The sequence below is a fragment of the Hordeum vulgare genome, chromosome 4H (genome assembly GCF_904849725.1).
Source record: "Hordeum vulgare subsp. vulgare chromosome 4H, MorexV3_pseudomolecules_assembly, whole genome shotgun sequence".
Lineage (NCBI taxonomy): Eukaryota > Viridiplantae > Streptophyta > Magnoliopsida > Poales > Poaceae > Hordeum > Hordeum vulgare.
Window position 1 is genome coordinate 54835830 of NC_058521.1, and position 72089 is coordinate 54907918.

The window sequence follows — 72089 nt, forward strand, 5'->3', positions numbered from 1 at the left end:
AAGTACGATGTCAACCATAGGATTGCGTCTCCCTATCACCCTCAGTCCAGTGGTCAAGTAGAGCTAAGCAATAGAGAGATCAAACTAATTCTGCAAAAGACTGTCAACAGGTCTAGAAAGAATTGGTCTAAGAAGCTCGATGATGCACTGTGGGCTTATAGAACTGCCTATAAGAATCCCATGGGCATGTCTCCGTATAAAATGGTGTACGGCAAAGCATGTCATTTACCTCTTGAGCTAGAGCATAAAGCTTATTGGGCAATCAAAGAGTTCAACTTTGATTTCAAACTTGCTGGTGAGAAGAGGTTATTTGATATTAGCTCGCTTGATGAGTGGAGAACTCAGGCATATGAGAATGCCAAGTTGTTCGAAGAAAAGGTTAAGAGGTGGCATGATAAGAGGATACAAAAGCGTGAGTTCAATGTAGGTGATTATGTCTTGCTATATAATTCTCGTTTAATATTTTTTGCAGGCAAGCTTCTCTCTCAATTGGAAGGTCCCTATATTGTTGAGGAAGTATATCATTCCGGTGCTATCAAGATCAACAACACGGAAGGTAATTGTCCGAGAGTTGTAAATGGGCAGAGAATCGAGCATTATATCTCATGTACTCCCATAAATGTTGAAAGCAATATTATCAATACCATAACTCCGGAAGAATACCTAAGGGATATTTATCAGCCTGTTTCAGACTCCGAAAACGAAGAGGTATGTGATTCGGTAAGAAAACAGATTCCAAAACTTTTCCAGTAGGATTTTTTCTCCGTTTTCGAATATTTGAAAAAATAGAAAAATTGGAAGTAGTCTGGAAAGCGCGCGAGGACGCGACAAGCCTGCCAGGCGCGGGCCCACCCCCTGGCCGCGCCCGGGGGCTTGTGGCCACCTCGTGTGCCTCCCAGACTCTGTTTTCGTGCGGAGTATTCCTTCTAGTCTGGAAAAAATCATTATATATTCTCCCGTAGGGTCTGACCCGTGTATCACGCAGATTTCCTCTGTTTTCGTTTTGAGCCTCTTTCTGTTGCGGATCTAGATCGCTATGACGTCCCCAAAAGCTCCGAAGGACAAGATCTTCCAGAAGGTCATCAATCCCTACCTCACGGGAGTGCTGCAACACCCTAAATCTATCGAGATGTGTCAGGGGATGTAGCACATCCGTGATATTGAGGGGCCTAAGGAGACCGGAAGCGTTGAGGCGAGGCTCAAAGCAATGGAGCAACACGTCTTCAAGTGCCAAGGTATGGTGGAGCGTGGACTCAATACCAACCACATGATGATCATGGAGTTCACCAGCAAGCACAGGATCGATGCCAATGACATTGGGAAGCACCTCTCCAAGCTCTACGACAAGATTGATCAACTCCAGGCCCATATCTATGACCTGCAGAACCAAAACTGTGAGTATGAGTATAGATTTAAATCAATACAGTTGGCTGCAGATTTGAGGATTCCGGAGACTCGTTCATCTTTCCATGATGGAGCACCTATGCCTTGGAAGACGGAGGATCAAACCCATGTTACAACACCTCCATCACCATCAGCTCCAAAGGAAGACAACTGAGCATGGGTATGGGCAATCCCCTTGGTTTGTGCCAAGCTTGGGGGAGTTGCCCCGGTATCGTATCACCATCACATATTTTGCCTTTACCTTTGTTTTAGTTTGTTCCTTTTTAGTTTTCTTTTTCTCTAGTAGAATAAAAGTCTTAGTGTTTTAGTCTTGAGTTTTGCTTTGTGTCACCCCCGATGTATTCAAGCTCGTGAGCCATATAATAAAGAGTGTCTTAGTTGAAGGGCTTTGCCTCTTGCCATGATCAAAAGAGTGAGAAAAGAACAAAAGCATGAAAGATCATGTAATGATCTTATGGGGAGTGATGGCTTCACATATAAAAAGAATGTTGATTGAAACTTGTTGAGGGTAGACAAACGTAGACCTTGGTCATTGTTGCAATTAATAGGAAGTGATAAGGAAGGAGAGGTTCACATATAAATATATCATCTTTGACACCATCTATGATTGTGAACACTCACTAAACTATTGCATGCCTAGAAGTAGATGTTGGACAAGGAAGACAACATAATGAATTGTGTTTGCTTGGTTCCGAACAATGTTATATGATTAGAGATCCCTTAGCATGTGACGATTGCTTCCACCTCATATTAGCCAAAACTCCCGCACCAAGTAGAGATACTACTTGTGCATCCATAAACCTTCAACCCAGTTTTGCCATGACAGTCCACCATAACTACCTATGGATTGCATAAGATACCTCAAGTAAGTTGTCATCGGTGCAAGCAATAAAAATTGCTCCCTAATATGTATGATCTATTAGTGTGTGGAAAATAAGCTTTGTACGAACCTGTAATGAGGAAGACATAAAAGCGACAGACTGCATAATAAAGTTCTGTATCACAGGAGGCAATATAAGGTGACGTTCCTCCGCACTAAGAGGACACGCATCCAAACCTCAAAAGCACATGACAACCTCTGCTTCCCTCTGCGAAGGTCCTATCTTGTACCTTTACTTTTTGCCCTTGAAAGAGTCATGGTGATCTTCACCAATTCCCTATTTCTCCTTTATCTTGGCTAACGTCATATGCTAGGGAAAGATCTACATTCATATGTCAACTTGGAGGTAATCATTCATGAATTATTGTTGTTGACATTACCCTTGAGGTAAGCAGTTGGGAGGCAAAACTATAAGCCCATATCTTTCTCTGTGTCCAGCTAAAACTTTGATCTCATGAGTACCACGTGAGTTGTAGCAATTGTACAGAACAAAAAGATGATTGAGTATGTGGATTTGCTTTACAAGCTCTTATTTGACTCTTTCTGATGTTGTGATAAATTGCAATTGCTTCAATGACTAAAGGCTATCGGTTGCTATTTCTCGGTAAGGTTCTTGATCCATACTTTACCTTGTGAAGGAATTGTCACTTTAGCATGAGAGATTATATGTTGGTATTGCTGTTCTGATCATGATCATGATGCATGCATGTTCGTATCTTGTTTTGTCGACACCTCTCTCCCTAAACATGTTGTCATATTTATTGATATAGGCTTTTGCTTCAGGACAAGCGAGGTCTAAGCTTGGGGGAGTTGATACGTCCATTTTGCATCATGCTTTCATGGTGATATTTATTGCTTCTTGGGCTGTTATTTCACTTCACGGTACAATACTTATGCCTTTTCTCTGTTATTTTGCAAGCTCTACTTGAAGAGGGAGAATGTCGGCAGCTGGAATTCTGGCCTAAAATTGGAGCAAGTTAGAGATACCTATTCTGCGCAACTCCAAACGCCGTAAAAATCAACAAGGATTTTTCTGGGAATTATAAAAAATCCTGGGCCGCAGAAGTGCCATAGGGGCGCCAACAGGTGGACACAAGCCTGCTAGGCGCGGCCACCCCCCTGGCCATGCCTAGGGGGCTTGTGGGCACCCAGCTGGCCCTCTGGCCCCCTCTTCTGCTATATGAAGGGTTTCGTCCGGGAAAAAAATGAAGAGGAGGCTTTTTCGAGGATTCGCCGCCGCCACGAGGCGGAACTTGAGCAGAACCAATCTAGAGCTCCGGCAGGACGATCGTGTCGGGGAAACTTCCCTCCTGGAGGGGGAAATCGTCGCCATCGTCATCACCAACACTCCTCTCATCGGAGGGGGTTCATCACCATCAACATCTTCATCAGCACCATCTCATCTCCAAATCCTAGTTCATCACTTGTAACCAATCTCCGTCTCCCGACTCCGATTGGTACTTGTAAGGTTGCTAGTAGTGTTAATTACTCTTTGTAGTTGATCCTAGTTGGATTATTTGGTGGAAGAGTTTATGTTCAGATCCTTGATGCTACTCATTACCTCTCTGGTCATGAATATGAGTATGCTTTGTGAGTAGTTACTTTTGTTCCTCAGGACATGGGATAAGTCATGCTAATAGTAGTCATGTGAATTTGGTATTCATTCGATATTTTGATGTGTTGTATGTTGTTTTTCCTCTAGTGGTGTTATGTGAACGTCGACTACATAACACTTCTCCATTATTTGGGCCTTGAGGAAGGCATTGGGAAGTAGTAAGTGGATGATGGGTTGCTAGAGTGACAAAAGCTTAAACCCTAGTTTATGTGTTGCTTCATAAGGGGCTGATTTGCATCCACTAGTTTAATGCTATGGTTAGACTTTGTCTTAATTCTTCTTTCGTAGTTGCCGATGCTTGCGAGAGGGGTTAATCATAAGTGGGATGGTTGTCCAAGTAAGGGCAGTACCCAAGCGCCGGTCCACCCACATATCAAACTATCAAAGGAACGAACGTGAATCATATGAACATGATGAAAACTAGAATGACAGAAATTCCCGTGTGTCCTCGGGAGCGTTTTTCCTCCTATAAGACTTTGTCCAGGCTTGTCCCTTGCTACAAAAGGGATTGGGCCACTTTGCTGCATCGTTGCTACTTTTGTTACTTGTTGCTTGCTATGAATCATCTCACCACACAATTACTTGCTACCGATAATTTCAGTGTCTGCATATATTACCTTGCTGAAAACCACTTGTCAGATCCTTCTGCTCCTCGTTAGGTTCGACACTCTTACTTATCGAAAGGACTACGATAGATCCCCTATACTTGTGGGTCATCAGTCGCCTTCTTCTTCTTCCCGGAAACCTTGCCCTTCTTCGACCGCGCCACATTCGAGAGCTGCAAGACGGGGGCGCGTGGGTTCACGACGGGCGTCGGCGTGAGGCCACCCGTCGCCTAGGTCATCCGTGGCGGCATGAAAAGGCCGCGCGCGACGCCGATGCGTGGAGGAGCAGCGACGTCGGCGAAGCCAAAGCTCCCAGCCCTAGGGTTTGTGGCGGCGACGGCGACGGTCGCAGCGGAGGAGTGGTGGTTGTAGGCAGGGATCAAGGGGGTGCCGGCGGGGGCGTCCATTGGGCAGTTCGCCAGCGGCGACGCGCGGTGGGGCAAAGGTGATGCGGTGGGGGCGAAAGGGGAGAGAGCGGCGCGAGCGCTCGAGTGTGTAGCGCCGAAGCGGACACACGAAATAAGAAGTGCGCAATATTGATTGCAACCGCGCGTGGTACTCTTTATGTCGCAGGCGCGTTTATCGTGCGACCGCTGGAGCAACTTTTTTTGTTGCGGGCGTGCTAAAAACACGATTTTTGCAGCGCGGCACTGTTTTAGCGCGGCTGTTGGAGATGCTCTTAGGTATGGCTTTGCTCGAAAAGCAAAACAAACAGAGGCAACAGTAATTGTGAAGTGAAAGTACAACAGCAAGAGATAGTTATGGGCTAGATAGCTGTCGCGGCTGGTGCGGCGGTGGCCACGTCGGGTGGGGCGTCTAGGGCACCAAAGCCGCCGCCGCCGGAGCCTCCTCCATCCGAGGTTGTGTCGCTGTCATCTTCACCGGGAGTGGCTCCAGATCTGAGATCGGCAGATCGTTCCCGTATGAGAGATGACAGGCACGTTTCTCTTCGTCCAACACAGATGAAGGGGGCAAAGGTCATGGGCGGCTCTACCTTCACCCAGTGTCTCGCTGGATCATGGTGAGAGATGACGCCGAGGATATTCTCGCTGGTAGATATCTGAGTAGGGAGGAGGTGATTTCTCTAGGTCTGCGGTTGGAGATCGACGTGTTCTTGGTTGAGGTTGGGAGACTGATTCCGCCACCGCAAGAGGAGGCTACGACGTTTGACTCTCCGGTATGTGTCGACCTCACTGGCATTCCGGTATGTGATGACTGTCGGCGGTTTGGCGGCCGCTTTTGGGTACTCGCAAGTGAAGATGACGAGGATGAACTAGAGGAGAGGCCGGTCGAATCTTCGTCTCAGTCATTGCCGGCGGATCACTTCGGATAAGGTGTATGTGGGCGATCAGAAGATGGGAGCGGCTGGACACTTCTCGAAGAAGCATAGGAAGGCGACATCAACGGTTGTTCGACCTTGGACTGGTCCAACCCCTAAGGTCAGTTTGCCTCCTCTAACCATCTCTGATTGCATCAAGCCGGTGGATTGGAAACTGGTTTCTACTAGAAAGATGCGGTGGCCGATGTCGGGGAAGACGATGGCGCTAGTGACGGCCACACCAATCCGGGAGATTCGGTCGGAGCGTTTGAATTCAATTCTTGGAATGGTTGGGCCGGTATTACCAGAATCATCGTTGGGCTCAATCGTATCTCGGTATATGGCCCAGGGTTGCTCTCACGATATCGGGGTGCTGCAATAGAAAGTAGATGACTCGGTTGATCGATTAGATATGCAACTTTCGTAGCTGGATGTTCCTGTACCTAGTTCGGGCTTGCCGACCAATGGGTATATGGCCCAGGTAGAAGCCTGCAACGAGGGAGGACATGATGTATTAGGGGCTACGGCGGAATCAATCATGAGTGATCGATTGATTGGAAACAATTCCCTCGCGGTTAGGTGAAAGTATCGAGATGGACCTAGAAAGGGGTGAATAGGTACAATTACAAATTTTACTTGTTTCTTAGCAATTTTAGGCAATAATGCGAAGTATGAAGGTAAGCCTAAAAATTGCAAAGATGGTATTCGTGCTACGTGTACTGAGCAAGCAACAATTAATTAAGGAGTTAAGCACATGTAATACAAGTAATATAAGAAATACCACAATGATAAATAACCACAAGTAGAGAGTTAGGGTTAGGGATAACCGCAACTCCGAGAGACGAGAATGTTTACCGATGTTCACAACCTTGGAGGGAAGCTACGTCACCATTTAGAGAGGTGGATGTTACCACGAAGGCACACCAATGCCACGAAGGCTCACCCTATTCTCTCTTTGAGTCAACACCATGAAGGTGATTCTCAACCACTAGTGGTAGACCTTGGGGTGGTCTCCAAACCCTCACAAACTTTCCGAGGGTAATCACAATGAACGATTCCTCGCCAGAGTACTGCTACGCCTAGGAGCCTCCAACCTCCAAGAGTAACAAGATAAACCACGAAAACAAGGGGGATCAACTTTTGCTTTGGTGAATGTGTAGATCAGGCACTCCTCCTTCACTCCTCAAAAGATCAAGAGCTTTGGTTGGGTAAGGAGGGAGAACTCCAAGAAATAGAGATCTAAAAATGGTGGAGAGAGAAAAATGGAGTAGCAGCGGTGCCTGGGGAAGAAGAAGGCAATTTACAGGTGGGGAAGAAATCCAGCCATTGGGGCCAGATTTCTACCAACCTCAGAAGTTCCGGGGGGACCGGAGGTTTCGGACCTCGAAAGTTCCACCAGGTTCTGGGCAGGTTCCGGCCTACACACAGTGATTGCACACTGGTTGGAGTGCCCCGGAAGCAGTCGGGATGGGGACGGAAGTTCCGGCAAGGTTCTGGCCTAAACAGAAACATTGCACATAAGCTGGCAGTTTCTTTGGTTGGCCCGGAAGCTCCTTGGACCTTCTGGTCCTCGGAATTTCCGGTCGTCCCGGAAGTTCCGGCCTAGACAAAGTCTTTGCACTGTCGATTTTGACAGATTTAAGAAATGGTTTTTCCAGAACTTATTTTTATGAAGAGTTGATTCCCACATAATTTTCACGATGCATCCCCTCTTAATAGTGTGGTTGCCTAAGGACTCAAGAAAGAAAGAGAAACTTTCTTGGGAGTCCGTCTTTTTCCTTTTTCCGGGTAGAGGGGAAATAACCATCCATTCTTCTGTTTACTTTTGCCGGAGGTGTTCACACTAGAGCGTGTGGTTAGAAATACAAATGAAATTGTCATGGATGTAAAAAATAATTAAGGGAAATGATGCATGTCATCGTTTTCTCACGACAGATGCCATGGGTAGGCTTATCGAGAGTGGTTGGGACCGAAGTGACACCGACGGGCTCCGAGAACGAGATTGGTAACTAGCAATGCAAGACGCGTGATGTACCCAGGTTCGGGGCTCTTCGTGCGAGATAATACCCCTAGTCCTGCCGGAGTGGTTGATGAACCAAGGGAACTACAATGTGCTCCTTGAGCTATTTGACGGAGGAGGAAGAGGGAGCAGTCGGCTCGCTATCTGCCTCTCCTGTATGAGTGTGTGGGTGCATAAGAATGGCCGACCCTTTGCATGGAGGGAGCCAGGGGGTTTTATAGTTGAACCCCCCGGCCTACAAAATGGATAAAAGGTACATGTGGGGGACCCGGCTAGCAGTGTGACAGCCCGAGACCGACGCTCCTGAAGATTCCCTTTTATTATGTTGTCGCCGGGTTAATTATTGTTCGTCGCATTCATCATCGCATCATTCGCAACATCATTATTGCATCGGCACTTCGTTGTCGCCAGTTTTCAAAACCAGCATCCGTTTTTAGTTGCCGGTTGATGACCCACAAGTATAGGGGATCAATCATAGTCCTTTCGATAAGTAAGAGTGTCGAACCCAATGAGGAGCTGAAGGCTCTGATAAACGGATTTCAGCAAGGTAATAACTGCAAGAACTGAAAGTAGCGGTAACAAGTGATGGTGTAGCGAGGTGAAACGTAATAAGTGAAAATTAACAAGTAGTAGCAATGGTGCAGCAAGTGGCCCAATCCCTTTTGTAGCAAGGGACAAGCCTGAACAAAGTCTTATAGGAAGAAAAACGCCCCCGAGGACACACGGGAATTTCTATCATGCTAGTTTCATCATGTTCATATGATTCGCGTTCGTTACTTTGATAGTTTGATATGTGGGTGGGCCGGCGCTTGGGTACTACCCTTACTTGGACAAGCATCCCACTTATGATTAACCTCTCTCGCAAGCATCCGCAACTACAAAAGAATAATTAAGACAACGTCTAACCATAGCATTAAACTAGTGGATCCAAATCAGCCCCTTACGAAGCAACACATAGACTGCGGTTTAAGCTTCTCTCACTCCAGCAACCCATCATCTACTTACTACTCCCCAATGCCTTCCTCTAGGCCCAAGTATGGTGAAGTGTTATGTAGTCTACGTTCACATAACACCACTAGAGGAAAAGACAACATACAGCATATCAAAATACCGAACGAATATCAAATTCACATGACTATTATTAGCATGACTTATCCCATGTCCTCTGGAACAAAAGTAACTACTCACAAAGCATAATCATAATCATGATCAGAGGTGTAATGAATAGCATCAAGGATCTGAACATAAACTCTTCCACCAAGTAATCCAACTAGCATCAACTACAAAGAGTAATCAACACTACTAGCAACCTTACAAGTACCAATCGGAGTCGTGAGACGGAGATTGATTACAAGAGATGAACTAGGGATTGGAGAGGAGATGGTGCTGATGAAGATGTTGATGAAGGTGCCTCCCCTCCGATGAGAGGAGTGTTGGTGATGACAATGGCGACGATTTCCCCCTCCGGGAGGGAAGTTTCCCCGACAGGATCGTCCTGCCCGAGCTCTATATTGGATCTGCTCAAGTTCCACCTCGTGGCGGTGGCGAAACCACGAAAAAGCTCCCGAATGATTTTTTTCTGGACCAAAACCCTTCATATAGCAAAAGAGGGGGGCTGGTGGGCCGTCAGGCAGCCGACAAGTTTGCCCTCCGCCACCAGGGGGTGGCGGTGGCAGGGCTTGTGGAGCCCTGGTGGCCACCCACTGGTACTTCTTTCGCCCAATATTTTTTATATAATCCCAAAAAAATCCACGTAACTTTTCAGGCGTTTGGAGATGTGCAGAATAGTGGACTAAGATTTGCTCCTTTTCCAGTCCAGAATTCCAGCTGCCTGAATTCTCCCTCTTCAAATAAACCTTGCAAAATAAGAGAGAAAAGGCATAAATATGGTACCACAAAGTAATATAACACCCCATAAAGCAATAAATATCAACATGAAAGCATGATGCAAAATGGACGTATCAACTCCCCCAAGCTTAGACATCGCTTGTCCTCAAGCGAAAACCAAGTTCGATAAACATGTCAACATGTTAAGGGACGAATGTGTCGATAAAACATAATACGGACATGAGGGCATCATGATCACACATAGAACATCAAAACATCATAAAGATTCTTATGGGAAAGTAACAATTCCTTCAGAAAGCAAAGCATGAAGCAAAAGCCTTACCGAGAAGTAACCAACAATAGTCCATATTCATTGAAGCAATTGCAATTTATCGCAACATTAGAAAGAGTCAAATAAGAGCTTGTAAGGCAAATCCACATACTCAATCATCTCTTTTACAACTCACGTGGTACTCATGGTGCCAAAGTTTCAGCTAGACACAGAGGAAGATAGGGGCTTATAGTTTTGCCTCCCAACGGTTTACCTCAAGGGTAAAGTCAACAACAATAAAGCATAAGTACTCAACACCAAGTTGATATATGAATATAGATCTTTCCCAAGCATGTGACGGTAGCCAAGACAAAGGCAAAAATAGGGAATTGGTGAAGATCACCATGACTCTTACAAGGGCAAAAAGTAAAGGTACAAGATAGGCCCTTCGCAGAGGGAAGCAGAGGTTGTCATGCACTTTTGAGGTTTGAATGCGTGTCCTCTTAGTGCGGAGGAACGTTACTTTATATTGCCTCCTCTGATAAAGAACTTTATTATGCAGTATGTCGCTTTCATGTCTTCGTCATCGCAGGTTCGTACAAAGCTTATTTTCCACACACTAATAGATCATACATATTAGAGAGCAATTTTTATTGCTTGCACCGATGACAACTTACTTGAAGGATCTTATTCAATCCATAGGTAGGTATGGTGGACTCTCATGGCAAAACTAGGTTGAAGGTTTATGGATGCACAAGTAGTATCTCTACTTGGTGCGGGAGCTTTGGCTAATATGAGGTGGAAGCAATCGTCACATGCTAAGGGATCTCTAATCATATAACATTGTTTGGAACCAAGCAAACACAATTAATTATGTTGTATTCCTTGTCCAACACCTACTCATAAGCATGTAATAGTTTGGTGAGTGCTCACAATTGTAAAAAGTGTCTAAGATGATGTATTTATATGTGAACCTCTCTTTCCTTATTACTTATTATTAATTGCAACAATTACTAAGGTCTATGTTGATTTATTCTCAACAAGTTTCAATCATCATATGTGTCATATGTGAAGCTATCACTTTCCATAAGATCGTCTCATGATCGTTCATGCTATCGTTCTTTTCATACTTTTGATCATGGCACAAAGCAAAACCCTTGACTAAGATACTCTTTATTATATATCTTGTAAGCTCGAATACATCGGGGGAGAGACAAAAGCAAAAGACTCAAACTAAAGACTAAAGACTTATTCTCTAAGAGAAGAAATAAAAACTGAAAAGGAAAGAACTAAAACAAAGGTAAAAGCAAAATATATAAAGGTGATACGATACCAGGGCAACTCCCCCAAGCTTGGTAGAAGCCAAGGGGATTGCCCATACCAATGCTTAGTTGTCTTCCTTTGGTGGTGAAGGTGGTGGATTTGTTGGAGTAGTCTGATCCTCCGTCTTCCAAGGCATAGGTGCTCGATCATGGTAGGATGAACGAGTCACCGAAATCCTCAAATCTGCAGCCAACCTTATTGATTTAAATCTGTACTCATACTCACAGTTTTGGTTCTACAGGTCATAGATCTGGCCCTGAAGTTGATCAACCCTGTCATAGAGCCTGGAGAGGTGTTTCCCAATGTCAATGGCATCCATCTTGTGATTGCTAGTGAACTTCGTGATCATCATGTGGTTGGCGTTGAGTCCACGCTCCACCATCCCTTGGCACTTGAAGACTTGTTGCTCCATTGCTTCGAGCCTCGTCTCTACGCTTCTGGTCTTCTTAGGCCCCTCAACATCACGGATGTGCAACATCCCCTCGCTCATCTAGATAGATTGAGGGTGTTTCAGCACTTCCGTGAGGTAGGGATTGATGACCGTCTCGAAGATCTTGTCCTTAGGAGCGTTTGGGGAAGTCATGATGATCTAGATCTGCCACAGAAATAGGCTTGAAACGAAAACAGAGGAAAATTGCGCGATACGGAGATCAAAACCTTCGGGCGAGTATATATTGATTTTTTTCTGGACCAGAAGGAGTGCTCCGCAAGAAAATGGAGTCCGGGAGGCACACAAGGTGCCCACAAGCTTGCTCTCCGCCACCAGGGGGGTAGGGGCGGTGGCAGGGCTTGTGGCCGCCTCGTGCGCTCTCCGGACTGCTTTTTATTTTTCTAATTTTTCAAAAATTCCAAAACGGAGGAAATTTCCTATTGGAAAAGCATCAGAGTCCAATTTCTTACCGAAACAGATACCTCTTCGTTTTCAGGGTCTGAAACAGGTTGATAAACGTCCCTTATGTACTCCTCTGGAGTTATGACATTGATGATATTGATCTCAACATTTATGGGAGTACCAGAGATGTAGTGCTTGATTCTTTGCCCATTTACCACTCTAGGAAAATTTCCTTCCGTGTTATTGATTTTGATGGCACCGGAACGATATACTTCCTCGATAACATAGGGACCTTCCCATTTAGAGAGAAGCTTGCCTGCAAAGAATCTCAAACGAGAATTGTATAGCACGACATAATCACCTACATTGAACTCTCGTTTCTGTATTCGTTTGTCGTGTCATCTCTTAACCTTTTCCTTGAACAACTTGGCATTCTCATATGCCTCGGCTCTCCATTCATCTAACGAGTTGATATCAAACAACCGCTTCTCACCGACAAGTTTGAAACCAAAGTTGAGCTCTTTGATTGCCCAATAAGCTTTGTGATCCAGCTCAAGAGGTAAATGACTTTCCTTACCATAAACCATTTTATACGGCGACATGCCCATGGGATTCTTATAAGCAGTCCTATAAGCCCATAGTGCATCATCAAGTTTGCTAGACCAATTCTTTCAAGATCTATTGACGGTCTTTTGTAGGATCAATTTGATCTCCCTATTACTCAACTCCACTTGATCACTAGACTAAGGATGATAAGGAGATGCGACTCTATGGTTGACATCATACTTAGCAAGCATCTTGCGAAAAACACCATGAATGAAGTGTGAACCGCCATCAGTCATCAGAAATCTAGGGACTCCAAATCTTGGGAATATGACTTCTTTAAGCATCTTAATAGAGGTGTGGTCATCAACATTTTTAGTGGGGATAGCTTCTACCCACTTAGTAACGTAATCCACAGCAACTAGGATGTGAGTATACCCATTGGAACTCGGGAAAGGTCCCATATAATCAAAGCCCCAGACATCAAATGGTTCAATGACAAGTGCATAGTTTATAGGCATCTCCTGACGCTTACTGATATTCCCTATTCTTTGGCATTCGTCACAAGACAAGACAAACTTATGGGCATCCTTGAAGAGAGTGGGCCAATAGAAACCTGATTGCAATACCTTATGGGCAGTTCTATCTCCAGTGTGGTGTCCTCCGTAGGCCTCGGAATGACACTTGTGCAAGATCTGTCCCTGTTCATGTTCGGGCACACAACGTCTAATAACACCATCTACTCCTTCCTTATAAAGGTGAGTATCATCCCAAAAGTAGTGTCTCAAATCAAAGAAGAATTTCTTCTTTTGTTGATAGGTGAAACTGGGTGGTATGTATTTGGCTACGATATAGTTTGCATAATCGGCATACCACGGTGCATTATGTGAAGTGCGGATGACATTCAATTGCTCATCAGGAAAGTTGTCATCAATAGGTAGTGGGTCATCAAGGACATTCTCTACCCTAGATAAGTTATCTGCTACACGGTTATCAGCACCCTTTCGGTCAACGACGTGTAAATCAAATTCCCGTAGCAGGAGAACCCATATGATCAGCCTAGGCTTAGCGTCCTTCTTCTCCATAACGTACTTAATAGCAGCATGATCAGAGTGAATAGTGACTTTGGAGTCAACTATATAAGATATGAACTTTTCACATGCAAACACGACTGCTAAAAAATCCTTCTCCGTAGTGGCATACTTTCTTTGGGCACTGTCTAGAGTTTTACTAGCGTAGTGAATAACATTCAACTTCTTGTCAACTCTTTGTCCTAGAACAGCACCAAAAACATAATCACTAGCATCACACATGATTTCAAAGGGCAAGTTCCAGTCAGGTGGTTGAACAATAGGTGCGGTTATCAAAGCCTTCTTAAGTATTTCGAAAGCTTCCTCACAATCCTCATCAAAAACAAAAGGAACATCCTTCTGCAAGAGGTTGGTAAGAGGCCTAGAAATCTTAGAGAAGTCTTAAATGAACCTTCTATAGAAACCAGCATGACCTAGGAAACTTCGTATACCTCTGATATCTGTGGGGCAAGGCATTTTCTCAATTGCATCAACTTTAGCCTTATCAACTTCAATGCCTCTTTCAGAGATTTTGTGTCCTAAGACAATTCCTTCATTAACCATAAAGTGGCACTTCTCCCAATTCAAGACGAGGTTGGTATCTTCACATCTCTGTAAGACTCGATCAAGGTTGCTGAGGAATCATCAAAGGAAGACCCGTAAATGGAGAAGTCATCCATGAAAACCTCGACAATCTTTTCACAAAAGTCAGAGAATATAGCCATCATACATCTTTGAAAGGTGGCAGGTGCATTGCATAAGACAAAAAGCATACGTTATAAGCAAAGGTACCGAAAGGGTAGGTGAAAGTGGTTTTCTCCTGATCAGATTGTGCAACAGGTATTTGCGAGAAACCTGAATAACCGTCTAGAAAGCAGAAGTGTGTGTGGGTTTTGATAGCCTTTCTAGCATTTGGTCGATAAACGACAAAGGATAATGATCTTTACTGGTTGCCTTGTTCAGTTTCCGGAAGTCTATCTCCATCTTATAGCCGGTAATAATCCTTTGTGGGATTAGTTCCTCCTTGTCATTAGGAACGACGGTGATACCTCCCTTCTTAGGTACGCAATGTACTGGACTTACCCAATCACTATGAGCAACAGGATAAAGTATTCCTGCTTCCAGAAGCTTTAATATTTCTATTCTAACGACCTCTTTCATCTTAGGATTTAATCTCCTTTGATGATCAGCAACTGGTTTAAAGTCAGGATCGGTTTTAATCTTGTGCTGACATAGAGTAGGACTAATACCCTTAAGATCACCAAGAGTATATCCAATAGTAGCACGGTGCTTCCTCAGAGCTCTTAGTAACTTCTTCTCTTCGTGCTCTGAGAGGAGGGCACTAATAACGATAGGATATATCTCCTTCTCATCAAGATAGGCATACTTAAGAGTATCACACAACTGTTTAAGCTCGAAAACAGGATCACCCTTTGGTGGGGGAGGATCCCCAAGCAGTTCAACAGGCAGATTATTCTTGAGAATAGGATATTGTTCTAAGATAATTTTATCTATCTCATCTCTCTCCTCCATATGCATATCATTTTCATGCTCAAGCAGATATTGCTCTAAAGGATTCGTAGGAGGTACGGCAATAGAGGCAAGAGCAATGATTTCATCCCTTCCAGACGACTCTTTTTCATGGGGTTGTCTTCCAAACTTAGAGAAGTTAAATTCATGAGACACACCCTCGAAACTAACTGTGATGGTCTGCTTAATGCAATCAATGTGAGCATTGACAGTGTTGAGAAAGGGTCTACCAAATATGATGGGACAAAAGCTATCTTGTGCAGTACCAAGGACGAGGAAATCAGTAGGATACTTCGTCTTACCACACAGGACTTCTATGTCTCTCACAATTCCCAGAGGGCAGATAGTGTCTCTATTAGCTAGCGTAATAGTGACATCAATGGGTTCTAACTCAGCAGGTGCAATCTCATCTTTGATTTGATCATATAGAGAACGGGGTATTGCACTAACACTAGCTCCCATATCACATAAATCATGGTAACAGTGATCTCCTATCTTGACAGAAACAACGGGCAGGCCAACTACATGTCCGTATTTGTCCTTCGCGTGAGGTTTAGCAATTCTAGCGGAGTCCTCACAAAATTTGATAACATGCCCATCTATGTCTTTGGCTAAGAGATCTTTGATAATAGCAACACTAGGTTCAACTCTAATCTCCTCAGGGGGTGCAATTGGTCTAATGTAACCCCTACGTATCACAGTTGGAGCTTTAGAATAATCCTTTATCCTAGCAGGGTATGGTGGTTTCTCAGTGTAAGCACAAGGAACAACAGGATCACTAAAAGCAATGAATTTCTCCTCAACTAGATTGGTTTTGGCTATGTTGCTTTCTACAGGAGGATGATATTTAAACCACTTCTCTTTGGGAAGATCAACATGAGCAGCAAAAGATTCACATAGAGAAGCTACTATATCAGAGTCAAGTCCATACTTAGCGCTAAAATCTCTAGAAGTGTTTGTCTCAACAAAAGATTTAACGCAATCAAACTGGAAATTCATACCTGACTCCTTACCTTCCTCCAGCTCCCAATATTGAGAGTTGCGTTTGATTCTCTCCAATAAATTCCACTTGTGATCAATATCCTTCTTCATAAAAGAACCGGTACAAGAAGTGTCAAGCATGGTACGATCTTCATGAGAAAGCCGAGCATAAAAGTTTTGAGTGATGATTTCTCTCGAGAGCTCATGATTGGGGCATGAATATAGCATTGATTTAAGCCTCCCCCAAGCTTGAGCTATGCTTTCCCTGTCACTAGGCCAAAAGTTATAAATAAAGTTCCGATCACGATGTACTAAATGCATAGGATAGAACTTTTGATGAAATTCCAATTTCAACCGATTGTAGCCCCATGATCCAGTATCATCACATAGCCTATACCATGTCAACGCCTTATCCTTCAAAGATAAAGGAAAGACTTTCTTCTTTACCTCATCCTCGGGCAAACCTGCAAGCTTAAAACAACCACAAACTTCATCTACATAGATCAGATGCAAGTCTGGATGTGAAGATCCATCTCCTGTAAAAGGATTAGCCAGCAGTTTCTCAAGCATACCCGAAGGAATTTCATAAAAGATATTTTCAGTAGGTACCTCAGGTTGAGGAACAACTCCTCGTGCTTCCGTTCGTGGTGAAGATACTCCAAACAAACTCCTCAAAGGAACAGTTTCCATAGTGACAAGTGGTAATAAATTTCAGCACAGTATAAAAATGTTTCCTTACCAATTTCCACTTACCAAACGCGCTTCACTCCCCGGCAACGGCGCCAGAAAAGAGTCTTTATGACCGACAAGTATAGGGGATCAATCGTAGTCCTTTCGATAAGTAAGAGTGTCGAACCTAACAAGGAGCAGATGGCTCTGATAAACGGATTTCAGCAAGGTAATAACTGCAAGCACTGAAAGTAGCGGTAACAAGTGATGGTGTAGCGAGGTGAAACGTAACAAGTGAAAAGTAACATGTAGTAGAAACGGTGCAGCAAGTGGTCCAATCCCTTTTGTAGCAAGGGACAAGCCTGAAGAAAGTCTTATAGGAGGAAAAACGCTCCCGAGGACACACGGGAATTTCTGTCATGCTAGTTTCATCATGTTCGTATGATTCGCGTTCGTTACTTTGATAGTTTGATATGTGGGTGGACCGGTGCTTGGGTACTGCCCTTACTTGGACAAGCATCCGACTTACGATTGACCTCTCTCGCAAGCATCCGCAACTATAAAAGAAGAATTAAGACAACGTCTAACCATAGCATTAAACTAGTGGATCCAAATCAACCCCTTACGAAGAAACGCATAGACTGGGGTTTAAGCTTCTGTCACTCCAGCAACCCTTCATCTACTTACTACTCCCCAATGCCTTCCTCTAGGCCCAAGTATGGTGAAGTGTTATGTAGTCGACGTTCACATAACGAAAAGACAACATACAACATATCAAAATACCGAACGAATATCAAATTCACATGACTATTATCAGCATGACTTATCGCATGTCCTCAGGAACAAAAGTAACTACTCACAAAGCATAATCATAATCATGATCAGAGGTGTAATGAATAGAATCAAGGATCTGAGCATAAACTCTTGCACCAAGTAATCCAACTAGCATCAACTACAAAGAGTAATCAACACTGCTAGCAACCTTACAAGCACCAATCGGAGTCGTGAGACGGAGATTGATTACAAGAGATGAACTAGGGATTGGAGAGGAGATGGTGCTGATGAAGATGTTGATGAAGGTGCCTCCCCTCCGACGAGAGGAGTGTTGGTGATGACGATGGCGACGATTTCCCCCTCCGGGAGGGAAGTTTCCCCGGCAGGATCGTCCTGCCGGAGCTCTAAATTGGATCTGCTCAAGTTCCGCCTCGTGGCAGCGGCGAAACCACGAAAAAGCTCCCGAATGATTTTTTCTGGACCAAAACCCTTCATATAGCAAAAGAGGGGGGGCTAGTGGGCCGTCAGGCAGCCCACAAGCTTGCCCTCTGCCACCAGGGGTGGCGGTGGCACGGCTTGTGGAGCCCTGGTGGCCCCCCTCTGGTACTCCTTTCGCCCAGTATTTTTTATATAATCCCAAAAAAATCCACATAACTTTTCAGGGCATTTGGAGATGTGCAGAATAGTGGACTAAGATTTGCTCCTTTTCCAGTCTAGAATTCCAGCTGCCTGAATTCTCCCTCTTCAAATAAACCTTGCAAAATAAGAGAGAAAAGGCTTAAATATGGTACCACAGATTAATATAACAGCCCATAAAGCAATAAATATCAACATGAAAGCATGATGCAAAATGGACGTATCACTGGTTCACTCCGTTATCGTCGATGAGCGTTTGGAGACCAACCACACACGCACGCGCCCGCGACATCATTAAAATATTGTTTTTAAAAGTGTGAATAAAACTTTCTCGGATTTGGTTGAGACTTAGTGTGCGGTCTTAATATAGTGTAGGCAGGCCACCTGTCAATTTTCGTCTCAACCGGAGCTCGTTTGATACCCGCACCGTTTATTGTATAGCGACACTATAACTTGTTTAATTGTTGGACGTTTGGTGTTTTAAAAACTTTGTCATGGGCCGTACCATTTCCCACTAATCCCTACATAGCCTAACTACACAGCCCATTAAACCCATCTAGCCACTTCCTCCGTTCGTGGTCGTCGGATCGCGATCGGACGGATGAGGTCCACCCCACCATAGCCCAACCCTATATATAGGAACAACCCCATGGAGAGACTTCTCTGACTCTATTAGGGTTTCCCCTAGCCAAAATTGCAGCCACCCCCTAGTAAATCCCACCTGCTAGGCCAAACCCTCTAATCCCGCAGCCCTAGCCTCCCCAGCCCATCTCAACCATCAGATCTTGATCTAAGGGCTCAGATCGCTTGGAAACCCCACCTACCGGACATGTCCGCGGCCAAATCGGACATCTCCAGGCGTCCAGCGCCTCCCCGCAAACACGCCCGCAACCACCCCGCACATCTCAGCCGCTCGTCGGACGGCCACCGAGGGTCCTCGGAGCACCGCCAGACCAGGTCAGAGCCCCTGCTCCAGCCCTCTCATTCCTTCTCTTCCTCCTCTCTCTAATCTCCTCTCTCACTCCTCTTTCCATGCCAGGAAGCGAGAGCTCGACGTCAATGAAGATGCTGCTCCACCGCCCGACTCCGACCATCGATCCGGCGGGATCCAACTGCCCCGGCCCGGTTCAGCGCCATCCCGTCGCCCCCTTCCCGTCGGTGTGTGGAGCTCGCCGCGTGCAGCCGCCGCCATGGCCTCGCTCAGTTGCTGCGGGAGCACGAAGCCCCGAGCGCTTCGCTGGCCAGCGCAGTGGGCTGCCGCGCGGTTGGACTGCCAAGCTCCCCTAGCCGGCCCGTCCGCTTCATTAGCCCAGCCGGGCCTCCTCTCTAGGGCGGCCTCCTCCACCGCCTCCTCAGCCCCCGGCCCAACTTGAGCCCATCATCGAGCCGGCCCAAGAAGCCAAGGTGAGCCGACCCCCCCCCCCCCCCCCCCGAGCCTGTCTAATTTTCTCCGGGGCCCAATTTAGCTATCCCAAGCCATGCCCATGTTTCAACCCGAAACCAGATTCGGCCCGTTTTAGTTTTTCATTTAGGTTTGGTGAATTAGGCATTTTTTCAGAAAAAGTGTATATTTTTAAAACGGCCGCAACTTTTAAACCATGTGTCGGATTGCGACAAGTTATATACCTAACTTGGCTAGAATTCCACGTAAATTAAGATCTCCCAACTCTCATGCATGTTTAAGCTGTTAGACATGTTGTTTGCATCGCTTTGTGTGTCGACGTGATAGAAACGATTTAGGTCGTAGTTATTTAACCGTAGCTCCGTTGGAGATGAGACATATATGTAAATGGACCAGAACAACGAGTTGAATCACGTGAACCACTTCGGTTTTCCGTTTAACAAACATAAAATGTGATTAGGAAAAATCTGGATAGAATTAGATTGTAATACATGGGGTCATTCCGGAGATGCTATATGTCGTTTCCGGCCTCATTAAAATGCCTAGATAGGTAGATTATTTGTGCTTCACCCCTTGCCATATGTAACAACATTTAATATGGCCGTGTAAATAAATGAGAGTGAACTAAATAATTAAATGTGGAGTTTCATCAATATGCAACTCGTTGCATATTGAACTTCATTTAATGTGTAGTGTTTGCTTGTGTGAATTGTCATGCCATATCATGCTTATTTGAACCGATCATGCATCATATGTGAATTGCATCATGTCGTGCATGTGCCATGGTGAATATCGTGTGTTGATTCTTGTTTCCGGTTTGCTTCGTCTCGATTGTGTTCCGCAAGCGTGTTGGAATGTGAGGACCCGGTCGACTACGACGGGTCGTCTGCCTCACGGAGTCGTTCTTCTTCCAAGCAGGATCTCAAGCAAGATGATAATTTACCCAAATATCATTACTATTATTACCATGCTAGTTGTTTCGTTTCTTTTGTTATGTCTTGCTGCCTACCACATGTTAAATATCAGCCCCACAACATTGCCATGAAAACCTTCAAGTGTTCTACAACCTAGCAAACCACTGATTGGCTATGTTACCGCTTGCTTAACCATGTGTTAGCGTTGCTAGTTGCAAGTGCAGTTGCTTCCATGTGATAACATGGGTTCCTTGTTATATCACCCTATTAATGCTAATTAATTATATGCACATATATACTTGGTAAAAGGTGGAAGGCATGGCTTTCTAGCCTAGTATTTTGTTCCACCCTTGCCGCCTTAGTTTCGGGTACCGGTGTTATCTTCCATAATTGAGCGCTTCTAACATGCTTGAGGTTGTTATGGGGACCCCCTATATTCTCATTTTGGAATAAAACTCGTCTGGGAAGGCCCAACATTGGTACTGTATTTTGCCCAACATAATAATACTGAGATTAATGTGACGCATAGGGAGTTAGCTCTACCCGAGGAGTAATTCAACATAATACACGGGGGTAGTGCTGATGGTGTTAGTACCAAATAGAGCAGCTTATTAACGCTACCCGGGGCAACTCGGCATCTGGCATTGTAACCATAGCTCATTTGGTGTGCCCTGACAACGAGATACGCGGCTCCTATCCGGATTTTCGGTACGTCGGGCAGCCTTGCTAGACTTGTTTTACCTTTCTCGAGCGTCTTGTGCAAGGGATTCCGAGGATGCTTTGGTTATCTCGAGGTTGAGGTTTTCCAATAGGAACTCGAGGAGATCACGGCTTTCCCTGATCGAGGTCATTCCATCGCAGCGTGTGGTAGTTTGTGATGGACTAGTTGGAGCACCCGTGCAGGGTTAAATCTTTCGGAAAGTCATGCCCACGGTTATGTGACAACGTGGAAACTTTGTTTAACATCCGGTTCTAGATAACTTGAAGTAAGCTTAACTGAAACTTGCCAACTGAGTGCGTAACCATGATTGTCTCTTCCGTGAGCTCCTTCTCCGGTCGAGTACACGGTGGGGTTATGCCAAACGTAAGTAGGTGTTTAGGATCATTCATTTGATCATCAGTAGTTCACGTCCGCTATGCGTAGATCATCACATCTCTTATTCTTGTACTCGTAAGTTAGCCACCTCAAATAAATGCTTAGTCGCTTGTTGCAGCCTCACCACTTAACCATACCTCACCCATTATGCTTTGCTAGTCTTGATACCTTTGAAAATTAGATTGCTGAGTCCATGTGGCTCACTGATTACTACAACACCAGTTCCAGGTAGAGGTAAAGTGATATTAAGACGTGAGCGCGATGATTGTTCATTTGGAGCTTCTTCTTGTTCTTCATCATCGATCTAGGATGGGTTCCAAGCCTACAGCCTGGATAGCAAGGATGGTCGTCGTTCTTTTATTGTTTTTTAGTTCGTCCGTAGTCGTACCCTGCTCTTCTTCATGATGATTGTATCTATTGTACTAATGTGACTCTGATGTAGCTTGTGCCGAGTATAAGCTAATTCCATATATTCATCTTTTCAATACATGTACTTGTAACGATATCCATTCTTTCGAAACGACGAGATGTGTTTCTATCCCTGTCAAGGCCCTCGCACCAAAATAAGGATAGGACCGCATCTTGGGCATTACAAATTTGTACCAGAGCAGTACCGACCTAGGAGCCCCCTTGATTGATCGAACTTGGCCGAGTCGAGTCTAGTGAAAAGCTGCTTTGAGTCTAGTTATATATCGGAGAATATGATTCTTTTTCTCCTCTTCTATGCTCTGGTGAGGAATCTTGACGCAAGAATTTTAATTCTACTCCTCTTCTCACTCAAAAAAATTAGGACCATGCAGATATTTTTGGAGTCTATATGATGTCGAAGTGACGGAGTTCTGACTTGGTGCCTCCTGCTCTGTTGATTTTATTCCGAGGAGTTGAGCTCCAAGGGATTATTTAGCACATTATTATCATTCGAATTTCTTAGTATCTCAGGACAAAGGATGTTCCAAATTTCTTCAATACTAGTAGTGGCGAGATAACCCTGACATCCCCAGTACTAGTGCACAGAGTTTGGGGGTACTACCATACTTGGTATCATTGTGATTACGAGGATCTGAGATAGATGAGTTTCCAAGGTCTCTGGTTATGTGTTGACGGATGTGATACACTGGGCGGGTAGTGTTGTTGCTAGGAGTTGAGTGATGGATTTTACTCCTTGTATCCATGGACCCGATTGCATGACCAGAAAATTTCGGAAGTTCTTAGGTGGGAATTCAAGTAGTTACTTATAGGATAATCTTCCAACATATGCATGATGTGAGGTTGGGGTTCAACATCTAGTGGATTCGTTTGTTCATGGTCGTCTTACAGTGGTTCTCGTTGTGTCGTAAAGAGTCCTTGTAGCTTGCTACGACTCGGGGGTGCTTCGTATGTCATGTGCACTGCCTTGTACATGACGACTACTGTAGAATAGAGCCCGTGCGAATCTATCCACAAAAATATCGGACGAAATCTCTGTCATGAATTTGTTCTGGCTTGTTTCATAAGCCACATCCTTGTTTTGTTGGAATATGGTAATTTAAGTTGCTCCGATGTCAAGTGGTGAATTCATAACTTTCCAAGAGGTGTTCTCATATATTTATTGGAATGCAAATTATTTTGCTCTATCAAGTTGTCTTTTCAATTCTTCTCAACCGGAGTCGTCATATCCATTATTTTCATTCGTTGTGCTTCTCTTCAAGTCAATTATGTCCTTTGCAAGATTTGCAAGATCAATCTCTCATTTATTTCCAGAGTTTATCTCATTTGTCCCAAGTTGTCTTTGTTTTTCCCCGCCCTCCCTCCCTTTTTCTTCAATGTTTCAATTATCATCCAACTGTCTTTATTCCATTCTTGCTTCCGCTATCTTCTCTTCTGTGTTGTATCCGGTGATTCATTGTGAAGATTCTCAGGAGTTGCTAGTCATCATCCTTCATTCTTGTTTTCTTCTCCGGTGGATCCAATTCAAACTCTCGCCGTTCAACATATCCTTTTCATTTGTTCAATGCTTTCAGTGTTGGAAAATTCCCGTCAAGCTTCTCTTGTCATTCATCAATCTCTTTTCTATCCGTAGTGCTGATGGTATCTCAGAAGTTTCCGTTTTTAATCCTTTCAATTATTTCGAGGTTCCCAACCTCATCAAATTTTCAGTTATACCGGTGCAGTATCTATTTTTCTGAGAAATCTTCTCAAAGGTGGTTTCTTTGAGTTGCCCCATAACCCACAGGTTTTCCCAAGGATCTTATGTGGCTCTTCTAATCTTTTCCCGGAGTTCTCTAATTGTTTTTAATTATGACATAAGTGTTGGGGAACGTTGCATGGGAAACAAAAAAATTCCTACGCACACGGAAACCTATCATGGTGATGTTCATCTATGAGAGGAGATTAGATCCACATACCCTTGTAGATCGCTCAGCGAGAAGCGTTAAGAAATGCGGTTGATGTAGTGGTACGTCTTCACGATCCGTCCCTCGAACCGTCCCACAATCCGTCGCACGAACCGTCTCGCGATCCGTCCCACGATCCGTCCCGATCTAGCGCCGAACGGACGGCACCTCCGTGTTCAGCACGCGTACAACTCGATGACGATCTCGGCCTTCTTGATCCAACAAGAGAGATGGAGAAGTACATGAATTCTCCGGCAGCGTGACGGTGCGCCGGTGTTGGTGATGATCTATTCCTGCAGGGCTCCACCCGAGCTCCGCAGAAATCTAATCTAGAGGAAGAACTATGAGGTGTAGGTTTTAGTTGCACGTGGCAAAAAGTTGTGTCTCAAACAGCCCTAAACCTCTAGTATATATAGGAGGATCCAAGGGGTGGGGAAAAGCCCTAGGGCACCGGCCAAGGAGGCCTCCTTGGGTCGTCCGACTTGGGGAAGGGAGGAGTCCTTCTCCAATCCCACTTGGATTAGGACTCCTTCCTTATTTTCCCATCTCTGTTGGATTTGCTACCTTTTCCTCATGGGCTTTCCTTGGATGACTTTATCAAGCCATTATACCTTATTGTACATCCCATAAACCCACGTGGACCCCTTGGGCGTGGTGGGCCCACCCAGTGGGCCCCCAGAACCCATTCGTCACTCCCGGTACACCGTCGGTAATGCCCGAAAACTTTCCAGAATACAAACACCAACTTCCTATATATCATTATTTGTTTCCGGACCATTCCGGAAACCCTCATGACGTCCGTGATCTCATCCGAGACTCCGAAAAACCTTTGGTCACCAAGACATATATCTCAACTATACTAAAACTTCACCGAACCTTAAGTGTGCAAACCCTGCGGGTTCAAGAACTATGCAGACATGACCCGAGACACATCTCGGTCAATATCCAATAGCGGGACCTGGATGCCCATATTGGATCCTACATATTCCACGAAGATCTTATCGGTTGAACCTCTGTGCCAAGGATTCACATAATCTCGTATATCATTCCCTTTGTCCTTCGTATGTTACTTGCTCGAGAATCGATCGTTGGCATCCGCATACCTATTTTAATCTCGTTACCGGCAAGCCTCTTTACTCGTTCCATAATACAAGATCCTGTGACTTACACTTAGTCACATTGCTTGCAAGGCTTGTGTGTGATGTTGTATTACCGAGTGGGCCCCGAGATACCTCTCCGTCACACAGAGTGACAAATCCTAGTCTTGATTCATGCTAACTCAACGGACACCTTCGGAGATACCTATAGAGCACCTTTATAGTCACCCAGTTACGTTGTGACGTTTGATAGACACAAGGTATTCCTCCGATGTCAGTGAATTACATGATCTCATGGTCATAGGAATGAATACTTGACACGCAGAAAACAGTAGCAATAAAATGACACGATCACATGCTACGTCTATAATTTGGGTATTCTCCATCACATGATTCTCCTAATGATGTGATCCAGTTATCAAGTGAAAACACTTGTCTATGGTTAGGAAACCTTGACCATCTTTGATCAACGAGCTATTCAACTAGAGGCTTACTAGGGACAGTGTTTTGTTTATGTATCCACACATATATTTGTGTTTCCAATCAATACAATTATAGCATGGATAATAAACGATTATCATGAATAAAGAAATATAATAATAGCTAATTTATTATTGCCTCTAGGGCATATTTCCAACAGTCTCCCACTTGTACTAGAGTCAATAATCTAGTTCACATCACCATGTGATTTTAACGAATCCAACACCCGTACGGTTCTGGGGTTTGATCACGTCTTGCTCGTGAGAGAGGTTTCAGTCAACGGTTCTGAATCTTTCAGATTCGTGTGTGCTTTACAAATCTTTATGTCATCTTATAGATGCTGCTACTACGTGCTATTTGGAAATACTCCAAATATCTACTCTACTATACGAATATGTTTTACTACTGAGAGTTATTCGTATTAGTGTCAAAGCTTGCATCGACGTAACCCTTTACGATGAACTCTCTAACCACCTCCATAATCGAGAAAAATTCCTTAGTCCATTAGTTACTAAGGATAACTTTGACCACTGTTTTTAGTGATTCAATCATGGATCACTCTTTGTACCCCTTGACAGATTAATGACAAGGCACACATTAGGTGTGGTACACAGCATGGCATGTTTTAGAGTCTACGGCTAAGGCACAGTGGACGACCTTCATTCTTTCTCTTTCTTCTGCCATGGTCGGGCTTTGAGTCTTACTCAAATTCACACCTTACAACACAGCCAAGAACTCCTTTGTTGATCTATTTTGAACTCCTTCAAAAACTTGTCAAGGCATGCATTTCATTGAAATTTCTATTAAGCGTTTTGATCTATCTCTATAGATCTTGATGCTCAATGTTCAAGTAGCTCTATCCAGGTTTTCCTTTGAAAAACTCCTTTCAAACAACCCTTATGCTTCACAGAAATTCTACATTACTTCCGATCTACAATATGTCAACCACATATACTTATGAGAAATTCGATAGTGCTCCCACTCAATTCTTTGGAAAAACAATTTTCTCATAAACCTTGTACAAACCCAAAAGCTTTGATCATCTCATCAAAGCGTATATTCCAACTCCGAGATGCTTGCGCTAGTCTATATAAGGATCACTGGAGCTTGCATACTTGTTAGCATCCTTAGGATTGACAAAACCTTCTGGTTGTATCACATACAACCTTTCCTCAAGGAAACCGTCGAGGAAACATTGTTTTGACATCCTATGTGCAATATTTCACAAACAATGCAGCAATTGCTAACATAATTCCAACAGATTTTTACCATTGCTATGAGTGAGAAAGTCTCATCATAGTCAACTCTTTGAACTTGTCGGAAACATCTTTGCAATAAGTCGAGCTTTTCTTAATGGTGACTTTTCACCATCATCGTTTGTATTCCCTTTAAAGATCCATCTTTACTTAACAGTCCTACGACAATTAAGTAGTTCTTCCAAAGTCTACACTTTGTTTTCATACATGGATCCTCTCTCGGATTTCATGGCCTCCGGCCATTTGTCGGAATCCGGGCCCACCATCGCTTCTCCATAGCTCGTAGGTTCATTGTTGTTCAACAACATGACCTCCAAGATAAGGTTACCGTACCACTCTGTAGTAGTACGCGACCTTGTCGACCTACGATGTTTGTAGTAACTTGATCCGAAGCTCAATGATCACCATCATCAGTTTCTACTTCAATTGGTGTAGGCGCCATAGGAATGACTTACTGCGCCCTGCTACACACTGGTTGAAGTGACGGTTCACTAACCTCATCAAGTTCCACCACCCTCCCACTCAATTCTTTTGAGAGAAACCTTTCCTCGAGAAAGGACCTGTTTCTAGAAACAAACACTTCTCTTCCGGATTTGAGATAGGAGATGTACCCAATTGTTTTGGATATCCTATGAAGATGCATTTATCCGCTTTGGGTTAGAGCTTATCAAACTGAAACTTTTTCACATAAGCATCGCAGCCCCAAACTTTTAAGAAACGACAGCTTAGGTTTCTCCAAACCATATTCTATATTGTGTCATCTCAAGGAAATACGCGGTGCCCTATTTAAAGTGAATGTGGTTGTCTCTAATGCATAACCCATAAACGATGGTGGTAATTTGGTAAGAGACATCATAGTATGCACCATATCAAATAGGGCGCGGCTATGATGTTTGGACACACCATTACACTATGGTGTTCCAGGTGGAATAAATTGCGAAACAATTTCCACATTGTCTTAACTGTGCCCCAAAACTCGCAACTCAGATATTCATCCCTATGATCATATCGTAGATAGTTTATCCTCTTGTCACGACGATCTTCACTCTAAAATAACTTTGAACTTTTCAATATCTCAGACTTGTGATTCATCAAGTAAATACTCCTGTATCTACTCAAATCATCAGTGAAGTAAGAACGTAACGATATCCACTGCGTGCCTCAGCACTTATTGGACTGCACACATCAAAAATGTATTGCATCCAACAAGTTACTTTCTTGTTCCATGTGGTATGATTTTGCATGTCTCAAGTGATTCAAAATCAAGTGAGTCCAAACGATCCATCTGCATGGAGTTTCTTCATCCGTTTATACCAACAGGTGTGGTTTGCATGTCTCAAATGTTTCAAAAATGAGTGAGTACATAGATCCATCAGCATGGAGCTTCTTCATGCATTTTACACCAACATGACTCAAGCACCAGTGCCACAAGTATGTGGTACTATCATTATTACTTTGTATCTTTTGGCACTAGTATTATGAACATGTGTAATACTACGATCGAGATTCAATAAACCATTGAATGTAATTATTCAAGCAAATAGAATAACCATTATTCTCTTTAAATGAATAATTGTATTGCAATAAACACGATCCAATCATGTTCATGCTCAACGCAAACAACAAATAACAATTATTTAGGTTTAACACCAATCCCGATGGTAGAGGGAGCGTGCGATGTTTGATCACATCAACCTTGGAAACACTTCCAACACTTATCATCACCTCGCCTTAGCTAGTCTCCTTTATTCTGTAGCTTTTATTTCGAGTTACTAATCACTTAGCAATCGAACCGGTATCTAATACCCTCGTGCTACTAGGAGTACTAGTAAAGTACACATCAATATCATGTATATCAAATATACTTCTGTCGACTTCGCCAGCCTTCTCATCTACCAAGTATCTAGGGTAGATCCGCCTCGGTGACCGTTCCCCTCATAACAGAAGCACTTAGTCTCGGGTTTGGGTTCAATCTTGCGTTTCTTCATTAGAGCAGCAACTGGTTTGCCGTTTCATGAAGTATCCCTTCTATCCCTTGCCCTTCTTGAAACTAGTGGTTTTACTAACCATCAACAATTGATGCTCCTTCTTGATTTCTACTTTCGTAGTGTCAAACATTGCGAATCACTCAAGGATCATCATATCTATCCTTGATATGTTATAGTTCATCACGAAGCTCTAGCAGCTTAGTGGCAGTGACTTTGGAGAACCATCACTATCTCATCTGGAAGATTAACTCCCACTTGATTCAAGCGATTGTTTTACTCAGACAATCTGAGCACATGCTCAACAATTGAGATTTTTCCCTTTTACTTTGTAGACAAAGAATCTTGTCGGAGGTCTCATACCTCTCAACAAGGGCATGAACATAAAATCTCAATTTCATGTCCCAGAACATCTCTTATGTTCCATGACGTTTCAAAAACGTCTTCGGCGCCTTGCTTCTAAGTCATTAAGTATTACGCACTGAACTATCACGTGGTCATCAAAAATGTGTATGTCAGATGTTCGCAACATCCACAGACGACGCTCGAGGTGCAGCACACCGAGTGGTGCATTAAGAACATAAGCCTTCTGCGCAGCAATGAGGACAATCCTCAGTTTTATGGACTCAGTCCGCAAAGTTGCTACTATCATCTTTCAACTAAATTTTCTCTAGGAACATAAAAAACCGTAGAGCTATAGCGCAAGCTACATCATAATTTGCAAAGACCTTTTGACTATTTTCATGATAATTAGAGTTTAACTAATCAAATTACTTAATAAACTCCCACTCAAAAAGTACATCCCTCTAGTCATTTGAATGGTACATGATCCAAATCCACTAACTCAAGTCCGGTCATCACGTGAGTTGAGTATAGCTTCAGTGGTAAGCATCTCTATGCTAATCATATCAACTATACGATTCTTGCTTGACCTTTCGGTCTCTTGTGTTACGAGGCTGTGTCTGCACATTCTAGGCTCGTCACGTTTAACCCAAGTGTTCCGTGTGTGCAACTGTTTTGCGCCCGTTGTATGCGAACGTTGAGTCTATCACACCCGATCATCACGCGGTGTCTCGAAACGACGAACTGTCGCAACGGTGCACAGTCGGGGAGAACACAATTTCATCTTGAAATTTTAGTGAGAGATCACCTTATAATGATACCGCCGTTCTAAGAAAAATAAGGTGCATAAAAGGATTAACATCACATGCAATTCATAAGTGACATGATATGGCCATCATCTTGTGCTTCTTGATCTCCATCACCGAAGCATCGGCATGATCTTCTTGTCACCGGTGCCACACCATGATCTCCATCATCGTTCCGCCATCGAGGTTGTCGTGCTATCTATGTTATTACTACTAAAGCTACGACCTAGCAATATAGTAAACGCATCTGCAAACACAAATGTTAGTTTAAAGACAACCCTATGGCTCCTGCCGGTTGTTGTAGCATCGACGTGCAAGTCGATATTAACTATTACAATATGATCATCTCATACATCCAATATATCACATCACGTCATTGGACATATCATATCACAAGCATACCCTGCAAAAACAAGTTAGACGTCCTCTAATTTGTTGTTGCATGTTTTACGTGGCTGCTATGGGTATCTAGTATGATCGCATCTTACTCACGCAAGAACCACAACGGAGATGTGCAAATTGCTATTTAACCTCTCTCCAAGGACCGCCTCGGTCAAAACCAGTTTAACTAAAGTTGAAGAAACATGCACCCGCCAGTCATCTTTATGCAACGAGGTTGCATGTCAGTCGATGAAACCAGTCTCTCATAAGCGTACGAGTTATGTCGGTTTGGGCCGCTTCAATCCAACAATACCGCCGAATCGAGAAAATACTAAGGAGGGCAGCAAATCGAACATCACGTCCACAAAACCTTTTGTGTTCTGCTCAAGATAACATCTATGCATGAACCTAGCTCATGATACCACTGTTGGGGAACATTGCATGGGAAACAAAAAAATTCCTACTCACACAAAAACCTATCATGGTGATGTTCATCTACGAGAGGAGATTAGATCCACATACCCTTGTAGATCGCTCAGCGGGAAGCGTTAAGAAATGCGGTTGATGTAGTGGTGCGTCTTCATGATCTGTCCCTCGAACCATCCCGCAATCTATCCCAAGATCCGTCCCGATCTAGCGCCAAACGGACGACGCCTCTGCGTTCAACACACGTACATCTCGATGACGATCTCGGCCTTCTTGATCGAGCAAGAGAGACAGAGAAGTAGATGAGTTCTCCCGAAGCGTGACAGCACGCCGGTGTTGGTGATGATCTATTCCTGCAGGGCTCCGCCCAAGCTCCGCAGAAATCTAATCTAGAGGAAGAACTACAAGGCGTAGGTTTGAGTTGCACGTGGCAAAAAGTTGTGTCTCAAACAGCCCTAAACCTCTAGTATATATAGGAGGATCCAAGGGGTGGGGCAAAGCCCTAGGGCGCCAGCCAAGGAGGCCACCTTGGGTCGGCCGACTTGGGGAAGGGAGGAGTCCTCCAATCCCACTTGGATTAGGACTCCTTCCTTATTTTCCCACCTCTTTTGGATTTTCCACTTTTTCCTCTTGGGCTTTCCTTGGATGACTTTGTCAGCCCATTATACCTTATTGTATATCCAATAAACTCACATGGACCCCTTGGGGCGTGGTGGGCCCACCCAATGGGCCCCCGGAACCAATTCGTCACTCCCGGTACACTTCTGGTAATGCCCGAAAACTTTCCGGAATCCAAACACCAACTTCCTATATATCAATCTTCGTTTCCGGACCATTCCGGAAACCCTCGTGACGTCTGTGATCTCATCAAGGACTCTGAACAATATTCGGTCACCAACACATATAACTCAACTATACTAAAACATCATCGAACCTTAAGTGTGCAGACCCTACGGGTTCGAGAACTATGCAAACATGACCCGAGACACTTCTCGGTCAATATCCAATAGCGGGACCTGGATGCCCATATTGGATCCTACATATTCCACGAAGATCTTATCGGTTGAACCTCTGTGCCAAGGATTCATATAATCCCGTATATCATTCCCTTTGTCCTTTGGTATGTTACTTGCCCGATATTCGATCGTCGGTATCCACATACCTATTTCAATCTCGTTACCGGCAAGTCTATTTACTCGTTCCGTAATACAAGATCCCATGACTTACACTTAGTCACATTGCTTGCAAGGCTTGTGTGTGATGTTGTATTACCGAGTGGGCCCCGAGATACCTCTTCGTCACACGGAGTGAAAAATCCCAGTCTTGATTCATGCTAACTCAACGGACACCTTCGGAGATACCTGTAGAGCACCTTTATAGTCACCCAGTTACGTTGTGACGTTTGATACACACAAGGTATTCCTCCGGTGTCAGTGAATTACATGATCTCATGGTAATAGGAATGAATACTTGACACGCAGAAAACAATAGCAATAAAATGACACGATCACATGCTACGTTTATAATTTGGGTCTTGTCCATCACATGATTCTCCTAATGATGTGATCCCGTTATCAAGTGACAACACTTGTCTATGGTTAGGAAACCTTGAGCATCTTTGATCAACGAGCTAGTGAACTAGAGGCTTACTAGGGACAATGTTTTGTCTATGTATCCACACATGTATTTGTGTTTCCAATCAATAGAATTATAGCATGGATAATAAATGATTATCATGAATATAGAAATATAATAATAACTTATTTATTATTGCCTCTTGGTCATATTTCCAACAGTAAGTATGCATTCCATCAGTCATATTCCTTCCTCAAGGCTAATTTGAATTATTTCCTTCGTGACTCAACTTTTCATATTCTTATTCCGGAGTGTCTTAGTTATTCTTGTTGGTATTCTCCTCATCATTTACAGCTTGGAAGATCGAAGGAGTGTTTCCCTTAAATCTTGGTTCATTCTCTTGAAGACTCATCATTTCAGATTTGTGTTATCATCTTGATTTGTTCTCGATCATGAGTAATTCCTTCCATTTCTATCCGGTGCATTTCTGTGTTGTATTCATTTCTCGATGCTCCGAAGGCCATCATTGTAGAAGATTTATTTGTTCTCAGCTTTCAGCTTTCATTCTCATATTCTTCTCAATTTTTGTCTCTTCGTTCGTATCTCAATTATTCCGGTGCCTTGTTCAAGTTTTTCTCTCAGGTGGCTCATGTATCTCCATTCATTCTTGTTTCCCCAATCATTCCAATTCTTACTGGTGTCTCCTTCAAGACTTCTTCAATTTGTGGATATATATCTCTCTCTTCTAGTTTCTTTTCAAGAAGAATAAGTGGTATGCTAAATCCGTTGCTTGTCATCAATTTAACTTGATGAAGGATAAGCATAACATAATTCTTATTCTTGTTTCATAGTGATTTCAATTCTTCTTCCGGAGTGGCTCATGATATCAATTCTTTTTCTCAAGTGTTCTTCAAGATTCTTGTTGGAGTACCTCAAGTATTATTTCTCTTGCATTTCAAAGTGCAATTCTTTCTCCTTTATCCTTGAGGTGGTATTATAGCATTCTTATTAGTGGAGGAGTCTCGAAGAGAAGCTGATTCAAGAATGAGATATTTAAACCCACCAATTCCTTCAATCATGAGATATTTTCAACCCTTGACTCCTTCATTGACCTATCTTGGTTTAGATTTAACCTAAATATTTTCCTAAGGATTGTTGCTATTATGGTGTTGCCATTAATCCAAGTTCTCAATGTATCCTCTTAGTGAAAGAAGTTGTGCATATCTTGTTGCTCTCTTCAATCTATCATCTTGTTCTATCAAGGTCATGTTCTCTCCTTGCTTATTCAATTTAGTTAGTTTGTTGTGAATCTTTTCAACATCTTTCCATCTTATAAAAAAACTGCCTCAATTTCCTACCGAAGTGCTGCCGAAATTTCCTGTGAATCCTTTTTTTGTTTCTCATATCAGCCTTCATCTCTTTGCAACCCTCAAGATTCATTAGTTTCACTCATTTGTCAAAGAAGCGACTAAGTTTTACCTCTTGCCCTTCTCTTCCTCTTTCCCCCTTTCATTCTTAGATCTCGGGGCGAGATCTCTTGTTAGTGTAGGAGAGTTGTGATAGCCTGAGACCGACGCTCCTGAAGATTCCCCTTTTATTCCGCTGTCGTCGGGTTAATTATTGTTTGTCACATTCATCATGGCATCATTCGCATCATCATCATTGCATCGGCACTTCGTTGTCGTCAATTTTCAAAATCTGCATCTGTTATTAGTTGCTAGTTCTCTCCGTTATCGTCGTTGAGCGTTTCGAGACCAACCACACACGCACGCGCCTGCGACATCGTTAAATATTGTTTGTAAAAGTGTGTGTAAAAATTTCTCGGATTGGGTTTAAACTTGGCGTCTGCACCATTTCCCTCTCATCCCTACATAGCCCAACTACACAGCCCATTAAACCCATCTAGCCACTTCCTCCGTTCGTGGTCGTTGGATCCCGATCGGATGGACGAGGTCCACACCACCATAGCCCAACCCTATATATAGGAACCACCACATGGAGAGACCTCTCTCACTCTACTAGGGTTTCCCCTAGCTAAAATTGCAGCCACCCCCTAGTAAATCCCACCTGCTAGGCCAAACCCTCTAAATCCCACAGCCCTAGCCTCCCCAGCCCATCTCAGCCATCATATCTTGATCTAAGGGCTCAGATCTGTTGGGGAACGTCGCATGGGAAACAAAAATTTCCTACGCGCACGAAGACCTATCATGGTGATGTCCATCTACGAGAGGGGATGAGTGATCTACGTACCCTTGTAGACCGTACACCAGAAGCGTTAGTGAACGCGGTTGATGTAGTGGAACGTCCTCACATCCCTCGATCCACCCCGCGAACAATCCCGCGATCAGTCCCACGATCTAGTACCGAACGGACGGCACCTCCGCGTTCAGCACACGTACAGCTCGACGATGATCTCGGCCTTCTTGATCCAGCAAGAGAGACAGAGAGGTAGAAGAGTTCTCCGGCAGCGTGACGGCGCTCCGGAGGTTGGTGATGACCTTGTCTCAGCAGGGCTCCGCCCGAGCTCCGCAGAAACACGATCTAGAGGAAAACCCGTGGAGGTATGTGGTCGGGCTGCCGTGGAAAAGTCGTCTCAAATCTGCCCTAAAACCTCCGCATATATAGGTGGGAGGGAGGGGACCTTGCCTTGGGGCTCAAGGAGCCCCAAGGTGGTCGGCCGAGTCCAAGGGGGAAGGTTCCCCCCCCCCAAACCGAGTTGGACTTGGTTTGGTGGGTGGGAGTCCTTCCTTCCCTTCCCACCTCCTCTTTTTTTTTTCTCTTTGATTTTCTTTCCTAGGCGCATAGGGCCCTTTTGGGCTGTCCCACCAGCCCACTAAGGGCTGGTGTGCCACCCTCAAGGCCTATGGGCTTCCCCGGGGTGGGTTGCCCCCCCGGCGAACTCCCGGAACCCATTCGTCATTCCCGGTACATTCCCGGTAACTCCGAAAACCTTCCGGTAATCAAATGAGGTCATCCTATATATCAATCTTCGTTTCCGGACCATTCCGGAAACCCTCGTGACGTCCGTGATCTCAGCCGGGACTCCGAACAACATTCGGTAACCAACCATATAACTCAAATACGCATAAAACAACGTCGAACCTTAAGTGTGCAGACCCTGCGGGTTCGAGAACTATGTAGACATGACCCGAGAGACTCCTCGGTCAATATCCAATAGCGGGACCTGGATGCCCATATTGGATCCTACATATTCTACGAAGATCTTATCGTTTGAACCTCAGTGCCAAGGATTCATATAATCCCGTATGTCATTCCCTTTGTCATTCGGTATGTTACTTGCCCGAGATTCGATCGTCAGTATCCGCATACCTATTTCAATCTCGTTCACCGGCAAGTCTATTTACTCGTTCCGTAATACAAGATCCCGCAACTTTCACTAAGTCACATTGCTTGCAAGGCTTGTGCGTGATGTTGTATTACCGAGTGGGCCCCGAGATACCTCTCCGTCACACGGAGTGACAAATCCCAGTCTTGATCCATACTAACTCAACTAACACCTTCGGAGATACCTGTAGAGCATCTTTATAGTCACCCAGTTACGTTGCGACGTTTGATACACACAAAGCATTCCTCCGGTGCCCGTGAGTTATATGATCTCATGGTCATAGGAACAAATACTTGACACGCAGAAAACAGTAGCAACAAAATGACACGATCAACATGCTACGTCTATTAGTTTGGGTCTAGTCCATCACATGATTCTCCTAATGATGTGATCTCGTTATCAAGTGACAACACTTGCCTATGGCCAGGAAACCTCGACCATCTTTGATCAACGAGCTAGTCAACTAGAGGCTTACTAGGGACAGTGTTTTGTCTATGTATTCACACAAGTATTGTGTTTCCAATCAATACAATTATAGCACGGATAATAAACGATTATCATGAACTAAGAAATATAATAATAACTAATTTATTATTGCCTCTAGGGCATATTTCCAACAGTCTCCACTTGCACTAGAGTCAATAATCTAGTTCACATCACCATGTGACTCCAACGAATCTAACACCCATATAGTTATGGGCTCTGATCACGTCTTGCTCGTGAGAGAGGTTTTAGTCAACGGTTCTGAAACTTTCAGATCCGTGCGTTCTTTACAAATCTTTATGTCATCTTATAGATGCTGCTACTACGTGCTATTCGGAAATGCTCCAAATATCTACTCTACTATACGAATCCGTTTCACTACTCATAGTTATTCAGATTAGTGTCAAAGCTTGCATCGACGTAACCCTTTACGACGAACTCTTTAACCACCTCCATAATCGAGAAAAATTCCTTAGTCTATTTAGTTACTAAGGATAACTTTGACCGCTGATCAATGATTCAATCATGGGTCACTTTCTGTACCTCTCAACAGACTTTGAGTCAAGGCACACATCAGGTGCGGTACTTTAGAGTCTACGGATAAGGCATTGAAGACGACCTTCGTCTATTCTCTTTATTCTACCGTGGTCGGGTTTTGAGTCTTACTCAAATTCACACCTTACAACACAGTCAAGAACTCCTTCTTTGCTGATCTATTTCGAATTACTTCGAAAATTTGTCAAGGCGTGCATCTTGTTGAAACTTCTATTAAGCGTTTTGATCTATCTCCATAGATCTTGATGCTCAACGTTCAAGTAGCGCAATCCAGGTACTCCTTTGAAAACTCCTTTCAAACAACCTTGTATGCTTTTCAGAAATTCTACATTACTTCTGATCCACAATATGTCAACCACATATACTTATCAGAAATTCTATAGTGCTCCCACTCACTTCTTTGGAAATACAAGTTTTTCATAAACCTTGTACAAACCCAAAATCTTTGATCATCTCATCAAAGTATATATATTCCAACTCCGAGATGCTTGCACCAGTCCATTGAAGGATCACTGGAGCTTGCATACTTGCTAGTATCTTTAGGATTGACAAAACCTTCTGTTTGTATCACATACAATGCTTGCTCAAGGAAACCATCGAGGAAACAATGTTTTGACATCCTACGTGCAATATTTCATAAATAATGCAGCAACTACTAACATAATTCTAACAGACTTTTAGCATCGCTACGAGTGAGAAAGTCTCATCATAGTCAACTGTTTGATCTTGTCGGAAACATCTTTGCGACAAGTCGAGCTTTTCTTAATAGTGACTTATCACTATCATCGTCTGTCTTCCTTTTAAAGATCCATCTTTACTCAATAGTCCTATGACCATCAAGTAGTTCTTCCAAAGTCTACACTTTGTTTTCATACATGGATCCTCTCTCGGATTACATGGCCTCAAGCCATTTGTCGGAATCCGGGCCCACCATTGCTTTCTCCGTAACTCGTAGGTTCATTTTTGCTCAACAACATGACCTCCAAGACAGGGTTACCGTACTACTCTGTAGTAGTACGCGACCTTGTCGACCTACGAGGTTTGTAGTAACTTGATTCGAAGCTCAATGGTCACCATCATCAGCTTCCACTTCAATTGGTGTAGGCGCCACAGGAACAACTTCCTGCGCCCTGCTACACACTGGTTGAAGTGATGGTTCAATAACCTCATCAAGTTCTACCACTCTCCCACTCAATTCTTTCGAGAGAAACCTTTCCTCGAGAAAGGATCCATTTCTAGAAACAAACACTTTGCTTTCGGATCTGAGATAGGAGATGTACCCAACTGTTTTGGATATCCTATGAAGATGCATTTATCCGCTTTGGGTTCGAGCTTATCAGACTGAAACTTTTTCACATAAGTGTCGAAGCCCCAAACTTTCAAGAAACGACAGTTTAGATTTCTCTAAACCTCAGTCTATACTGTGTCATCTCAACGGAAATACGCGGTGCCCTATTTAAAGTGAGTGCGGTTGTCTCTAATGCATAACCCATAAACGATAGTGGTAATTCGATAAGAGACATCATAGTATGCACCATACCGAATAGTGCGTGGCTATGACGTTCAGACACATCATCACACTATGATGTTCCAGGTGGCATGTACTGCAAAACAATTTCCACATTGTCTTAACTGCGTACCAAAACTCGTAACTCAGATATTCATTTCCATGATCATATCGTAGACAGTTTGTCCTCTTGTTACGACGAACTTCACTCTGAAACGGAATTGAATTTTTCAACATTTCAGACTTGTGATTCATTAAGTAAATACTCCTGTATCTACTCAAATCGTCAGTGAAGTAAGAACATAATGATATCCACTGCGTGCCTCAACACCCATTGGACTGCATACATCAAAATGTATCACTTCCAACAAGTTACTATCTTGTTTCATCTCAATGAAAAACAAGGCCTTGCTCATGTGGTATGATTTGCATGTCACTAGTGATTCAAAAACATGTGAGTATAAAGATCCATCAGCATGGAGCCTCTTCATGCAATTTATACCAACATGACTCAAGCGGTAGTGCCACAAGTAAGTGGTACTATCATCATTAACTCATATCTTTTGGCACCAATATCATGAACATGTGTAACACTACGATCGAGATTCAATAAACCATTGAAGGTGATTATTCAAGAAAATAGAGTAACCATTATTCTCTTTAAATGAATAATCGTATTGCAATAAACACGATCCAATCATGTTCATGCTTAACGCAAGCACCAAATAACAATTATTTAGGTTTAACACCAATCCCGATGGTAGAGGGAGCATGCGATGTTTGATCATATCAACCTTGGAAACAATTCCAACACGTATCGTCACCTCGCCTTTAGCTAGTCTCCGTTTACGCCGTAGCTTTCATTTCGTGTTACTAATCACTTAGTAACCGAACCGGTATCCAATACCCTGGTGCTACTAGGAGTACTAGTAAAGTACACATCAACATCATGTATGTCAAATATACTTCTCTCGACTTTTGCCAGCCTTCTTATCTACCAAGTATCTAGAGTTGCTCGGCCTCAGTGACTGTTCCCCTCATTACAGAAGCACTTAGTCTCAGGTTTGGGTTTAATCTTGGGTCTCTTCATTAGTGCAGCAACTGTTTTGCCATTTCACGAAGTATCCCTTCTAGCCCTTGCCTTTCTCGAAACTTAGTGGTTTTACTAACCATCAACTATTGGTGCTCCTTCTTGATTTCTACTTTCACAGTGTCAAACATCGTGAATCACTCAAAGATCATAGTATCTATCCTTGATATGTTATAGTTCATCACGAAGCTCTCACAGCTTGGTGGCAGTGACTTTGGAGAACCATCACTATCTCATCTGGAAGATTAACTCCCACTTGATTCAAGCGATTGTCGTACTCAGACAATCTGAGCACACGCTCAACGATTGAGCTTTTCTCCTTTACTTTGTGGACAAAGAATCTTGTCGGAGGTCTCGTACCTCTTAACAAGGGCACAAGCATGAAATCACAATTTCATCTCTTTAGAACATCACTTATGTTCCGTGACGTTTTACAACGTTTTCGGCGCCTTGCTTCTAAGCCATTAAGTATTTTGCACTGAACTATCGTGTAGTCATGAGAAACGTGTATGTCGGATGTTCACAGCATCCACAGACGACGCTCGAGGTGCAGCACACCGAGTGGTGCATTAAGGACATAAGCCTTCTGCGTAGCAACGAGGACAATCCTCGGTTTTACAGACTCAGTCTGCAAAGTTTGCTACTATCAACTTTCAACTAAATTTTCTCTAGGAACATATAAAAACAGTAGAGCTATAGCGCAAGCTACATCGTAATTCGCAAAGACTATTAGACTATGTTCATGACAATTAGTTCAATTAATCATATTACTTAAGAACTCCCACTCAAAAAGTACATCTCTCTAGTCATTTGAGTGGTACATGATCCAAATCCACTATCCCAAGTCCGATCATCACGTGAGTCAAGAATAGTTTCACTGGTAAGCATCTCTATGCTAATCATATCAACTATACGATTCATGCTCGACCTTTCGGTCTCATGTGTTCCGAGGCCATGTCTGCACATGCTAGGCTCGTCAAGCTTAACCCGAGTGTTCCGCGTGCGCAACTGTTTTGCACCCGTTGTATGTGAACGTTGAGTCTATCACACCCGATCATCACGTGGGGTCTAGAAACGACGAACTGTAGCAACGGTGCACAGTCGGGGAGAACACAATTTCGTCTTGAAATTTTAGTGAGAGATCACCTCAAAATGCTACCGTCGTTCTACGCAAGATAAGGTGCATAAAAGGATTAACATCACATGCAATTCATAAGTGACATGATATGGCCATCATCACGTGCTTCTTGATCTCCATCACCAAAGCACCGGCACGATCTTCTTGTCACCGGCGCCACACCATGATCTCCATCAACGTGTTGCCATCGGGGTTGTCGTGCTACTCATGCTATTACTACTAAAGCTACGTCCTAGCAAAATAGTAAACGCATCTGCAAGCACAAACGTTAGTTTAAAGACAACCCTATGGCTCCTGCCGGTTGCCGTACCATCGACGTGCAAGTCGATATTAACTATTACAACATGATAATATCATACATCCAATATATCACATCACATCGTTGGCCATATCACATCACAAGCATACCCTGCAAAAACAAGTTAGACGTCCTCTAATTTTGTTGTTGCATGTTTTACGTGGTGACCATGGGTATCTAGTAGGATCGCATCTTACTTACGCAAACACCACAATGGAGATATATGAGTTGCTATTTAACCTCATCCAAGGACCTCCTCGGTCAAATCCGATTCAACTAAAGTTGGAGAAACCGACACTTGCCAGTCATCTTTGAGCAACGGGGTTACTCGTAGCGATGAAACCAGTCTCTCGTAAGCGTACGAGTAATGTCGGTCCAAGCCGCTTCAATCCAACAATACCGCGGAATCAGGAAAAGACTAAGGAGGGCAGCAAAACACACATCACCGCCCACAAAAACTTTTGTGTTCTACTCGAGAAGACATCTACGCATGAACCTAGCTCATGATGCCACTGTTGGGGAACGTCGCATGGGAAACAAAAAATTTCCTACGCGCACGAAGACCTATCATGGTGATGTCCATCTACGAGAGGGGATGTGTTATCTACGTACCCTTGTAGACCATACAGCAGAAGCGTTTGTGAACGCGGTTGATGTAGTGGAACGTCCTCACGTCCCTCGATCCGCCCCGCGAACAATCCCGCGATCAGTCCCACGATCTAGTACCGAGCGGACGGCACCTCCGCGTTCAGCACACGTACAGCTCGACGATGATCTCGGCCTTCTTGATCCAGCAAGAGAGACGGAGAGGTAGAAGAGTTCTCCGGCAGCGTGACGGCGCTCCGGAGGTTGGTGATGACCTTGTCTCAGCAGGGCTCCGCCCGAGCTCCGCAGAAACACGATCTAGAGGAAAACCCGTGGAGGTATGTGGTCGGGCTGCCGTGGAAAAGTCATCTCAAATCAGCTCTAAAACCTCCGTATATATAGGTGGGAGCGAGGGGACCTTGCCTTGGGGCTCAAGGAGCCCCAAGGGGGTCGGCCGAGTTCAAGGGGGAAGGTTCCCCCCCCCCCCCAAACCGAGTTGGACTTGGTTTGGTGCGTGGGAGTCCTTCCTTCCCTTCCCACCTCCTCTTTTTTTCTCTTTGATTTTCTTTCCTAAGCGCATAGGGCCCTTTTGGGCTGTCCCACCAGCCCACTAAGGGCTGGTGTGCCACCCTCAAGGCCTATGGGCTTCCCCGGGGTGGGTTGCCCCCCCGGCGAACTCCCGGAACCCATTCGTCATTCCCGGTACATTCCCGGTAACTCCGAAAACCTTCCGGTAATCAAATGAGGTCATCCTATATATCTATCTTCGTTTCCGGACCATTCCGGAAACCCTCGTGACGTCCGTGATCTCAGCCAGGACTCCGAACAACATTCGGTAACCAACCATATAACTCAAATACGCATAAAACAACGTCGAACCTTAAGTGTGCAGACCCTGCGGGTTCGAGAACTATGTAGACATGACCCGAGAGACTCCTCGGTCAATATCCAATAGCGGTACCTGGATGCCCATATTGGATCCTACATATTCTACGAAGATCTTGTCGTTTGAACCTCAGTGCCAAGGATTCATATAATCCCGTATGTCATTCCCTTTGTCCTTCGGTATGTTACTTGCCCGAGATTCGATCGTCAGTATCCGCATACCTATTTCAATCTCGTTCACCGGCAAGTCTATTTACTCGTTCCGTAATACAAGATCCCGCAACTTTCACTAAGTCACATTGCTTGCAAGGCTTGTGTGTGATGTTGTATTACCGAGTGGGCCCCGAGATACCTCTCCGTCACACGGAGTGACAAATCCCAGTCTTGATCCATAGTAACTCAACTAACACCTTCGGAGATACCTGTAGAGCATCTTTATAGTCACCCAGTTACGTTGCGACGTTTGATACACACAAAGCATTCCTCCGGTGCCCGTGAGTTATATGATCTCATGGTCATAGGAACAAATACTTGACACGCAGAAAACAGTAGCAACAAAATGACACGATCAACATGCTACGTCCATTATTTTGGGTCTAGTCCATCACATGATTCTCCTAATGATGTGATCTCGTTATCAAGTGACAACACTTGCCTATGGCCAGGAAACCTCGACCATCTTTGATCAACGAGCTAGTCAACTAGAGGCTTAGTAGGGACAGTGTTTTGTCTATGTATCCACACAAGTATTGTGTTTCCAATCAATACAATTATAGCATGGATAATAAACGATTATCATGAACTAAGAAATATAATAATAACTAATTTATTATTGCCTCTACGGCATATTTCCAACAAGATCGCGTGGAAACCCCACCTACCGGACGTGTCCGCGGCCAAATCGGACATGTCCGGACGTCCAGCGCCTCCCCGCAGCCATGCCCACAACCACCCCGCGCATCTGAGCCGCTCGCCGGACGGCCACCGAGGGTCACCGGAGTACCGCCGGACCAGGTCAGAGCCCCTGCTTCGCCCCTCTCCTTCCTTCTCTTCCTCCTCTCTACAATATCCTCTCTCACTCCTCCGTCCATGCCAAGAAGACGGAGCTCGCCGTCAATGGAGATACTTCTCCATCGCCCGCCTCCAGCCATGGATCCGGCGGGTTCCAACCGCCCTGACCCAGTTCAGCGCCATCCCGCCGCCCCCTGATGACCCACAAGTGTAGGGGGTCTATCGTAGTCCTTTCGATAAGTAAGAGTGTCGAACCCAACGAGGAGGACAAGGAACTGACAAGTGGTTTTCAGCAAGGTATTCTCTGCAAGCACTGAAATTATCGGTAACAGATAGTTGTGTGATAAGATGATTCGTAGCAAGTAGCAAGTAACAATAGTAACAAAGGTGCAGCAAAGTGGCCCAATCCCTTCTGTAGAAATGGACAAGCCTGGACAAACTCTTATAGGAGGTAAAGCGCTCCCGAGGACACATGGGAATTTCTGTCAAGCTAGTTTTCATCATGTTCATATGACTCGCGTTCGCTACTTTCATAGTTTGATATGTGGGTGGACCAGTGCTTGGGTGCTGCCCTTACTTGGAGAAAAATCCCACTTATGATTAACCCCTCTCGCAAGCATCCGCAACTACGAAATAAGAATTAAGACAAAGTCTAACCATAGCATTAAACTAGTGGATCCAAGTCAGCCCCTTACGAAGCAACGCATAAACTAGGGTTTAAGCTTCTATCACTCTAGCAACCCATCATCTACTTATTACTTCCCAATGCCTTCCTCTAGGCCCAAATAATGGTGAAGTGTTATGTAGTCGATGTTCACATAACACCACTAGAGGAAAGACAACATACAACGCATCAAAATATCGAACGAATACCAAATTCACATGACTACTTATAGCAAGACTTATCCCATGTCCTCAGGAACAAAAGTGACTACTCACAAAGCATAATTATGTTCATGACCAGAGAGGTATTGAATAGCATCAAGGATCTGAACATATAATCTTCCACCGAGTAATCCAACTAGCATCAACTACAAAGAGTAATTAAAACTACTAGCAACCTTACAAGTACCAACCGGAGTCGCGAGACGGAGATTGGTTACAAGAGTTGAACTAGGGTTTGGAGATGAGATGGTACTGATGAAGATGTTGATGGTGATGAGTCCCCTCCGATGAGAGGAGAGTTGGTGATGACGATGGCGACGATTTCCCCCATCGGGAGGGAAGTTTCCCCTGCAGGACGACCCTGCCGGAGCTCTAGATTGGTTCTGCTCAAGTTCTGCCTCGTGGCGGCGGCGATTCCTCACGAAAGCCTCCTCCTGATTTTTGCTGGAACGAAACCCTCCTTCTAGAAAAAGATGGGAGCCAGAGGGGCGACAGGGCGCCACAAGCCACCCAGGCGCGACCAAGGGGGTAGGCCGCGCATGGCAGGCTTGTGGCCTCCTGGTGGCTCCCCTCCGATACTTCTTCGGCCTAGTATTTTTTATAAAATCCAAAATAATTCCTCATTTATTTGCACGGCTTTTGGAGTTGCAGAGAATAGGTATCTCAAACTTGCTCCTTTTTCAGACCAGAATTCCAGCTGCCGGCATTCTCCCTCTTCATGTAAACCTTATAAAATAAGAGAGAAAAGGCATAAGTATTGTACCGTGAGGTGTAATAACAGCCCATAAAGCGATAAATATCAACATGAAAGCATGATGCAACATGGACGTATCAACTCCCCCAAGCTTAGACCTCGCTTGTCCTTAAGCGGAAGCCGAGATCAATAAATATGCCCACACGTTTAGAGATAGAGGTGTCAGTAAAACAAAATACGGACAAGCAGGCATCATGATGATAATTAGAACAGCAATATCGTCATATAATCTCTTATGCTGAAGTGACAATTCCTTCACAAAGTAAAGTATGGATCAAGAACCTTAATGAGAATTAACAACCAATAGCCTTTAGTCATTGAAGCAATTGCAATTTATCATAACATCGGAAAGAGTCAAATAAGAGCTTGTAAAGCAAATCCACATACTCAATCATACTTTCGTCTTCTACAATTGCTAAAACTCACGTGGTACTTATGAGATCAAAGTTTCAGTTGGACACAGAGAAATATAGGGGCTTATAGTTTCGCCTCCCAACTACTTACCTCAAGGGTAATGTCAACAATACTAATTCATGGATACTTACTTCCAAGTTGACATATGAATATAGATCTTTCCCTAGCACATGATGTTAGCCAAGATAAAGGTGAAATAAGGAATTGGTGTCGATCACCATGAATCTTTTAAGGAAAAAAAGTAAATGTACAAGATAGGCCCTTCGCAGAGGGAAGCAGAGGTTTTCATGCGCTTTTGAGGTTTGTATGCGTGATCTCTTAGTGTGGAGGAACGTCACTTTATATTGCCTCGTGTGATAAAGAACTTTATTATGCAGTCTGTCGCTTTTATGTCTTCCTCATCACAGGTTCGTACAAATCTTATTTTACATACACTAATAGATCATACATATTTAGGGAGCAATTTTTATTGCTTGCACCGATGACAACTTACTTGAGGGATCTTCTTCAATCCATAGGTAGGTATGGTGGACTCTCATGGCAAAACTGGTTTGAAGGTTTATGGATGCACAAGTAGTATCTCTACTAAGTGCGGAAGTTTTGGCTGATATGAGGTGGAAGCAATCGTCATATGCTAAGGGATCTCTAATCATATAACATTGTTCAGAACCAAGCAAACATAATTCATTATGTTGTCTTCCTTGTCCAACATCTACTTCTAAGCATGTAATAGTTTAATGAGTGTTCACAATCATAGATGGTGTCAAAGATGATATATTTATATGTGAACCTCTCCTTCTTTATTACCTCCTATTAATTGCAACAATGACCAAGGTCAACGTTTGTCCACCCACAAAAAGTTTAAATCAACATTCTTTTTATATGTGAAGCCATCACTTCCCATAAGATCATTACATGATCTTTCATGATTTTGTTCTCTTATTATTATTTTCTTTAGATCATGGCATGAGGCAAGGCCCTTAACTAAAACACTCTTTATTATATGATTCACGAACTCGAATACATTGGGGAGACACAAAACAAAACTCAAGCCTAGAACACTAAGAACTTTATTCTACTAGAGAAAGACAAAACCAAAAAGGATCGAACTAAGAAAAAGGTAAAGGCAAAAGATGTGATGGTGATACGATACCGGGGCAACTCCCCCAAGATTGGCACAAGCCAAGGGGAGTGCCCATACCCGTGCTTAGTTGTCTTCCTTCGAAGGTGATGGTGGTGGAGTTGTTGCAGAGTTCTTGAACTTGTTTAATTTCCTCTTGAGCACAAAATTCGGCTCCTTCAGATTCTTAATTTCCCCTTCAAGCCTCAACACCCTTTGGCATAATTCTTGCTTACTCTCCTGCAAAAGACGAGAAGGGGTAAACAAAATCTTAGGCTTCTTCCTCGAGCAGGGGAGGCTTGACTTCCTGAACTCCACATGTGTGTTTCCAGATTGGGTTAGAGGAACCTCCTCTTCATGGGAACTTGTTCCTTCCTTCCCCTTGGGATCATAATCTTCTTCCTCATCAGTGGTCCAACCATAATGATTCAAGTCCCCATAGACCTTAGGGTTAGCAAGGTAATCGGCCACATAGCTCTCCCCCTCTGAATCTTGAGAAGACATCTTGCTCTAAATCGGCGGCAGAAACAGGCTCGAAACGAAAACAGAGGATATTTGTGTGATACGAGGGTCAGACCTTTTGGGAGAATATATAATGAATTTTTCCCGACCAAAAGGAGTACTCCGCAAGAAAACAGAGTCCGGGAGGCACACGAGGTGCCCAAAAGTCACCTAGGCGCGGCCAGGGGGGTAGGCCGGGCCTGGCAGGCTTGTCGCCTCCTCGTGCGCTTTCCAGACTACTTTAAATTTTTCTATTTTTCTAAAAATTCCAAACCGGAGAAAATTTGCTACTCGGAAAGTTTTGGAGTCGGTTTACTTACCGAATCACATACCTCTTCGTTTTTGGAGTCTGAAATAGGCTGATAAATATCCCTTATGTACTCCTCCGGAGTTATGGTATTAATGACATTTCTTTCAACATTTATGGGAGTACCTGAGATATAATGCTTGATTCTTTGCCCATTTACCACTCTCGGAAAATTACCTTCCGTGTTGTTGATCTTGGTGGCACCGGAACGATATACTTCCTCAACAATGTAAGGATCTTCCCATTTAAAGAGAAGCTTGCCTGCAAAAATCTTAAACAAGAATTGTATAGCAAGACATAATCACCTACATTGAACTCACATTTTTGTATCCTTTTATCATGCCACCTCTTAACCTTTTCTTTAAACAACTTGGCATTTTCATATGCCTGAGTTCCCTATTCATCAAGTGAGCTAATATCAAGTAACCTCTTCTCACCAGCAAGTTTGAAATCAAAGTTGAGCTCTTTGATTGCCCAATAAGCCTTATGCTCTAGCTCAAGAGGTAAATGACATGCTTTACCGTAAACCATTTTGTACGGAGACATGCCCATGGGATTCTTATAGGCTCTTCTATAACCCATAGTGCATCATCAAGCTTCTTAGACCAATTCTTTCTAGACATATTAACAGTCTTTTGCAGAATTAGTTTAATCTCTCTATTACTTAGCTCTACTTGACCACTGGACTGAGGTTGATAGGGAGATGCAACTCTATGGTTGACATCATACTTAGCAAGCGTTTTACGGAAAGCACCATGAATAAAATGTCAACCACCATCAGTCATTAGATATCTAGGGACTCCAAATCTAGGGAAAATAACTTCTTTAAGCATCCTAATAGAGGTGTTGTGATGTAGTGACTCGACTCAAAACGAGTCAAGCCTCTGTGTTTCTGTGCCATCCCTGGATCAGTATGCTGGCACACACAGTACATCAATGTATATATCAAAGTGCAATCACATGTAAATAGCGTAAAACTGATATATACCTTAAATATTTTAGCGGAAGCAGTCAAGGGAGTGGAGTCCCAATAAACACCAATGGCAAGTTGAGTGTAGACCGTAACCCTGAATCGTACTCTTACTCATCGAAGAAAAATATCTGCAACATAAGACGTTGCAGCCGTGTAGGTCAGCATATTGAATATGCCAGCAAGTCACATAAGAGAGGGGTAAAAAGTAATCATCTATACTATATGCATATATGTCAGGTGGGGCTATAAGTTTTTTTAGCGAAAAGCAAGTTTTCTCCTACAACAAGAGGGGGCTAAAAGCAAAATGTTACTACTTTGTTGGTTGTTAACGAGATGGTTCCGCCAACCAGTTCTCGTACCCGAGTTTGTCAATAATTACCCTCCTCAAATATATTTATTGGTGTTGAGAAATCCAGATAACTTTAGTTCCTTTGGCTCAAGTTGTCCATGACCGTGGACACGGCTAATCGATTAGGTTTGAGTACTCTGCAGAGTTTTGCACACGTTCCCCACAAGATTTGATCGCCTCCGTGTATGTCCTCGCACTTCAGGGTGTTTGAAGACCGGATGATCAAAACATGGTCTTTCAACGGGTCCCTCTGAATCCCTGTCGGTGCCCATCCATTCCTACCGTTCGTCTACATCTGCTAGCACCGCCTGTCCAGAGTCGCCACGTTGTCCAACCAAGCCAGAGCCCATAATGGCTTGTGGCTGTGCAGGTAAGCCTTGGGTCTTGAAAATATCCGTCCGTCTCTTTGAGCCTAGGTGAAGCTTTCCGCAGGATGTCATGGCCGTCCCCGGCATCCCGGGCATCCACTGGGTTCTCCAGGGAGCCGATCAACCGTCCTTCACCCAGTGTTGCATTGCGTCCGAGGTCTTGAAAATCTTGTCTTAACCGGTCTTGATTATTTAGTCAACCTTGCATCACTCGTGTTATGCACTCAACCGAAATCCCGTCTACGCAAGCATAGCAATATAAAATTTGTCGTCCCGGGGCCAAGTATCGGGGTTGTTGTGTGCCTACCACATGATACTACAATCTATACTAAAATTTCCAAGTAACTAAGCAGCATGCAATTGGGCATAGGATGGTAGAACTACGATGCATAAAACATAGGTGATAGCATGATCAAAATGACTTGCCTGGTATTACTTGATGAAGATAGTCGCTCTCAAAATCCTGATAATTCTACTCGCCACACTCCGAGCAATCTATCATAAACGAATAGCATTCAATAAACATTCATGCCAAAAATGAAGAACCAAAAGAACATAAGAACAAAACATGTCTTTGTGCAAAATAACAACATACTAAGGTTTAATAAAAAATAGGTTCTAAGTGTGTTGTAAAGTGAAGGTGCATGAATGAGATCAAAAGAGTTAATGGACGAGGAATCATTGCTATATAAGCTCGACTTGCATACACTATGGGAGGTGATCAAAAATATTGGGAGAACAACATGAATGTTGTTTGACAAATAGTATAAGACATAAGAATTTATTTTTAGAAAGAATTTCTTGAAATGGAGCACTACAACGCAAGTTATAGTGAATTGAAGTATGAATTGAATTTCCATTCAAAGGGTCAAGATAAGTTGAACTGAAGTACGATGGTTACGTACAAAAAATATATATGACATGAGTGTTTAAGGGTAAAAGAAATCAATTGAAAAGGTGGTACGATTTGCAAGATAAGATCAAATGAATGTTCGAATACAAATTTGAATCGCTCAAATTTGTAAGGTTCAAAGTTCGAAACTAATGATGCTACTGGATATAGGAGATCAATATGAGCGTGTAGAAAAAAGAATTACTAGATTTAAAATAGCGGATCAAAAGATACTAATACTTCAATATAACATTGAATCGGCTTAGAACGATGTGAACACTTTTGGACACTAATAGATAAATCTGATTTGATCAAAATTATAAGTTGAAAAGTTAAAACTAATGATACAAACGGAAAGATTACTTTGATACGAATCCGACGCAATTGAATTCATCTAAAACGGAGCTACGGATAAAAAGATATGATCAAAAGAAGTTTGAATATGAATATGAACAAATTTCGAAATTTGAAAATTTCAAAAAAAAGTTGATATGATAGGTTCATCGGATAGGTGGGATCAAGACGAAACTCTAGGCGCTGGTTTCATCTAATTCGGATAAACGAGTAAAAAGTTATGGCTATTTGAAAAATCAGGGCCAAGCTGTTTTACGGAAGAAAAGTGCTATGTCTAAAAGATTTTCTAGTACTAATGTGTAAATACGAAGACTAAATAATATATCTAATTACTCCACCGTATACTAGTGTAGGAATACTAGTCTAGAAATAATAAACTACGGGAGTATAAAAAAATACGAAAAAAAATACCTTTAGAATGCAGAGTAAGAATTAATTCCAATGAGGAGACGACTTCGAGAAATCCCGCCGAAGAGAAAAAAAACTATTTTTATTTAATAAATCTAGTTAAACCAAAAGATTGATTTAACCCGAAATAGATGATTTTTGGATGCTCCTATGGATCTATATTTATAGGTGGAAGGGAGGTCTAATGGTCCATAGATAGACAATGTGGGACTAAACATATACGTAACGTGGAGATAAAAGAAACAAAGCCTCTTATGGGCCAGGTAAAAGTTCGGCCGGCCGCAAGAGGCGATTCATGCGAGCTGTGCCTTTTTTTTTTTAACAATGTTTTTTTCATTAAAAAAAAGTAAAGAAAACGAAAAAAACGAAAATAGAGAGAACATTTTATATAGGCATATTATATATCAAAATTTTCAGAATAAAATTTTCTAAAACATGAACATATTTTGAAAACCAAAAAAATATTTTTTTTTAATATTTTTTTGCAATAACTTTAAAATGAAAAGGAATTTGAATTTCAAATAAATTGCAAATACTTCAAATTCGAATCAAGACATTGTCTCTGATTTTGGAGGGTCATTTTCCTCCTCTCGTTTGATTTTTTTTTAATCAAAGGGTTTTGAAAATATTCAAACTCAAAATTGAAAAGGGATTCAAAATAGAAAATTTTGGGAAAGTCATTTTATTCCCTCTCATTTTTTTTGAGAAGTTTCAAATTCCACTCAAGTTTCAATCACTCAAACAAACAAACAATCAATCTAATAATTATATTAACATTCCAAAATTTATAATTTTGGGATGTTACATGTGATCGGCACTACTAGTTGGGATAGCTTCTACCCACTTAGTAACGTAATCAACACCAACTAGGATATGAGTATATCCGTTGGACTTTGGAAAAGGTCCCATATAATAAAAACCCAAAACATCAAATGGTTCAATGACAAGTGAATAATTCATAGGCATTTCCTACCGTTTACTGATATTACCTATACTTTGACATTCATCACAAGACAAGAGAAACTTACGGGCATCCTTGAAGAGAGTAGGCCAATAGAAACTTGATTGCAATACCTTGTGTGCAGTTCTATGTCCCGCATGGTGTCCTCCGTAAGCCTCGGAGTGACACTTCTGTAGGATTTGTCCCTGTTCATGCTCAGGTACACAACGTCTAATAACACCATCTACTCCTTCCTTATAAAGGTGAGGATCATCCCAAAAGTAATGTCTCAAACAAAGAAGAATTTCTTTTTTTGCTGGTATGTGAAACTAGGTGCTATATATTTCGCAACAATATAATTTGCATAATCAGCATACCACAGTGTACTACGTGAAACATTCATGACATTCAATTGCTCATCAAGAAAGCTGTCAGCAATAGGTTATGGGTCATCAAGAACATTCTCCAACCTAGACAAGTTATCTGCTACGGGGTTCTCAACACCCTTCCTATCAACAACATGCAAATCAAATTCTTGTAGCAAGAGGACCCATCTGATAAGTCTAGGTTTAGCATCTTTCTTTTCCATGAGATACTTAATAGCAGCATGATCAGTGTGAATAGTAACCTTGGAATCAACAATGTAGGATCTGAACTTTTCACATGCAAACACGACTGCTAAAAATTCCTTTTCAGTAGTAGCATAGTTTCTTTGGGCACTGTCTAGAGTTCTACTAACATAATGCATAACATTCAATTTCTTGTCAACTCTTTGTCCTAGAACAGCACCAACAACATAATCACTAGCATCACACATAATTTCAAAAGGTAAGTTCCAATTAGGTGGTTGAACAATAGGTGCAGCTATCAAGGCCTTCTTAAGTATTTCAAAGGCTTGCTCACAATCATCGTCAAAAACAAAAGGAATATCCTTTTGCAAGAGATTGGTAAGAGTCCTAGAAATCTTAGAAAAGTCTTTAATGAACCTTCTATAGAAACTAGCATGACCAAGGAAACTTCTTATGTTGGGGAACATCGCATGGGAAACAAAAAAATTCCTACGTGCACGAAGACCTATCATGGCGATGTCCATCTACGAGGGGGATTTCAAATCTACGTACCCTTGTAGATCACACATCAGAAGCGTTAATAAACGCGGTTGATGTAGTGGAACGTCCTCACGTCCCTCGATCCGCCCCGCAAACCGTCCCACAAACCGTCCCGTGATCCGCCCCACGATCCGCTCCGATCTAGTGTCGAACGGACGGCACCTCCGCGTTCAGCACACGTACAGCTCGACGATGATCTTGGCCTTCTTGATCCAGCATGAGAGACGAAGAGGTAGATGAGTTCTCCGGCAGCATGACGACGCTCCGGAGGTTGGTGGTGATCTAATCTCAGCAGGGCTCCGCCCAAGCTCCATAGAAACGCGATCTAGAGGAAAAACCATGGAGGTATGTGGTCGGGCTGCCGTGGCAAAGTTGTCTCAAATCAGCCCTAATACCTCCGTATATATAGGTGGGAGGGGAGGGGCCTTGCCTTGAGGCTCAAGGATCCCCAAGGGTGTCGGACGAAGGGGGGGAGGAGGATTCCTCCTCCAATCCTAGTCCAACTAGGATTGGAAGGTGGAGTCCTTCCCTTCCTTCCCACTTTCCGTTTTTTTCTCTTTGATTTCTTCGTATCCTGCGCAGGGCCCCTCTTGGGCTTGCCCACCATCCCACTAAGGGCTGGTGCGGCGCCCTTAAGGCCTACGGGCTTCCCTGGGATGGGCTGCCCCCTCCCCCCGGTGAACATCCGGAACCCATTCGTCACTCCCGGTACATTCCCGGTAATGCCGAAAACTTTCCGGTAATCAAATGATGTCATCCTATATATCAATCTTCATCTCTGGACCATTCCAAAAACCCTCGCGACATCCGTGGTCTCATCTGGGACTCCGAACAACATTCGGTAACCAACCATATAACTCAAATAAGCATAAAACAACGTCGAACCTTAAGTGTGCAGACCCTGCGGGTTCGAGAACTATGTAGACATGACCCGACGGACTCCTCGATCAATATCCAACAGCAGGACCTGGATGCCCATATTGGATCCTACATATTCTACGAGCATCTTATCGTTTTAACCTCAGTGCCAAGGATTCATATAATCCCATATGTCATTCCCTTTGTCCTTCGGTATGTTACTTGCCCGAGATTCGATCGTCTGTACCCGCATACCTAGTTCAATCTCGTTTATCGACAAGTCTCTTTACTTGTTTCGTAATACAAGATCTCGTGACTTACACTAAGTCACATTGCTTGCAAGGCTTGTGTGTGATGTTGTATTACCGAGTGGGCCCCGAGATACCTCTTCGTCACACGGAGTGACAAATCCCAGTCTCGATCCATACTAACTCAACGAACACCTTCGGAGATACCTGTAGAGCATCTTTATAGTCACCCAGTTACGTTGCGACGTTTGATACACACAAAGCATTCTTCCGGTGTCAGTGAGTTATATGATCTCATGGTCATAGGAACAAATACTTGACACGCAGAAAACAGTAGCAACAAAATGACACGATCAACATGCTACGTCTATTAGTTTGGGTCTAGTCCATCACATGATTCTCCCAATGATGTGATCCAGTTATCAAGCAACAACACCTTGTACATAGTCAGAAGACCCTGACTATCCTTGATCAACTGGCTTGCCAACTAGAGGCTTGCTAGGGACAGTGTTTTGTCTATGTACCCACACATGTATCTAAGTCTTCATTCAATACAATTATAGCATGGATAATAAACGATTATCTTGATACAGGAATTATAATAATAACTTATTTATCATTGCCTCTAGGGCACAATTCCAACAGTCTCCCACTTGCACTAGAGTCAACAATCTAGCCCTCACATCACCATGCGAATTACATTATAATAAATCTAACACCCATACAGTTCTGGCGTTGATCATGCTTTGCCCGTGGAAGAGGTTTAGTCAGCGGGTCTGCCACATTCAGATCCGTGTGCACTTTGCATCTATTTACATCCTCCCCTTTGACGTAGCCACGGATGAGGTTGAAGTGTCGTTTGATGTGTATGGTCTTCTTGTGAAACCGTGGTTTCTTTGCTAAGGCAATGGCACCCGTGTTGTCACAAAACAGGGTTATTGGATTCAGTGCGCTCGGCACCACTCCAAGATCCGTCATGAACTGCTTCATCCAGACACCCTCCTTAGTCGCCTCCGAGGCAGCCATGTACTCCGCTTCACATGTAGAATCAGCTACGACGCTTTGCTTGGAACTGCACCAGCTTACCGCACCCCCATTAAGAATAAATATGTATCCGGTCTGTGACTTAGAGTCGTCCGGGTCTGTGTCAAAGCTTGCATCGACGTAACCTTTTACGGCGAGCTCTTCGTCACCTCCATACACGAGAAACATCTCCTTAGTCCTTTTCAGGTACTTCAGGATATTCTTGACCGCCGTCTAGTGATCCACTCCTGGATTACTCTGGAACCTGCCTGCCATACTTATGGCCAGGCTAACGTCCGGTCTAGTGCACAACATTGCATACATGATAGAACCTATGGCTGAAGCATAGGGGACGGTGCTCATATGCTCTCTATCTTTATCAGTTGCTGGGCACTGAGTCTTACTCAATCTCGTACCTTGTAAAACTGGCAAGAACCCCTTCTTGGACTGTTCCATTTTGAACCTCTTCAAAACTTTATCAAGGTATGTACTTTGTGAAAGTCCTATCAGGCGTTTCGATCTATCCCTATAGATCTTAATGCCTAGAATGTAAGCAGCTTCTCCTAGGTCCTTCATAGAGAAACTTTTATTCAAGTAATCCTTTATGCTCTCCAAAAACTCCACGTTGTTTCCAATCAGCAATATGTCATCCACATATAATATTAGAAATGCAACAGAGCTCCCACTCACTTTCTTGTAAATACAAGATTCTCCAACCACCTGTAAAAACCCAAATGCTTTGATCACCTCATCAAAGCGTTTATTCCAACTCCGAGATGCTTGCACCAGACCATAAATGGATCGCTGGAGCTTGCACACTTTGTTAGCATTTTTAGGATCGACAAAACCTTCGGGTTGCATCATATACAACTCTTCCTTAAGGAAACCATTAAGGAACGCCGTTTTGACATCCATCTGCCAGATTTCATAGTCGAAAAATGCAGCTATTGCTAACATGATTCTGACGGACTTAAGCATCGCTACAGGTGAGAGCGTCTCATCGTAGTCAACTCCTTGAACTTGTGAAAAACCATTTGCCACAAGTCGAGCTTTATAAACGGTCACATTACCGTCAGCGTCTGTCTTCTTCTTAAAGATTCATTTGTTCTCAATAGCCTTGCGGCCTTCAGGTAGTACTTCCAAAGTCCACACTTTGTTTTCATACATAGATCCTATCTCGGACTTCATGGCCTCCAGCCATTTGTTGGAATCCGGGCCCACCATTGCTTCTTCATAATTCGTAGGCTCATTGTTGTCCAACAACATAATTGATAAGACGGGATTACCGTACCACTCTGGAGTAGTACGTGGTCTCGTCGACCTGCGAGGTTCGACAGGAACTTGATCTGGAGTTTCCTGATCAACATCATTAACTTCCTCCTCAACCGGCGTCACAACGACACGGGTTTCCCCTTGCTTTGCGCCACCATCCACAGGGATGAGAGGTTCGACAACCTCATCAAGTTCTATCTTCCTCCCACTCAATTCTCTCGAGAGAAACTCCTTCTCGAGAAAAGCTCCATTTTTAGCAACAAACACTTTGCCCTCGGATTTGAGATAGAAGGTGTACCCAACTGTCTCTTTTGGGTAACCTATGAAGACGCACTTTTCTGCTTTGGGTTCCATCTTTTTTGGCTGAAGCTTTTTGACATACGCATCACATCCCCAAACTTTAAGAAACGACAACTTTCGTCTTTTGCCATACCACAGTTCGTATGGTGTCGTCTCAACGGATTTTGATGGTGCCCTATTTAAAGTGAATGTAGCTGTTTCTAATGCATAACCCCAAAACGATAACGGCAAATCGGTGAGAGACATCATAGATCGCACCATCTCTAATAAAGTACGATTACGACGTTCGGACACACCATTACGCTGTGGTGTTCCAGGCGGTGTCAACTGTGAAACAATTCCACATTGTCTTAAGTGAGCACCAAACTCGAAACTCAGATATTCACCCCCACAATCAGACCGTAAACTTGATCTTCTTGTTACAATGATTTTCAACTTCACTCTAAAATTTCTTGAACTTTTCAAATGTTTCAGACTTGTGTTTCATCAAGTAGACATAACCATACCTACTCAAATCGTCAGTGAAGGTGAGAAAATAATGATATCCATCGCGTGCCTCCACACTCATCGTACCACACACATCGGTATGTATGATTTCCAACAAGTCACATGCACGCTCCATTGTTCCGGAGAACGGAGTTTTATTCATCTTGCCCATGAGGCATGGTTCGCACGTGTCAAGTGAATCAAAATCAAGTGACTCCAAAAGTCCATCGACATGGAGTTTCTTCATGCGCTTTACACCAATATGACCTAAACGGCAGTGCCATAAAAACATGGCGCTATCATTGTTAACTCTAACTCTTTTGGTCTCAATGTTATGTATATGTGTATTATCAATATCAAGATTCAATATGAACAATCCTCTCACATTGGGTGCATGACCATAAAAGATATTACTCATAGAAATAGAACAACCATTATTCTCTGACTTAAACGAGTAACCGTCTCGCAATAAATAAGATCCATATATAATGTTCATGCTTAACGCAGGCACTAAATAGCAATTATTTAAGTTCATAACTAATCTTGATGGTAACTGAAGTGAAACTGTGCCGACGGCGATTGCATCAACCTTGGAACCATTTCCCACGTGCATCGTCACTTCATCCTTCGCCGACCTTCGCTTATTCTGCAGTTCCTGTTTCGAGTTGCAAATATGAGCAACAGAACCGGTATCGAATACCCAGGCACTACTATAAGAGCTGGTTAAGTACACATCAATAACATGTATATCAAATATACCAAATTTTTCTTTGGCCGCCTTCTTATCAGCCAGATACTTGGGGCAGTTGCGCTTCCAGTGACCCATACCCTTGCAATAATAGCACTCCATTCCAGGCTTAGGTCCAGCTTTGGGTTTCTTCGTCGGATTGGTAACAGGCTTGCCGCTCTTCTTCGAACTACCCTTCTTTACTTTGTCGTTTCTCTTGAAACTAGTGGTCTTATTCACCATCAACACCTGATGCTCTTTACGGAGTTCTGACTATGCGACTTTCAGCATCGCAAACAACTCGCCGAGTGACTTATTCATCCCTTGCATGTTGTAGTTCAACACAAAGCCCTTATAGCTTGGTGGCAGTGATTGAAGAATTCTGTCAGTGATAGCCTCTTGCGGGAGTTCAATCCCCAGCTCAGCTAGACTGTTTGAGTACATAGACATTTTGAGCACATGTTCACTGGCAAACGAATTCTCCTCCATCTTGCAAGCATAGAATTTATTGGAGGTCTCATACCTCTCGATCCGGGCGTTCTTATGAAAGATAAACTTCAACTCCTGGAACATCTCATATGCTCCATGACGCTCAAAGCGACGTTGAAGTCCCGGCTCTAAGCCATACAAGACTGCACATTGAACTACTGAGTAGTCCTCCTTACGTGTTAACCAAGCGTTCTTAACATCTTGGTCAGCCGTAGCGGGTGCTTCATCTCCTAGCGCAACATTAAGGACATAATCCTTCTTCCCAGCTTGCAGGAGCAACTTAAGATTACGAGCCCAGTCTACAAAGTTGCTTCCATCATCTTTCAACTTAGCTTTCTCTAGGAACGTATTAAAATTCAGGGTGACTCTCGCGTGAGCCATGATCTCCAATACAAATATATTCAAAGTGGACTTAGACTATGTTCAAGATAATTAGAGTTTAACTTAATCAAATTTCTTGCTAAACTCCCACTCAAAAAGTACATCTCTCTAGTCATTTGAGTGGTTCATGATCCAATTCCACTAGCTCGAGTCCGATCATCACGTGAGTTGAGGATAGTTTCAGTGGTAAGAATCCCTATGCTAATCATATCAACTATATGATTCATGATCGACCTTTCGGTCTCATGTGTTCCGAGGCCATGTCTGCACATGCTAGGCTCATCAAGCTTAACCCGAGTATTCCGCGTGTGCAACTGTCTTGCACCCGTTGTATGTGAACATTGAGTCTATCACACCCGATCATCACGTGGTGTCTCAAAACGACGAACTGTAGCAACGATGCACAGTCGGGGAGAACACAATTTCGTCTTGAAATTTTAGTGAGAGATCACCTCATAATGCTACCTTGTTCTAAGCAAAATAAGGTGCATAAAAGGATTATCATCACATGCAATTCATAAGTGAGATGATATGGCCATCATCACGTGCTTCTTGATCTCTATCACTAAAGCACCGGCACGATATTCTTTGTCACCGGCACCACACCATGATCTCCATCAACGTGTTGCCGTCGGGGTTGTCATGCTACTCATGCTATTACTACTAAAGCAACATCCTAGCAATATAGTAAACGCATCTGCAAGCACAAACATTAGTTTAAAGACAACCCTATGGCTCCTGTCGGTTGCCGTACCATCGACGTGCAAGTCGATATTAACTATTACAACATGATCATCTCATACATCCAATATATCACATCACATCGTCGGCCATATCATATCACATGCATACCCTGCAAAAATTAGTTAGACGTCCTCTAATTTTTGTTGCATGTTTTACGTGGTGACCAAGGGTATCTAGTAGGATCGCATCTTACTTATGCAAACACCACAACGGAGATATATGAATTTCTATTTAACCTCATCCAAGGACCTCCTCGGTCAAATCCGATTCAACTAGAGTTGGAGAAACCGACACTCGCCAGTCATCTTTGATCAACGGAGTTGCTCGTAGCGATGAAACATGTCTCTCGTAACCGTACGAGTAATGTCGGTCCGAGCCGCTTCGATCCAACAATACCGCGGAATCGAGAAAAGACTAAGGAGGGCAGCAAATCGCACATCACCGCCCACAAAAACTTTTGTGTTCTACTCGAGACTACATCTACGCATGAACCTAGCTCATAATGCCACTATTGGGGAACGTCGCATGGGAAACAAAAAAATTCCTACGCGCACGAAGACCTATCATGGTGATGTCCATCTACGAGGGGGATTTCAGATCTACGTACCCTTGGAGATCGCACAGCAGAAGCGTTAATAAACGCGGTTGATGTAGTGGAACGTCCTCATGTCCCTCGACCCGCCCCGCGAACCGTCCCACGAACCGTCCAGCGACCCGTCCCACGATCCGCTCTGATGTAGTGCTGAACGGACGACACCTCCGCGTTCAGCACACGTACAGCTCGACGATGATCTCGGCCTTCTTGATCCAGCAAGAGAGATGGAGAGGTAGATGAGTTCTCTGGCAGCGTGAAGGCGCTCCGGAGGTTGGTGGTGATCTAATCTCAGCAGGGCTCCGCCCGAGCTCCGCAGAAACGCGATCTAGAGGAAAAACCATGGAGGTATGTGGTCGAGATGCCGTGGCAAAGTTGTCTCAAATCAGCCCTAATACCTCCGTATATATAGGTGGGAGGGGAGGGGCCTTGCCTTGAGGCTCAAGGATCCCCATGGGGGTCGGCCGCAGGGGGGGAGGAGGATTCCTCCTCCAATCCTAGTCCAACTAGGATTGGAAGGTGGAGTCCTTCCCTTGCTTCCCACTTCCCCTTTTTTTCTCTTTGATTTCTTATTATCCTGCGCAGGGCCCCTCTTGGGCTTGCCCACCAGCCCACTAAGGGCTGGTGCGGGACCCCTAAGGCCTATGGGCTTCCCCGGGGTGGGATGCCCCCCCCCCCCCCCCCGTGAACATCCGGAACCAATTCGTCACTCCCGGTACATTCCCGGTAATGTCGAAAACTTTCCGGTAATCAAATGAGGTCATCCTATATATCAATCTTCGTCTCTGGACCATTTCGGAAACCCTCGCGACGTCTATGATCTCATCCGGGACTCCGAACAACATTCGGTAACCAATCATATAACTCAAATACGCATAAAATAACGTCGAACATTAAGTGTGCAGACCCTGCGGGTTCGAGAACTATGTAGACATGACCCGAGGGACTCCTCGGTCAATAACCAACAGCGGGACCTGGATGGCCATATTGGATCCTACATATTCTACGAAGATCTTATCGTTTGAACCTCAGTGCCAAGGATTCATATAATCCCGTATGTCATTCCCTTTGTCCTTCGGTATGTTACTTGCCCGAGATTCGATCGTCGGTATCCGCATACCTATTTCAATCTCGTTTACCGGCAAGTCTCTTTACTCGTTCCGTAATACAAGATCCCATGACTTACACTAAGTCACATTGCTTGAAAGGCTTGTGTGTGATGTTGTATTAACGAGTGGGCCCCGAGATACCTCTCCGTCACACGGAGTGACAAATCCCAGTCTCGATCCATACTAACTCAACGTAAACCTTCGGAGATACCTGTAGAGCATCTTTATAGTCACCCAGTTACGTTGCGGCGTTTGATACACACAAAGCATTCCTCCGGTGTCAGTGAGTTATATGATCTCATGGTCATAGGAACAAATACTGGACACGCAGAAAACAGTAGCAACAAAATAACACGATCAACATGCTACGTCTATTAGTTTGGGTCTAGTCCATCACATGATTCTCCCAATGATGTGATCCAGTTATCAAGCAACAACACCCTGTACATAGTCAGAAGACCCTGACTATCCTTGATCAACTGGCTAGACAACTAGAGGCTTGCTAGGGACAGTGTTTTGTCTATGTATCCACACATGTATCTAAGTCTTCATTCAATACAATTATAGCATGGATAATAAACGATTATCTTGATACAGGAATTATAATGATAACTTATTTATCATTGACTCTAGGGCATAATTCCAACATCTTATACCTTTGATATCTGTAGAGCATGGCATTTTCTCGATCGCATCAACCTTAGCCTTATCGACTTCAATACCTCTTTCAGAAATTTTATGTCCTAGGACGATGCCTTCATTAACCATAAAGTGGCACTTCTCCCAATTGAAGACAAGGTTGGTATCCTTACATCTCTGCAAAACTCGATCAAGGTTGCGGAGGCAATCATCAAAAGAAGACCCGTAAACGGAGAAGTCATCCATGAAAACCTCAACAATCTTTTCACAAAAGTCAGAGAATATAGCCATCATATATCTTTGAAAGGTAGCAGGTGCATTACATAAGCCAAAAGGCATACGTCTGTAAGCAAAGGTACCGAAAGGGCAAGTAAAAGTGGTTTTCTACTGATCAGATTGTGCAACAGTTATTTGGGAGAAACCAGAATAACCATCTAGAAAGCATAAGTGTGTGTGTTTAGACAATCTTTCTAGAATTTGGTCAATAAAAGGCAAAGGGTAATGATCTTTCCTAGTGGCTTTATTCAATTTCCTAAAATCAATCACCATCCTATAGCCAGTAATAATCCTTTGTGGGATCAATTCATCTTTATCGTTAGGGACAACGGTAATACCTCCCTTCTTAGGGACGCAATGCACCGGACTTACCCAATCACTATGAGCAACATGATAGATAATACTTGCTTCCAGGAGCTTCAGTATTTATTTTCTTACTACCTCTTTCATCTTAGGATTTAATCTCTGTTGATGATCGGCAACTGGTTTGGAATCAGGATCGGTTTTAATTTTGTGCTGGCATAGAGTGGGACTAATGCCCTTAAGATCATCAAGAGTATATCCAATAGCAGCACGGTGCTTCCTCAGAGTTTTCAATAATTTCTTTTCTTCATGCTCTGAAAGGCTAGCACTAATAATAACAGGATATATATATTTTTCATCGAGATAAGCATACTTAAGAGTATCAGGTAACTGTTTAAGCTCGAACACGGGATCACCCTTTGGTGGGGGTGGATCTCCAAGCAGTTCAATAGGAAAATTATTCTTAAGGATAGGATGTTGTTCAAAGATAACTCTATCTATCTCATTCCTTTCATCCATATGCATATCATTTTCATGCTCAAGCAAGTATTGCTCTAAAGGATTAGTAGGAGGCATAGCAATAGAATCTAGAGCAATAATTTCATCCTTACTAGACAACACTTTTTCATGAGGTTGTCCACCAAACTTGGAGAAATTGAACTCGTATGACACACCTTCAAAGCCAACAGTGACAGTTTGCTTCTCATTGTCAATATGAGCATTGACAGTATTGAGGAAAGGTCTGTCAAATATAATGGGACAAAGGCTATCTTGTGTGGTAGCAAGAACGAGAAAATCAGTAGGATACTTAGTTTTACCACACAAGACTTCAACATCTCTAACAATTCCCAAAGTGCAGATAGTATCTCTATTGGCAAGCTCAATAATGGCATCAATCGGTTCCATCTCAACAGGTGCAATCTCGTCTTTAATTTAATCATATAAAGATTGAGGTATTGCACTAACACTAGCACCCACGTCACATAAACCATGATAACAATTATCTCCTATCTTAACAGAAACAACAGGCGTGCCAACAACAGGCATATGTTTGTCTCTAGCATGAGGTTTAGCAATTCTAGCAGCATCTTCACAAAAGTGAATATCATGGCCATCAACATTGTCGGACAGGAGATCTTTGATAATAGCAATGCTAAGTTCAACTCTAATTTGCTCAGGGTGTGTAGGTGTTCTAATGTAGCCCCTACGTATCACAGCTGAAGCTTTAGAATGATCCTTTATTCTAACAAGGAAAGGTGGTTTCTCAATGTAAGCACTAGGAACAATAGGATCATTATATGCAATGACTTTCTCTTCAACTGGATTAGGTTTAACCACATTGACTTCTAAGGGAGGATGATATTTAAACCACTTCTCTTTAGGGAGATTAATATGAGCAGCAAATGATTCACATAATGAAGCTACTATCTCAGAGTCAAGTCCATGTTTAGCGCTAAAATCACAAAAAGTATTTGTTTCAACAAAGGATTTAACGCAATCGAACTTAAGATTCATACCTGACTCCTTACCTTCATCAAAATCCCAATCTTCAGAGTTGCGTTTAATTCTTTCCAATAAATTCCATTTGAAGTCAATATCTCTATTCATAAAAGAACCGATACAAGAAGTGTCAAGCATGGTGCGATTATCATGAGAAAGCCGAGCATAGAAGTTCTGAATAATGATTTCTCTCGAGAGCTCATGGTTGGGGCATGAATATAACATTGATTTAATCCTCCCCCAAGCTTGAGCGATACTTTCTCTATCACGAGGCCAAAAATTATCGATATAATTCCGATCACGATGTACCAAATGCATAGGATAAAACTTTTGATGAAATTCCAATTTCAATCGGTTGTAGTTCCATGATCGAGTATCATCACATAGCCTATACCATGTCAATGCTTTATCCCACAAAGACAAGGGAAAGACCTTCTTATTCACCTCATCCTTGGGAAAACATGCAAGCTTAAATAAACCACAAACTTCATCTACATAGATTAGATGCAAGTCGGGATGTGATGTTCCATCTCCTGTAAAAGGATTAGCCAACAGCTTCTCTAGCATGCCCGAAGGAATTTCATAACAAATATTTTCAGTAGGTGCAGAAGGTTGAGGAGCAACTCCTTGTGCTTCCGTTCGAGGTGAAGATACCCCGAACAAGCTCCTCAAAGGATTAGTTTCCATAGTGACAAGTGACAATAAATTTCAGCACACTATATAAATGTTTCCTTACCAAATTCCACTTACCAAAGGCGCTTCACTCCCCGGCAACGGTGCCAGAAAAGAGTCTTGATGACCCACAAGTGTAGGGTATCTATCGCAGTCCTTTCGATAAGTAAGAGTGTCGAACCCAACGAGGAGCAGAAGGAACTGACAAGTGGTTATGAGCAAGGTAATCTGCGCAAGCACTGGAATTATCGGTAACAAATAGTTGTGTGATAAGATGATTCATAGAAAGTAGCAAGTAAAAAATAGTAACAAAGGTGTAGCAAAGTGTCCCAATCCCTTTTCTAGCAAGGGACAAGCCTGGACAAAATCTTATAAGAGGTAAAGCGCTCCCGAGGACACATGGGAATTTCTGTCAAGCTAGTTTTCATCATGTTCATATGATTCGCGTTCGCTACTTTGATAGTTTGATATGTGGGTGGACCGGTGCTTGGGTACTTCCCTTACTTGGACAAACGTCCATCTTATGATTAACCCCTCTTGCAAGCATCCAGAACTACGAAAGAAGAATTAAGACAAAGTCTAACCATAACATTAAACTAGTGGATCCAAATCAGCCCCTTATGAAGCAACACATAAACTAGGGTTTAAGCTTCTGTCACTCTAGCAACCCATCATCTACTTATTACTTCCCAATGCCTTCCTCTAGGCCCAAATAATGGTGAAGTTTTATGTAGTCGACGTTCACGTGACACCACTAGAGGAAAGAAAACATACAACGCATCAAAATATCAAAGAATACCAAATTCACATGACTACTTATAGCAAGACTTATCCCATGTCCTCAGGAACAAAAGTGACTACTCACAAAGCATAATTATGTTCATGACCAGAGAGGTATTGAATAGCATCAAGGATCTGAACATATAATCTTCCACCGAGTAATCCAACTAGCATCAACTACAAAGAGTAATTAACACTACTAGCAACCTTACAAGTACCAATCGGAGTCGTGAGACGGAGATTGGTTACAAGAGATAAACTAGGGTTTGGAGATGAGATGGTGCTGATGAAGATGTTGATGGTGATGAGTCCCCTCCGATGATAGGAGTGTTGGTGATGATGATGGCGATGATTTCCCCCTCTGGGAGGGAAGTTTCCCCGGCACGGCGGCCCTGCCGGAGCTCTAGATTGGTTCTGCTCAAGTTCCGCCTCGTGGCGGCGGCGATTCCTCCCGCAAGCCTCCTTCTGATTTTTTTTCTGGAATGAAACCCTCCTTACAGAAAAAGATGGGAGCCAGAGGGGCAAGAGGGGGCCCAGGGGGGTAGGCCGCGCTTAGCAGGCTTGTGGCCTCCTGGTGGCTCCCCTCTGGTACTTCTTTGGCCCAGTATTTTTTATAAAATCCAAAATAATTCCTCGTTGATTTTCACGGGTTTTGGAGTTGCGCAGAATAGGTAACTCAATCTTGCTCCTTTTTCAGACCAGAATTCCAGCTGCCGACATTCTCCCTCTTCATGTAAACCTTATAAAATAAGAGATAAAAGGCATAAGTATTGTACCGTGAAGTGTAATAACAGCCCATAAAGCGATAAATATCAACATGAAAGCATGATGCAAAATGGACGTATCACCCCCTTGCCGCCGGCGTGCTGCGCTCGCCGGAGCTCGCCACCTGCAGCCATCGCCATGGCCTCGCTCAGCTGCTCTGGGAGCACGAAGCCCCGAGCATTCCGTTGGATAACACAGTGGGACGCCACGCGGTTGGCCTGCCAAGCTGCCCGAGCCGGCCCGTCCGCTTCATCAGCCCAGCCGGGCCTCTTCTCTAGGCCGGCCTCCTCTACTGCCTCCTTAGCCCCCAGCCCAGCTCGAGCCCATCACCGAGCCGACCCCCCCCCCCCCCCCCGAGCACCTCTAATTTCGCTCGGGCGCAGTTTAGCTATCCCGCGCCATGCCCCAGTTTCGACCCAAAACCACATTGATATGTCTCCAACGTATCTATAGTTTTTGATGGTTCCATGCTATTATCTTGTCAAACTTTGGATGTTTTGTATGCCTTTTATATCTTTTTGGGACTAACTTATTAACTCAGTGCCAAGTGACAGTTCCTGTTTTTCCGTGTTTTTGACCCTTTTCAGAGGAGGATTTTAAACGGTGTCCAAACGGAATAAAACTTCCGAAAAGATTTTTTCCGGAACAGAAGATACGCACGGGATGTGAGAACCAAGGCACGGGCCACCAGGGGACCCCACAAGCCCCCTAGGCGCGGCCAGGGGGGCCGCGCCTAGCAGGCTTGTGGGCCCCCTGTGGCTCGTCTGCCCTACCTCTTCCGCCTACAAATTCCTGAAAATTCCAAAACTGCGCGAGAGATCCACGAAAATACTTTTCCGCCACACAAGCTTCTGTCTCCGCAAGATCCCATCTGGGGCACGTTATGGTGCCCTGTCGGAGGGGGGAATTCGGATACGGGGGGCTTCTTCATCAACACCATGACCTCTCCGATGATGCGTGAGTAGTTCACCATAGACCTTCGGGTCCATAACTAGTAGCTAGATGGCTTCTTCTCTCTCTTGGATCTTCAATACAAAGTTCTCCATGATCTTCATGGATATCTATCCGATGTAATCTTCTTTGCGGTGTGTTTGTCGAGATCCAATGAATTGTGGATTTATGACCAGATTATCTATGAATCTTATTTGAGTTTCTTCTGATCTCTTATATGCATGATTTCATATCCTTGTAATTCTCTTCTAGTTGTGGGTTTTGTTTGGCCAACTTGATCTATGATCCTTGCAATGGGAGAAGTGCTTGGTTTTGGGTTCATACCGTGTGGTGGCCTCACCCAGTGACAGAAGGGGTAGTGAGGCACGCATCATGTTGTTGCCATCAAGGGTAAAAATATGGGGTTTACATCATTGGTTTGAGTTTATCCCTCTACGTCATGTCATCTTGCTTAAGGCGTTACTCTGTTCGTCATGAACTCAATACACTAGATGCATGCTGGATAGCGGTCGATGTGTGGAGTAATAGTAGTAGATGCAGAAAGTATCGGTCTACTTGTCTCGGACGTGATGCCTATATGTATGATCATTGCCTTAGATATCATCATGACTTTGCGCGGTTCTATCAACTGCTTGGCAGTAATTTGTTCACCCACCGTATTATTTGCTATTCTGAGAGAAGCCTCTGGTGAACACTATGGCCCCCGGCTCTACTTCACACCATATTTTCAGCCTTACACTTTTACTTCGTTGCACTTTCCGCCTTCAGATCTCACTTTGCAATCAATCTTACACGGATTGACAACCACTTTATAGCGTTGGGTGCAAGCTTTTTGTGTTTGCACAGGTACTTTGGACTTGACCTCGATTCTCCTACTGGATTGATACCTTGGTTCTCAAACTGAGGGAAATACTTACTGCTCCTGTGTTGCATCACCCTTTCCTCTTCAAGGGAAACACCTACGCAAGCTCAAGAGGCAGCAGAAGGATTTTTGGCGCCGTTGTCGGGGAGGATCAAGTCAAGAACTCATCCAAGTAAGTGTCGCAAACTCATCTCTTGCATTTACTTTTTTGCCTCTCGTTTTCCTCTCCCCCACTTCTGAAAAACAAAAATTTACAAAAATGTTTGCCTTTTTCGTTCGCCCTTTTCTCTCGTTCCCTTTCTGTTCGCGTGTCCGCCTGCTAAGACATGTATGGCCCAACCAAGGGATTTTGATGCTTACTATGCGAGGTTGGAAGAAATTGAAACTAGTGTTAAAGGCTTCATGTCTACAAAGTTTGATTATAACAGTTACTTCCATAGGGAACTGAAGGAGCAAAATTCTTTTTTGGCTTTTATGAACAAAGAAGTTGATGATATGGCCAAAGAATTCCTTGCGCTAAATTCTCAGTTTGCTCGTCTTGAAAAATTGGTAGGCCAGATTTCTGATAAACACGCTACCTTAGTCAATAAAATGGGTGCTAAACCTGAAATTTCTGATGAGAATCACGAAGATCTTAAAGTGCCTTGTGTGACTCCCATTGAATCTTTGTTTTCTAGTGTCAAACCTAATGATGATGGGGCTTGATATGAATCCACCTTGGTTGAAAAACGCCCCAATGATTCAGAGTCCATCTATCTTGATGCTAAAAGCATCAAAAGTGGAGTAGAAGATATTGAAACCTTGAGTAGTAATGAAACTACTACTTTTGATTTCAAGGAATTCAATTATGATAGTTGCTCCTTGATTGAATGCATTTCCTTGATGCAATCCATGCTAAACTCTCCACGCGCTTATAGCCAAAACAAGGCCTTTACCGATCATATCGTCTATGCTATGATAAAATATCTTGAAGAGAAACTTGAATTGGAAGTTTCTATCCCCAGAAAGCTTCATGATGAGTGGGAACCTACTATCAAAATAAAAAGCAAAAACTATGAATGCAATTCTTTGTGTGATTTGGGTGCTGGTGTTTCCACGATTCCAAAGTCTTTATGTGATGTTCTAGGCTTTAATGAGATTGAGGAGTTTTCTCTTAATTTGCATCTTGTGGATTCTACTATCAAGAAACCCATGGGAAGGATCAATGATGTTCTTATTATTGAAAATAGGAACTATGTACCCGTGGATTTCATTGGGCTTGATATTGATTGCAATCCTACATGCCCTATCATTCTTGGTAGACCTTTCCTAACGACTATTGGTGCTATCATCGATATGAAGGAAGGGAATATTAGATTTCAATTTCCTTTAAAGAAGGGCATGGAACATTTTCCTAGAAAGAAAATAAGATTGCCTTATGAATCCATTATGAGGGCTACTTATGGTTTGAGCACCAAAGACGACGATACGTGATTCTATCACCTTATGCCTAGCTAAGGGCGTTAAACAATAGCGCTTGTTGGGAGGCAACTCACTGAATATTATTTTATTTTATGTTTTGTTGCGTCCACACCATCATAATTCTGTTATGATTGTGTATTTTGTGTTTCTTTTTGTGTTTGAGCCAAGCAAAACCTTTATGACTAGTTTTGGTGATGGTTGTTTGATCCTGCTGGAAAAAGACAGAAACTTTTCGCTCACGAAATTATATTTCATTTTTATTCAGAAAGAGATTTTGAGTTGATTATTTTTGCTGCTGGTTTATAAGCCTTTTTCCCAGGCTATCGTAATTTGTCAGAATTTTGGAGGTACCAGAAGTATACGAAGTATACAGATTGCTACAGACTGGTCTGTTTTTGACATATTTTGTTTTTGTTGAGTTGGTTGCTTGTTTTGATGAAACTATGGATAGCATCAGGGGGTACTAGCCATGGAAAAGTGATAATACAGTAATATAACACCAATATAAATAGAAATCAAGATTGCTAAAGTAGCTAAAGAGGTGGTAGTTTGTTTTCTTGGTCTAATGATATCACGAGTTTCTGTTTAGGTTTTGTGTTGTGAAGTTTTCAAGTTTTGGGTGATGTTCTCATGGACAAAGGGATAAAGAGTGGAAAGATCTCAAGCTTGGGGATGCCCAAGGCATCCCAAGCCAAATTCAAGGACACCAAAAAGCCTAAGCTAGGGGATGCCCCGGGAAGGCATCCCCTCTTTCGTCTTCAATCCATCGGTAACATTACTTGGAGCTATATTTTTATTCACCACATGATATCTGTTTTGCTTGGAGCGTCTTGTATCGTAGGAGTCTTTTCTTTTTGTTGTGTCACAATCGTCCTTGCTGCACACATTTTGAGAAAGACATGCACTCATCGTGAATTTGCTAGAATTCTCATTATGCTTCACTTATATCTTTTGAGCTAGACCATTTTGCTCTATGTGCTTCACTTAGATCTTTTCGAGCACGGCGGTGCGTGACTTGGTAGTTGGCTTGTGCTATGAAAGTATTCCCAAAGGTGATAGGTACCCAAAGAGGATACAAAAACTTCCATCTTCATGTGCATTGAGTAGAAAGAGAAGTTTGATTCCTCTCAATTAGTCTTGAGACGTGGATTTGGTAATATTAAGAGTTATGTTAGTAGGGTGTTGTGAATCTAGAAATACTTGTGATGAGGTTAGTGATTCCCGTAACATGCACGTATGGTGAACCGCTATGTTAGGAAGTCGGAGCATAATTGATCTATAGATTGTCATCCTTTGTTTTGTGGTCGGGATTGCGCGATGGTTAACACATACCAACCCTTCCCCTAGGAGTATGCGTTTAGCACTTTGTTTCGATTACTAATAAAAACTTTCGCAATAAGTATGTGAGTTTTTCATGACTAATGTGAGTCCATGGTATAGATGCACTTTCACCTTCCACCATTGCTAGCCTCTCTAGTACCGCGCAATTTTCGCCGGTGCACAACCCACCATATGCCTTTGTCACACCCTGTTTTTCACCGCCAATGTTTGAGTTGCAAAAATCAGGGCTTGTTAAAACTTTTTCCAATGATGTTGTGAATGCTATGAATGCCTTGTATGAATGTGTGCTTGTTTGTTTGTTGAACCAAACCCATGACTAATTATGTATTTAATTAAAAATGAATTTCCAAAACTCTGTTCTTTGACATCAGATCACCTTTACCTTGCATGGGTTACACTACTAGTTCATGATGCTTAGTAGCCCTCTCAACCAAAGTTGGTGATTTGAACTCAAATACTATTATGTTTTGCCAAAAACATTATTTAAAGATTTAAAACATTATTTTTCTATTTTAAATAAATGTCTGTTTCTAAGGCCAGAAATGATATTCCCACAAGGAAAAATGCTTCTCTGCCTTAGAAAATTCTGAGTAAATTCATGGAAGCTGAAAAGGACATATATTTTCCCTACATAACATTTTCAACCCTATTTTATATTATAATTATTTGAGAAAAACACTCAAAATCATTTCTGTCTGTTTTAACCTTTTGAGATATTTCCAAAGGAAATATTCTTAATAAAATCCCGTTAAATTACATGAGCCTCCCCAAGCCATATTTGGTGCCCACATAAACTCCCACCTTGATCTAAGGTGGGGAAGGTCACCAAATGACCCTAAAACCCTCTCTGTCCAGAATAGAGTTGGAACAACTCTACATAGCAAAGTTTGTCCAACATGGCTGAAACTTTGGAGGGGAGTTTTGCACCTCAAATGAGGACTCCACACCAAAAATGAGATTTGCTAGACTCTGTTTAGTCACACTCCCTTTGGAGAAGACAGATCTGGCCACTACCATGCATTTTCAAGTTTACAAAGCTAAACTTGTGCAATGGAGCTCAAATTTGGTGGAAGCCTCTACTTTAACCCCAAGACCAAACCTGTTAAGTGGCAGTTCCAGTGGTAGAGTGGAAGCACCCCAAACCACTGTCGAACACCTTCTGACGGCAAGGTAAAAACCCACCTAGCCACTGTTTTACCCCATGTCAGAGCCTCAAACTTGTTGTATTAGTGCCACAGACCAACCTAAACACCCAGTCAACTGGCCCGTCCCCAGTTCAAAGCACAAGTGACAAAAACTCCAATTTGTACCACAGATCAGGACTGGCAGCACTAGTAAACCATGTTCCGCTTGACCAGCCAGTGCTCTCACTAGCACACAACGGCTAGATACACTCCCAGCAACACCCAGGACATGAGGGACATGTCTGAAGTGCCCCAGAGCGCGCCAGCATGCCGTGGCATGCCAAAACTGCGCTCTGGACGCGCTACAGAGAGCAACCGAGAAGGGGACGACGCTCCCGGCCGGTTCCAACCTCCCCCGAAGTGTCCAAGACCTCCCCCGACAACCTCTCAGTGTAAAGCAGACGCCAGGGACCCTCCTCCCCCG